Source organism: Pecten maximus, chromosome 3 (genome assembly GCF_902652985.1).
Source record: "Pecten maximus chromosome 3, xPecMax1.1, whole genome shotgun sequence".
NCBI classification, from domain to species: domain Eukaryota; kingdom Metazoa; phylum Mollusca; class Bivalvia; order Pectinida; family Pectinidae; genus Pecten; species Pecten maximus.
In genome coordinates, this window is record NC_047017.1 from 17,787,418 (window position 1) to 17,859,506 (window position 72,089).

Genomic DNA, 72,089 nt, shown 5'->3' on the forward strand with positions numbered 1-72,089 from the left:
TTTAATGTCTAGTTACAGTACCTCACACCTCAGTTTAATGTTTAGTTACAGTACCTCACACCTACGTTTAATGTCTAGTTACAGTACCTCACACCTCGGTTTAATGTCTAGTTACAGTACCTCACACCTCAGTTTAATGTCTAGTTAGAGTACCTCACACCTCAGTTTAATATCTAGTTACAGTACCTCACACCTCAGTTTAATGTCTAGTTACAGTACCTCACACCTCAGTTTAATGTTTAGTTACAGTACCTCACACCTCAGTTTAATGTCTAGTTACAGAACCTCACACCTCAGTTTAATGTTTAGTTACAGTACCTCACACCTACGTTTAATACTTAGTTACAGTACCTCACACCTCAGTTTAATGTTTAGTTACAGTACCTCGCACCTACGTTTAATACTTAGTTACAGTACAGTTCTACACACAGCGCAACTATAGTTTGTTTTTATAATTCAGACCATGGATTGTTTGTGAGATGGAACATGATCTGTAATAAATCTCTTTCGATTTTCCAATTTAGGTATAAACTTCATTCAACTTCACCATGGCCAAAAGTCAAACCCAGCATGGTACTCTGAGGTGGTCACACGGAATACTTGGAATAGTGATAATGCTATTTTTGTTCAGTATGGTTCTTTCGTCATTGGTGACGTCACAGTACGTAGTTTATCACCTGCAAACACACATGTTTCCGAACTCAAGTTATTCTGCGTCGGATGGGTCAACCTGTAATGTTAACACATCTTCAGAGGAGTATCAGCAGAGGACGGCGGTACAGAAATCTGCCTCACATCTTAATATTTTCATAAAAATAAGTGATACTATACCAGCTCTCATTACCAGCGCCATCATTGGCGGCCTTAGTGATCGGTTCGGAAGGACCCGGATTCTAACGTTTAACGCACTATTCTGTTGCCTAGCGACATGTTGTTCTAGTGTTATCATTTATTTCGATATCGACATTTACTACTTCTTAATCAGCAGTATCTTGTACAGCGCTGGGGGAGGTCTATACGGTGCTCTTTCCATTGGATACGCCTATATCTCTGATGTGACAAGTCCTGGAAAACAGCGAACGTTGATGATTACTTTTCTTGAAGCATCCATCGGAATTGGTTCGGGAGCATCCGGGCTCGTTTCTGGATACATCATTGAGAGTATTGGCTTCTTCTATGCCAATATATGTGTGTGTGCTTCGGCGGCCTGTTCCGTTTTAGTGGTTGTGTTGTTTCTGCCATATTCACGCCCTCCTGAACTATTAATAACAAACACGTCATTTTTTGAAAATGCTCGTGCATCATTTACATTTTATATCCGTGCATCACCTCGTAGACACAAATATATACTCGCTATTACTATTTTCTTGACCGCGGCGCTTTCTCTTTTAGGGAAACAAAGTACAGAAATTCTGTATCAACTGAATGCACCGTTTTGTTGGTCTTCTATCAAAGTTGGATATTACTCGGCGATTTCATTATCCTCAACAATGGTTTTAGGCGTTGCAATCGTCAAGGTTTTGCATAATTTTTTCTCTGAGGAAACAATCGCCATCTTTAGTGGTATCTCCGGCATAGCAGCGTGTACGGTGGAGGCGTTTGCCATCAAAGACGTCGTGCTATTCATGGGTAAGTAATAAACTCTCTTTATTTTTTTCAACATGAAGTATTTCAACGGAAAAGTTGCCGTTTTATTTGAAAACTTGCTACAACGGAGAATGCAGACATAATAACGAAATCATAATTCTAATTCAAAATCGATAAGACCTGAAGGTTTAATATACATGTAGATTTTTATGGAAATCCTCAAAGAGACCCTTAAAAGTACAAGGAGAATGACATCAGGTGTTTCAAAATAGTAAGCGTCGTCTGCTTCACGACAACACTTACCATACAAATCTAGGTAAAAGTTAAGTTCCTGACTCAAAATTACAAATGTTTTGGGGGACAAATTTGACATATCAACGAGCATCACGAACACGTCTGACATCAAATCACTAAAGCGAATACATGTATAAAATTTCCAAATGAGACCTTGATGTTGACTATAAAACTTCCCCGGTGATCCTCATCAAACTGTATCTCTCGATTGAATAATAATCACAGCTTTATATGTCGCTAAACGTCATTGAAGGCGACAGTTCAGTACGCATTAGTTTTCACGATAACCTTTAATGCCTTTTAAATGGAAAAATGATATTATTTAATTTTAATGCACTTACTTATACTTTATAAACTGTAGTCTGGAATGATACTTGTGGTATTATACAAGTGTTTGTTCTAAATCGTGTCATTTATAATGAACTTTATTCTTTCCAAAATTAGGGAGAGGGCTTATATAGGCTTTTGCCTGTTGCCCAATACCCATTGAAATTAATTCAATAAAATCTTTGTGAAATGAACTTTATTCTGTTAATTTACCAGTAATATCTCTTAATGTAATATTTGTTGTGTCTAATTTTGTTATCATACTTATGGTTGTCACAATAATAGCTCGCACGAACTAAGTCTCTTTGTTTATATATATGCGACGTTAAAGTTTCTTGTATCTTGTATCCTTTATTCCCATTCAAACTTGCGCCAGAAATATGTGGTATATAGAGAAAATGTTGGAGTGAAACTTCACAGCTGTTCAGAAGATACCTTTACAATACGGTACTTGCGTTCAAGAAATGAATGAAGCAAACAAAATAGAGATTTTTTTGGATGGCGTCTTTTGCCTCCCCTAATGGATAATATAGCTGTATGGTACAGTTTGATATGACCCTATAAATACTGTATCTCTTATACTGAAATCCTGTGTCTTTTTAAGGGGCATCTAAACAGCAAATCAAGTAAAAACTATGCTATTTTACAAGCCTATAAATTCCTACTATAGTACAATTTAACAGAGGTGGTAACTTTATCATGTTTTAGTTCATTGTATCATTGCAAAACCGCGGACCTTGCTGTTGATGTAATTTGTTAAGTTGTTTGTAAATTTCAAAAAACAAAACATGCGAAAAATGCATGTTTCAGGGGGACACAATAACCTCTTTTGTATATTGCACAAACTAACCTTGCCGTTTTGCTCACACGTATCTAGAGCACACGACAGGGCATTGGTCTGACAAGATTTGACTTCATAATATGCGTAAACACTGATTTTATTTTAACGCCATCAAGAACTCTAGACATGGCAAGCAGTCTGTTTTAGGAAAAAAATGTTCAACCGCTGAGTTTGGGTAAAAGCTGCCTATTTCCGAAAAAAGGCCCCAAACTCACCAGTTTGATATATCTTAAAAACATCCTTCTTACTATGATCAGATGTCTTAAAAGTATGATATAGGAGCATTTGTATTGCCTTCTTTATGCCGTATTTGTGTAACATTATTCACAGACGCCATTTGCATTCAAAGTCAGAACAAAAACAGTGCTTATACGTACATGAAGTCAAATCCGGTCAAACAAATGCTCCTTCCGTGTGTTATAGACACTTATGAGCATAATTTGTGTGACTTGGAATCCTTCCATGCTCCATCTTACCACAAAGAAGCTCTATAGAAACCACTGATATCATCTACAGCAAATTATTGGTATATTACATGACTATTTTTGTGCAAAGTTGTAGATATTTATTCGAAATGCAACGTTATTCTATATAGATGACCCTTAGATGTTGGAACAGCTGTTTCTAATGTAACCATTATTGTCATGCCTCAAACCTTTTATTAAATTCTTTGAATAATTTGAATTACACTTTTTATCATGAATCGTCGGGATCTAATATGCAAGAAAGATTTGAACCTTTTCATTTTAAAAATACTCACGTGTAGCTGTTCTTGATGTCCAATTTTTGCACTGGTAGACTTATTTACGGAAATGTACAATGTATGTTTAGACATTTTGTCTTGCGCTGAAAGGAAATATCAATATTGATCAACTCTTAGTTTTTGATTATTGATACTATTATGGAACGGATGTTGGGTTGTTTGCTTTATGACATCTGCTGAAAATTATCATAAATCTATCAATGGTGCTATTCTTATATGACTTGAAATTTAGACAGCATGGCAGACACCTTTCAGATGTATTTTTGATAAAGCTAATACTGTGTTTTAGACGGTCAATACGACAATTTGTCAACATGAGAATGGTGATATTCCTAGAGGACAGGCAATAACTTTATAATATCTCATTTTCCATGTCATCAATGCAGTACTGGAAATGCAGTCATATTTAAAACATTAATTTCAGTATTTCAAGCAAACAGTTGACTGAGACAAGAATAGACAAAACGGCTGACCAACCTCTTCGTTTATTTCTTAAAGGCTTGGCATTAACAACTTAATCTTTGCCAAATTTTTTTTATGTTTATCTGTGATTATTATTATTTCAGTGCCAGTAATTGGTTTCCTAAGTGCATTAGTTTTCCCGATGACTCGATCGATACTGTCCAAGCTTACTTCACCGGACAGACAGGGTAAGTGACTCTTTAATTTCATTCATTATAAGATTGGCTTAGCCCAAGTGAAACTAAGCTTACTTCACCGGGCAGACAGTGTAAATGACACGTTGATTTCAGTGATTATAAGATTAGCTTACCCCAAGTCAAACTAAGTTTACTTTACCAGACGGGGTAAGTCATACTTTAATTTCATATATTAAAAGATTGGCGTAGCCCAAGTTAAAATCAGCAAATTTAACTCACCCTAATCTTACACTAAAACCTCCTCTCACATTGAATTTATTTACCATTGTAGGTATTTCATTATTTACCAATGTAGGTATTCCATTTTGTATCGTTACAGGTGCCCTATTTGCCGGAATAGCTGTTGTGGAGATAGTTGCAAACCTCGGAAGTAATGCTGGAGCGGCGGCCATCTACATAGCAACTGTTGGTACCATGCGAGGATTCGTCTTCCTCTGTTTTGCCGGCCTGTCCTTTGTAACCACATGTCTTCTCTTGTAAGTATAAATTTTTTTTACATCTTATCAAATTGAGAATCAATTTTTCGTTACGGCATCAAATTCTTTGTTTTCATATTGGAAATGATAAACTATTGCCGCTATGGAACAATTTATCTGTTTATTTGTTGAAGAAAACCATTCCTTTGTTCGGTGCAAAGTATACGGAAAGCGAAAGTGAAAGTGACGTTGTTAGCATATCACCACTTCTTGTATCCATACCATGTCTGTAGCATGTCTTATTTGTCTTTGGAATCGAATCCTTTGTTTTGTGATCGTTTGTCTTTGAAATACTTTTTTTATGATCTTTTGTCTGTGAAATCCATTGTTTGATGATCCTTTGTCTTTGGAAACCATTGTTATGTTATCCTTTGTCTTTGGAGCCCTTTGTTTTGTGATCCTTTGTCTTTGGAACCCCTAGTTTTGTAATCCTTTGTCATTTGAATCCTTTCTTTGGTGATCCTTTGTCTTTGGAATCCTTTCTTTGGTGATTATTTGTCTTTGGAACCCCTTGTTTTGTGATCCTTTTGTCATTGGAATCCTTTGTTTGGTGATCCTGTGTCGTTGGAAACCTTAATTTTTGTGAACTACAAATGACACTCATCACTGTGTGTATGTGTCGGTAATATGGACAATGTCTTCAAATAATTAACACGTTATTATTCGTGATTTTATTTCAGAATTTATCGTATCATAAATAGAAGATCGCAAACCGTACCTATAGCGAATGTGACCGCAGACACCACTGGTACACAAGTATTGACACAACACGAGGGAGACTGAGATTAACTTTCTGACAGAACATATACTGTTCATTTCCAAATGTTTATTCTTTTTCGAAAATCGTACCAGAGGTCAGTCCTCCATTTTCATGTTAGGAGACATTTTAATGATGGAACACAGGTACACTAAAGAAGAGCATCTTAAGGGGATGTTTGAAATATCACGTGGTATGTGTTGGAAATTGAGTTATATCTAACTCAGCTTAAACTTTTTCTTTGTTGCGTTTTTTTTTTTTTTATTATTTTTAAAGAAAAGTTGCCTACACTTATTAATTGTAATATGATAATGGTATAGAAATGTTGGTACATATCTAATGTAATTGTTAACCTTTAACAACTTCTCGTTATGTGATTCTTTGTGATATGGACGTGATTTTATTTTAGAACTTCATTGCTGTGTAGTGAAAAATCAATAGTTCTCATAAGATATCACTAAAATATTCTTCTTTGCAATGTTATAAAGCAGAAATTGTAATTGAGATATGGACATATTTATTATAATTTTCAATCCAATCCTGGCATTTGATTTTAAGACCTATATGTCATAAAGGATTATACTACACCAACAATTAATTAGCTCAATCTAATGAAGTAATGATTCATTAATTAATGTTTTTAAAATTCTCCACAAATATTATTTATCACGTTTTAAAGAGTACGTTTAAACCAATTTTATTTTCACGGAAAGCATATGTTGTTCAACACAGACAATCTCATCCACAAAGTTCCTGTTACCTTATGAAAAAATTATCATGAAAAAGTCCAGATAGTGTGATAGAAAATTACTCAGTGATTTCGTTCGGTGTAATTTATTCAATAGAATAATGCATTCAGAAGAAATGAAGCGAGTTATTTTTACAAACTTCTACAAACTATATACTAGGTACAAGTAAATCAATATTCTATGTTTTTTTGTATTACGTATACCTAAGTGTTTATATAATGTATGGATGTATGTATTACGTATACCTAAGTATTTATATAATGTATGTTTGTGTGTATTACGTATACCTGATCATTGATAATGTCTGTATGTGTGTATTACATATACCTGATCATTGATAATGTCTGTATGTGTGTATTACATATACCTGATCATTGATAATGTATGTATGTGTGTATTACGTATACCTGATCATTGATAATGTATGTATGTGTGTATTACGTATACCTGATTATTGATAATGTATGTATGTGTGTATTACGTATACCTGATTATTGATAATGTATGTATGTGTGTATTACATATACCTGATTATTGATAATGTTTGTGTGTATTACGTATACCTGATCATTGATAATGTATGTATGTGTGTATTACGTATACCTGATCATTGATAATGTATTTATGAGTGTATTACGTATACCTGATCATTGATAATGTATGTATGTGTGTATTACGTATACCTGATCATTGATAATGTATGTATGTGTGTATAACGTATACCTGATTCTTGATAATGTATTTATGTGTGTATTACATATACCTGATCATTGATAATGTATGTATGTGTGTATTACATATACCTGATCATTGATAATGTATGTATGTGTGTATTACATATACCTGATCAATGATAATGTATTTATGTGGGTATTACGCATACCTGATCATTTATAATGTGTTTGTATTACCTAATGATTATTTTTGAATGTACATATATGTATATAATGTGATTTATAGCAACGCACGGCATGTGTATTACAATATCATAAGTGACCCATGTATGATATGATATCATTAACGAATAGCGAATGGGTGTCCTCCTACATGATGACGGTTTCCAATTTCAGTGTTAGTAAACAATTAGGTTTATAGGTTACGACAATAGACATGATGTCGATAACATAGGCCAGTATTTGTACTTTAATTGTTTTGTGATCAGCAATTACATTTGACTGTCCTTGCCTTATTGTTTATAAATAAGTATATCTAGTATAAGAAATGAAATAAAAAAAAAGAGCAATATCCATTTGATATATCAAGTATAAATTGAACACTACATATACTGTACGTAGACGACATGTTGGGTCACACCAGATTGGACGGACGCAGTGATGATTAAAACAGCTGTTGCTTGAACTATCAATAAACCTTGTACAATGTCCAATCGTATGAGTTATTATTGTATGTTAAATAATTTCTGTGAAAGGTGTTATCCTCACGATTGATTTTATCTAGTTGGCCCTACCTGATCTAATGATAGCTCAAAATTTCAATCTCAAAGAAAGATCAACACAATTACTACATTGATATCCATAAACTACCAAGCCATTTGTTTCTTTCGCAACAGACAAGCATTTATGTGAACTTGATAAATCGCTTTACCATGTACTAACAGAAATTTTATTTGTCAACAGGGCACTTATTTATCTGTTGTGAAGGCCCCTATTTAGAACGAAAGATATATGAAGGTGAATTGCAAAAGACATTTTGGTGATATTAATTTTGTATAATAATATCTTTAGAATGGAATGAAATATAGAATTTCACATAAAAAAAAACTCTCTTGAACTCAGAGTATACCATTTGCAGCTTCGTTGAAGAATTAATAACCGACAAATGTTGTTTTAGTTAAGAGAATGTGAAAACAGATTGGAACTTAGTAGCACATTGTGATGTCTTTGTTGCAAGACTGCATTTACATTCTTCTCCCAGATGTATCAAAGTGTTCGTGTAACCTCAGCAGGGGAAATGGAATTTGTGCTGCACATACACTAGTGATAAAAAGCGACATCGTCCGGAATATACGTCTGACGCGCAGAGCTTGGGAGTATGAGATAACTTCGAGCTCATACATAGTGTGGAGAGGGTCAAAATCAGATAAAGGGGAACATGCATCCGAAAACGTTTCTTCCTGTAGAATTCAAAAAAGGATAAAAAAAAAAAAAAAAAAAACTAACCGCCAATGAACTGACAGGCTGGTGTTACCATGCATATATGTCTTGATTCATCTTTGCATTTAATGTGAAACCCATGTTATACGTTCTGTCAAAGCACACGTATGTACTAGCAAAACACGTTAGAGACAGTGTTTTTCATTATATGTAATCTCGATAAAATATTTTATTTCTGATGAGTGAACTATTTACTGTAAATGAAAAATTGTATTCAAAATAGTGACAATCTTCTTTTCTGTGCTTAAATCATTTAATTTAATTATCATCACGTGAATCTAGCCGTTTAATATCAGTATTCGGTGTTGTTTTCTTATACTGCGTTATTGCTTTAAGATATAAGTTATGATATGGGAATACCAATTTAGCAATGCAAGAATATGCAAAATATAAGTAATGTGTTAAAATTTCAGAAATGAAATTATAGTTTCCGTTTTCATTAACTTGGTTCTCAAAATAATGTAACGATACCTAAACGGATGTTATCACAATCCGCCACAGGGAGTTGTAGGTCGGTGGTTGTGTCACCGATATACTCGACCTAATTCTTTATCACATGTCAGACTACACACAGTCCATCAATGTATTTTACATCAGATTATCATTTCGTTAGCATTACTTTGACCAGATGCATTGACAAGTGGAACGTCACTAAAGAATAAGCGTTGATGGGTGAACTATATGGTTATTCCTACTATTCTACGACATGATGTACCAGGAAAGCAGGCCACCTATGGTGATGTTGTACGACAGTTCATTATAGTAGTTTTGGACTATTAAAACCTTGGTTGTAAGTAGGTGCGGGCGCTGTCTTTAAATAGCCAATCAGTATTATGTGTAGGATATTAAGCGATTTGCGAAGTTCCCTCCTTTGTCACTCTTCCAGTCACATCATAACAATTCAGCAAACAAATTAGTTTTAACTAGTCTAATCACATAAAATGTTTCAGCTAACAAATTAGATTTAACTAGTCCAATCACATCAAATGTTTCAGCTAACAGATTATATTTATATAATAGTGTAGTCTAGATAATCAGCTACTACACTGTATACGTAAAGGCATCTCAGTCTATTACTGTCTAACATTCCATTACAGGTATAACGTTAAAGGCAAATATCTCCATCATGGACAAGCATCATTCCCAGCATGGTTCCCTGAGGTGGTCGCACGGATTTCTTGCGGTAGCGCTGATGTTCATTTTGTTCGCTTTCCTACTCTCATCGCTTGTGACGTCTCAGTATGTTGTGCTGTACCTCCAGAAGGAAATGTTTCCAAACTCAACTCTTTCTTCCTCGAATGTGACAACCTGCAACTTCAACACGTCGACAGAGGAGTACCGCGAGAGGACGGCGGTACAGAAGGCTGCTTCGGTGTTTAATATTTACAAAACATTGGTTGAAAATTTACCCGCTGTCATTGTCAGTGGTGTCATAGGTGGTCTGAGCGATAAGTATGGAAGGACGCGAATTTTGATATATATCACAACTTTAACAACTCTATCGGGATGTCTATCTAGCGTTATAATTTATCTTGAGGTAGATGTTTACTACTTATTGTTCAGCAGCTTCTTGTATAGTTTAGGAAGCGGTTTATATGGTTTGCTGTCGATTTGCTTCGCCTATATGTCGGATGTAACAAGTCCTGGAAAGCAACGAACATTGATGATAACTCTTCTCGAAGCATCCCTCGGAATAGGTTTGGCAGTATCTGGATTCGTTTCTGGGTTCATTATTGACAGTGTCGGATTCTTCTATGCAAGCATATGTGTGTGTGCAGCAGCATTCTGTTCAATGTTGGTGGTTGTGTTGTTTCTTCCGAATTCACGACCTCCTAACATGTTGTTATCCGGAACGTCAACCATTGAAAATGCCCGTGCATCATTTGTATTTTATTTTCGAGCTTCTCCTAAGCGGCACAAATATATACTTGCAATAATTATTTTCATGACTGCGGCGTTTTCTATTTTAGGAAAACCTACTATAGAAATTTTGTATCAGTTGAATGCGCCATTTTGTTGGACCTCTGTCAAAGTTGGATATTACTCAGCAATGTCAACTTTAGCAAAAATGATTTTAGGCGTAGCCTCTGTCAAGATTCTGCAAAAGTTTTTCATGGAGGAAAGCGTCGCCATTTTAAGTGGTATCTCTGGAATGGCAGCTTGTGTTTTGGAGGCATTTGCGATCAACGATGTCATGTTATTTCTAGGTATGTTGTACTTCATCACACAATTCTACATTGCCATCATTGTTGATTGGTTAGGTTCAATGTGATATCAAGGAGGAAAATGACCTTGTTTTCTAATCATATGAAATCTCCTTCAATAGGACGTGTTAAATGTAATCTGACTCATTAAAATACTTCGTATTTCGTATCTTTGTTGATATGTCAGGGATGCTATTGTTTAGACAACACCGAACAACGTAGAGTATACACCATTTTGTTTTGTGGTACTTAAGTTCCACACTTTCAACGCTTTTACATCAGTCTGATATGGGTATTTTCCTATGTTCAATTCTTAAGTTTAACTTGTAAAATACATATCGATTCACAAATCGAACTAACGATATTCTGTCTTAATACTTTCCCTTAATACAAACTTTTTAGTGTCCACTGCACATTGGTATTGTTTGTTGGTCAGTTTTTTTATATTTGAGTATATATATGAGTTGATAATACTATCAGAAATCAAGGTGATTACCCCAGGCTTCGTGGGCCACAGTTTATAGATTTACATGTTATAATTCTATTGTTACAGTTCCAGTCATAGGTTTTCTGAGTATGATCGTTCTCCCGATGACCAGAGCGATACTATCCAAGCTTACTCCCGCGGATAGGCAAGGTAAGAGACTCTTTAACACTTCCAACGATTAAATCGTTACTCGTTTGTTAAATATGATACATTATGGTATCTTGACAAAAGTGATGCAAATCATTAAATTTATTTATCATTTTAGGAGCCCTGTTCGCAGGAATAGCCGTGGCTGAGATAGCATCAAACACGGGAAGTGGTCTTGGAGCGTCGGCCATCTATATTGCAACTGTTGGTACCATGCGGGGATTCGTTTTCCTCGTATTTGCCGGGCTGTCCTTCCTTACAATATGCCTTCTACTGTAAGTACAATCATTTTAGTTTTATATAACAGTGTTTGGTTTGTTTCTGACTTGTTTCCCTGTTCTACCATGTTGTTGATTAAAAAATCTTCTCCTTTTAAAGGTATATTTTCTTGATAACTATCAGCGTACTATTGTCCGATGTTTGTCAATGGCGAAATATTAATGTCAACAAATAGATAGATCAAAACTGAAATTGGAACTACAATATGAGAAAAAAATAAGCCAAATAGAAAAAGTGTTTGTAAAAAGTCGTTTTATTCCGCCAGCAGTTTGGAGGAGCTATCTTTTATTTCCTACCAAGGTTAAACATTTCCTTAAATATCATTAAGAGCTTTGTTTGTCTTTCTATTTCAGAATTTATTATATGATAAATAGAGGATCAGGATCGAAAACCGCACCTTTAGCGGATGTGACCAAAGACATTACTGGTACGCAGATATTGACAGACCACGAGGGGGAATGAGAACGTGACCAGAGACGTTATTGGTACCCCAGTATTGACAGAGGACAAGGGAGACTGAGGATGGCTTCCTGATAACACATTTATCTCCAAAAGTTCATTTAGCTCGAAATCTAGAGGACACTTCGAAATTGTTTTAAATCTTCATTTTTTATTCGAGGCATGCGGACATTTAATAGCACGTGAAAGGAATTTCTGATTTGTGAGTGAATTAGACATTATTGATAAAAGTTAAGTATGAATTGATGTATGAACGACATAGCTATGACGTAGCTTCTTTATTTAATGCGATTTAAATGTTTTTATTTGGCTGCGCATTTTAAGATGGAATGATGGGATAGGAAGCAGCAAGTTCAGTTTTTTTTTTAAAGATTTCTCTGTTATTGTGATAAACTAAATATCTAAATATTTTTCGAAGTAGATTATCATATCTGTTACATCAGAAGGTCATTCGCAAAATGTGTAATGGATTTCTAAAAATAGAAGTGCATCATGCTCAGCTTCATGAAAAACAATGACATTTCTGTGATATTTAACAACTCGTGAATATGATAGGTTGATGCTGTGCTGATATGTTTGTATGAAGTGTTTTATAAAGCATTTAGCATTCTCCTTTGGAAAGTAATTGTCCTATAGTTCTCACAGGATAGCAGTTAAATTGAATAAAGTGCGAGTTAAATAATAATAAATCTCCAAAGAAGGCAGTTAAATGATTTAATTTAAATTTCCGTTTTTAATTCGTCTTTCTTTTTTTTAACCTGTAACAGTGTTATCGCGTTCCAATTCCAATTTCGCACTGAAACGGGGCCTATTTTTGTGACGTCAAGATAGTACATGCGACAGCTTCCGGAAAAAGAATATAGTTCTTGGTAATAAACCTTCAATCATCAAGTTGATTAAGATGTTTCAATCCATATATAACACCGTAAGAATATTCACCTTTTATGTAGCATAACTATTTTTTAATTCGGTAACCATTTTTTCCTTTTCCCCCTTTATAACGTTAAAAATAAACTTAATTTATTGACATCAGACAACAAAACGATGTCATGAATGTTTAGGGACGACGTCACGCACGTTGTTTCTTTACATTACTAAACCAATGAGAATCGTGTGAGAACTATGATCTGATAACGTTCTTAATGTTTTGTAAGGTTTATAGAGACAATGCAGAGCAAATGGAAATATCAAGATATAATGATTTATTTAGCAAAAAAGCCGGAAACAACCTAGAAGCCAAAGAAAAAAAATTTACCATTCGTAACGAAACCAGTCAACGCTAACGAAAAAAAAAACCAACAAAAAACAAGATATACTCAATTCAAAATCATAGCGTATTTTCCAATCATATTTTCATTTATGAAAATAAATATTGCACAGAAATTCATTTAAGGAATACTTTCAATATTTCTATCAACAAGCAAAAAGGTGTATTATCAAGGTAAATATCAACAAAGTATAATGAGATTGGAAATATTCCCCGTAGATACCATAGTATAAATATATAGAGTATGTTACAACTTAAACCAACACTTCACAAACATAATCTCAACGACAATTTCTGTTACATTTCTTAGCACTTATTGTATAAATGTCTGTTTATCATATAAAACTTTTCATTAAGACTATTTTTACTTGTGTTGGTTATTCAAACAATTAAAACAATTATACTCCAGAAAAAGCGACTTTTGTTATGATGAAAACACTTACAGTTGAGTGTAGACTAAAGGTTACACAAAGTGCACTCCGAGTGCACTCCGTTTGGACTCCAGGTAAACTTGGAGTGCACTCGGAGTGTACTCCAAGTTTACCTGGAGTCCTATCAGGCCCCAATTCTACCTTGGTCCACATGTATCACATGTACATGTAACCAAGTACATATACACATAATGTTTATATATAGATGTATACACTCATATACAATTAAGACTCCTAAAACATGTAACAATAAGATATGTGTTACTGTTTTATCTTTGTATATACCATATAATTTCGTTGGTTCATTTTTACTTGGTTAACAAACAATGCATCTAATATAATTGATTTTTTTTATTAGAAAACCCTGTATAAGTGACTGAATAGATATGGCACTTTGTTGGAAAATATATGACAGCATTCCTTTGATTTGAAGAATTTTAACAAGCCACGCCATAAATGAATAGAAATTGGGAATAAGCAGAAATGTATTTGGCAAGTTGTTTGTGGTCTCTCAAAATGTAGAGTCTGAATGTGTACTGGAACTATCTTGTACTCAAAGTACAACTGTTTTTAATATTTCAAATACTTTACTTCCAACAGTATATATATTACTTAACATACAATACAAAAGAAAGCTTGTTTTTTATCACCTTGATAGCATATTCTGGATCCAATGTCTAGTTTTGTTTAGAGTGTAACATCAGACTTACATTTCCATTTGGTAAACCAACTGTTTTTTTGTTTTGTTATACTTGCCTAATTAAATCCAGGTCATACATGGAGTTATTTTAACTGTTATGTAAGATACAATACCCCCCCCCCCCCCCCCCCCCCCATCCCCACTCCCCACTTCCAGAATCAATATTTACCTGTATATCAAGCGTGATTACAGGGGTGTGGAGAAAAGACAGACTTGCACACTGACCCCAATAATGACCCCGACCCCTTCCTCCAAGTTTACCTTATAATGTGTGAAGATCAGGACAGGTGTACACACAGTCATCTAACTAGAAAAAGTTTAAACATTTAACTTTATGATTTTATAATTGTCTTGAACAACCATTGTACATTCATGACCTGTATCTGTTACATATAATGTATGAGTGACACATCGATGATAGATATTGACTGCATAGGAATAGAAAACGATGTAGTTCCAACAGGTAAGTTTTACAGGTAAATGGTACATAGGTTGCCAGTGTCCAACTGCCACGGGGCAAATCGTACCTCAGGCAGAGTTTCCTGTTTCCTATTATGATCCCGTTTCCTGGACGAGAACAATGTGTACTAATTACGGGTATACGGCTATAGGTTGGTTTTGGGAAATGGTGAATTTACATTTATTATACCATTGGGAATTATACTGATTTTTTTTTTTACTTTAATCTCTTTCTTTACAAATATTTTTTTTTAAAGCAATGTCTTTATATTTTTGAATATAACAAGATAAGAACTGCGTCATTTCTTAATTTGATTTACATTATTTTTTTCTGAACTTGTATCATTCAACATTTCACCTCTACATACCGGACACCTGCATAAACCGACCAATACGTTTAGTCTCAATGACTTACAGTTTAGACAGGTTACAATGCTATAAGAAACAGCTTATTTTTACTTTCTAATTTCGGTATAGAATAACTTCATTTCAATAAAGTTGGTCTTCTAAAACCTGTTTAGCAGTTTGTTAATGGTTTTACAACTTATTTTGACATTTCCACCTTAATTATATCGGTATTTCGTTTATAATTTTGGTCTGATTAAGGCCTCTCAGATGGAGAGCTACAATCCTTTCCTTCAGGTCAGGAGATAATCTTACTGTTCTGATGGCCTGAGGCTACACACCCAGCTTTGCACAGCTTCATCATTTGAAGCCATACAACAACAAATATGGACATAGGTATTTCTGTGAACCCAGGACAGTACCTGTAGCTGGCTACTAAAACTCACCTGGCACAGTTCTCAGGTGTGTCAGGCCAGAGTCAGTCATGCATGGCCAATAATAATAGCAATTATAACAGATTCTGTCATTTATTATGTGTAGTACAGAACTTCATATTTATGTGTACATTATGTCAGAACATTATTTTAACCAGGTAATGCTCGTAAATATCTACAGTTGTAAATGTATACTTTTTAACAATACATTTAAAAATATATACCTATATAAACTAAATATTCCTAGTAGACTAAACAAATGTAAATAGTAATATGAACAGAACAAAAGTGATTTGTAAAAATCTATTTATTTATAATAAATTATATTAAAAGCATCAAAGTATTAATATTTATATATGATATACTCTGATTATAGACCCGGGGCAGACATGGTGTCTTATAGGACTCCAGTTAAACTCGGAGTCCACTTGGAGTGCATTCCAGGTTTACCTGGAGTCCAAACGGAGTGCACTCCAAGTCCAAACGGAGTGCACTCGGAGTGCACTTGGGTGTAACCTTTAGTCTACACTCAACTGTATGTACTACACACCTTTTTTTTTTTATAACTTTCTATGATATAATTGCTGTTTGCGACTTTATATATACAAAATGTATATCGTCTATGTCACGTATTCAGCCTTTTCAGTATGTGCAGTCACGGAGAATGCTGCGGCATCCCAGTCAGTATAGCGTCTCACAAGGCAGTATGTTTGTTTTATCAGGGGTCACCTAGTTTCGATTTTTGGTCGCCTCTAGGCCCTTAAAATCACGGAGGAGTCTTAAGGACAAACAACAGTAAGGCGCAGTTTAATTTATTTCAGCTCTAATTTATTTGATTCCCATTTTTTTTTATATGTGATACCATCTTACTTGTCATTTGCACAATCATCTCTATTAAATTATATATATATCACATTTAAGTGGGTTAAATTCGTCCATGCCACAATCTAGAAACAAGAAAATGAGTTCAAATTTGAGTGGTCAAGATATACACATATAAACCAAACGGTTGTAATCATAACCCGTGGATCAATAGATAACAGATAGGCGTTACTGATATACACTACCTCATTCTCTATCACATGTCAGTTATTAACTCATTAGCCGGACTTGTATGGCACTGCCGAGTGATGGGTTAGGTGGTTTTCTTTAATTCTTCATCTTCTCGACATGATGTGATCGACACAGAAATACCAAAATGGCCGACAAACCTCAGTGACGGTGTGCGACAGTTTATTTACAGTAAGTCATGTCACATTGCGCTTCGTTTATCACGTGCTTTATTGTCAATGTAAATGGATTGTTACCTTGTTTCGTATCCAATGGGTCCGGTAGTCAATGCGGGTGACATCGATTAATTAAACAGGTACGCTAACCCTTCCGGAATACCTAGTCTTACTTCCATATATATATATTTTTAAATGTGTCCACATGCAAATGCATATCTTGTTTCTTATAGGGATTGCGAGTTATCGGTTTGTTTGTTTGTAAGTATTCTCTGATGGTTCATATAAGAAGACACTGTTGCTTGCCAGTCCATATTACATGTATGTTTATAATGTCCAGTGCTCCCTCTCCCACTTTTCCAATCAAACAGAACACATAAGCTAATACAATATCTAGAATTTGGAACTTGGATGTAAAGGCAATATTTATAAGTTTCATGTTGTACAATAGCATTTCATCATCCATGACAGTTTCCCCTCCATTCACCCATAAGATACAAACCAAACGTGTCCATGTTTGTTCATCCTCTGCCTTACCATTTTAGGTATAAAGTTAACGGCCACAACTCCATCATGGACAAGCATCAGTCCGAGAATGGTACCCTGAAGTGGTCGCACGGATTCCTCGCGGTAGTGTTGTTGCTTCTTCTGTTCTCTTTGCAACTCTTATCGCTTGTGACGTCTCAGTATATAGTCCTGTACCTCCAGAAGGACATGTTTCCGAACTCAACTCTTTCTTCTTCGAATGTGTCGGCATGCAATTTCAACACGTCGACAGAAGAATACCGCGAGAGGACGGCGGTACAGAAGGCTGCTTCAAAGTTTAATATTTACAAAACATTGGCTGAAAATTTACCTGCTCTTATTATCAGTGGCATTACAGGCGGTCTTAGTGACAAATATGGAAGAAGACGTATTTTGGTATTAAGCATATCTTTAACCATGTTATTGGGATGCCTTAACAGCATTATAATTTATCTCCAAATCAATATCTATTACTTCTTGATTAGCTTTTTCATATATAGTCTAGGAGGCGGTTTCTATGGTACATTGTCGATTTGCTTCGCCTATATGTCGGATGTAACAGATCCCGGAAAACAACGAACATTGATGATAACTCTTCTCGAAGCATCCCTCGGAATAGGCTCGGCAGCATCTGGGTTCTTTTCTGGGTTCATTATTGACAGTGTCGGATTCTTCTATGCAAGCATATGTGTGTGTGCAGCAGCATTCTGTTCAATGTTAGTGGTTGTGTTGTTTCTTCCGAATTCACGTCCTCCTAACATGTTGTTATCCGGAACGTCAACCATTGAAAATGCCAGTGCATCATTTGTATTTTATTTTCGAGCTTCTCCTAAGCGGCACAAATATATACTTGCAATCATAATATTCATGAGTTCAACGCTTTCTCTTTTAGGAAAATCAAATATAGAAATTTTGTATCAGTTGAACGCGCCATTTTGTTGGACATCTGTCAAAGTTGGATATTACTCAGCAATTTCGAATTCAGCCAGAATGATTTTAGGCGTAGCCTGTGTGAAAATTCTGCAAAAGTTTTTCATGGAGGAAAGCGTCGCCATTTTAAGTGGTGTCTCTGGAATGGCAGCTAGTATTGTGGAGGCATTTGCTATCAACGATGTCATGTTATTTCTAGGTATGTTGTACTTCATTCACACCATTCCGCGTTACGATGATAGCCAACTTTGTCGATTTTCATATTCAAGCTAAACAATAAATCCAATGTTTTCTAACAAACCAATGCTTATTCAGTACAAGCTACGCTATGTTAACAAACTTACTTACAGGTACTTCACTTTTATGTGCGTTTGGTTTTACAATACCAAACTAAAGAATTTCCTCTAAGAATATTTTTGTTGTGCTTCAATACTCTACGCGGCCAAATTTCAATGATTACAATCTGACAAAAGTTGCTACGATGTTAAGTATCTGAATTTTACAACTTATATTTGCCGTAGGATTTATTTGCATTATGTTGATACGCCAGGAGAGTCAATTGCAAATTCAAATAGTTCGCCATTTGTAGAAAACAACATTCTGGAGGGTGGCCAAGCTATCAGTTATCGATATAAGATTCTGGACGAGTCTGTGGCTATAAAAGTTCATCATTCGTTGATTTAAAGTCATTTCTAATTTATGTTTCAAGAGGTTAGTCCGCAAAATAAAGAATTCGCGAAATGTAAGTGATTTACAGTAATCACAGTAGTCCTTGATAAAGTAAAGCATTCTGCATTTACTTAGATATTGTTTGTCTATATAGGAAAAATAGAAAATAGAATTTTTTTTACAAAATACAAGACAAAAACGTTTTTTATCTCCTTGAAATATTTTCTGCACAAAATAATACGTACTGTGTGTACGAGTTTTTCCCCTTGTCTAATGCATTTTTCGGATTTTCTTACCGACACTTGGAAGTCACCATTCTGCCTCACCAATTGACAAAATGGCCTTAACCTCTTTTTAGACTCTTATTTTATAATCAGAAATCACCAAATTCGATAAACTGTATTTGAGACATGCAATCTTATACTTCTGGTAGGTTTCGGCGTTATTTCTTTACATATAATCGGGAACTTTCCGTGCTCCTTGAAACAGTCGAAATGCTTTAACAGTATTGCAGAGTTTTTAATGGTTTACTTAATGGCCCTGTCACACTGTTGCGTATGAGAGAAACGTATGAGTTGCGTATGAAAATTCATAATATAATTTTCATACGCACAAAAAGCCCTTGAAAATACAGAATTTTGCGTATACTTACCGTATTGAACCTATGAGTAGCGCATGAGTAGCGTATGGCCAGCGTATTGAGAGCGAATGTCAGCGTATGACCAGCGTATGTCAGCGTATGACCAGCGTATGTCAGCGTATGAACAGCGTATGGCCATCGTACTCTGCGTATGGCTAGCGTATGCGTAGCGTATGAACTGCGTATGCCCAGCATACGAAGAACTGAAGATGAACTAGAAATGGGAGCCTATATATACACTTTATCAAAACGCGTATTCAGGCGTATTCAGCGTATGCCTAGCTATGTTTAGCGTATTAACCATACGTCCGAATACGCACAAAATTTTTGAACATGCTCAAAAATTTATTTCTGCCTCAGCGTATGCCAGCGTATCCCAGCGTATGCCAGCGTGTTTGAAATGTATACAACCTATGCCTTACGTACCCCTAGCGCATGTCAGCGTATACCAGCGTATGAGTGATAATTTTCATACGCTGGCATACGTTAGTACGATACGCAACAGTGTGACAGGGCTATAACATAACCAATACCACATGAGGGACAGTAATTATGAGAATGTTGCAAGGAAATCATTGTGATGTATTTGATCAAGAAACAGGACGGACACAGCCGATCTTAGAATTAAACATTGAAGAAATCCACCTGGCATGGATGGAAGAATTTCTGAAAATGACATGGTAATTATCTAGAAGTATACAGGAAATCACAGTTACTTTTTAAAAAAGTGAAATTGTCTTCTTATTTGATAAGATATTCCAAAAAAATGTTACGGTGGTATGTCATCCTAAATGGTGGTTGACAGGTACAATGCAATTGTGTTTCAATAAATGGCATTTTGAAAGGCTATTTTTGAAAGAGTTATCGTGTGTTACTTGTCTGTAATTTCAGTTTCCAACCGACATTTTTCTTTGATGTAGGTCAAATGGCAAACTGATAAAAAAATCAAAATTACCCAGATGATTTCGCTTTAACAAACTCAAGTGACAAGTAGCGTAGGAAATAGAGCTTTGATAAGCTTTATCTTTGATATAGATCAAAGGTCAAAATGTATGTCAATGTGACCTTCTTTGAAACATCAAACAATGCCTTGCCTACTTCCTTGCTTGCTTATTAAATGAGATACAGCCCGGGTAATCCTTTTCATTATATAGATCAAAGATCAAAATGTAAATCAGAGTGACCGTCTTTTCATGCTTCGCCTCCCCAAGGTAAACTCATGTCCTGGATATGAAGTTCCAGAGACCTTGGCTGTTTTATTTTTTTTTATGTAAGTCAGATGTTAAAATGTAAGCCAAAATGAATGAACGAGATGAACCTATTTTTTTTAAATCTCCTGAAAAGATATAGTGTGTATTGTGTAAAAAAAAAAATTGAAAAAAAAATATAATTTTATTTTTTTCCATTTCAGTTCCAGTCATAGGTTTCCTAGGAACATTAGTTATCCCGATGACCAGATCTATACTGTCCAAACTTACGCCTGCGGACAGACAAGGTAAGTATTTCCTTAAAGGGGCTCAGTGGTTAGATTTCTTTTCTCTGGACATTTGCGTAAAGACAGAAATTATAGTAAGTTTACTTTTGCCGAGAGATTGCCGAGTAATCACGTGATTATTATATGATTAAGTCTATATTTACGAAACATCGAACTTTCTAGATCAACTGCCTAAATTATCCGGTCGGGCTCATGTTGAATCAGGAGCTATTTTTTGTTCATATAATGTACTTTCAGTCGAGTAAGATTCCGTCTGAGCTGGAAATCCACCATCTTTGTCTTGATACCTAAATTTCGATTTGAGAATATTAATGAGCTACTTTTCATTTGTTAATCTATCTATTTTTCAAGTTATTAAAAAATCGCGTGTGCGAATTAAAAATTTCATAATGAACAGATATCGCATAATTTTTCACATGCTTTTAAGTTTCCTAACATTTTTATCGTTTATGTAATTGAAAGCTAACCATTGAGTGCCTTTAACAATTCCGATTATCATTGTTAATCACAACCGAAATAAATGATACTCGTTTCTCATTCAAATACGGCAGATTACAAACTTTGACATAAAAACAATGACACGAGCATCGAAAAGACAGAAAATATTTTTTGGCCATTTTAGGAGCACTATTCGCAGGAGTAGCTGTTGTTGAGATAACGTCAAATTTGGGAAGTAATATTGGAGCTTCGTCCGTCTACATAGCAACTGTTGGTGCCATGCGGGGATTCGTCTTCCTCGTATTTGCTGGCTTGTCCTTCCTTACTACATGTCTACTACTGTGAGTATATCATGTCTAAATTCAGAATGATCATAAAATTCTATGTAGCAATTATTCATTTGTAAGTAGAACAGTTTCTTGCTTGTTATCAGTCCATTGCTCTCCATATTCCCTTGATAGTGCCTACGTCACCAAAGATCAAAGGTTTGACAGATGAGAAATAAAAGCAAACAAATGGCTAAGTTATAACCTTGGAGAACATGGTTACACATAAGTTATTGCTTGGATTTACAACATAGGTAGGAATATAGGAAACGGGGGAAAATGAAAGTACAGTTATACATTTTTTTGTTTTTGTTTTTGTTTATGTTTTTGCTATTTTATTTTTTTAACACCGTCATTTTAAGGAGTGTTTTCTTAGTAGTGTTAAACACTTCCTCCACTATCATGAGTTTATCATTTAATTTCAGAATATATCGTATCATAAATAGAGGGTCGAAAACTGGAACGTTACCTGATGTGACTAAAGATATTACCAGTACACAGATATTGACAGACCACGAGGGGGAATGAGAATGAAGCCAGAATGTAGAATGTACCCCAGTATTGACAGAGGACAAGGGAGACTGAGGATGGCTTCCTGAGAGCACATTCATCTCCAAAAGTTTATCTGCCATGAAAACTAGATGGCAGTTTGACATTGTCTTGGTTGGATTCGTGTTCTGATGTTTTAAACAGTCAATAACACACCAAAGGATTTTATGAACTGTGTGAATGATTCATTGACGATACATAGCAAAATAGGCTAAATTGGTTGCGGCATAGGTTTTTTTTATGTTAGGCGATTTTAAAGATATTTTGCTGCAATGTTTTGGGGATTGAATGATTGGATGGTAAGCAGGAAATTTTTGCAAGTTATAGTGTATCGATGTGCGGAAAAACAACCTAGCCAGCCAGTCAGCGAAACCAATCAACCCTTAACCTATGATATATTCAAAATCAATGTTTTCCTCCAATCTTAATTGTATTTATTGAAATGATATGATGCAGAATTTCATAATACGAAAACATAGGTGTGGAAAACATAATGGAATTTAAAATATTATTTATAAAACGACAAAAAGTTTAATTGTAACGAGCATGTTAAAACAAACACTTCAAATTTATCCCAATATGAATCACATGTTTAAAAAAAATACACATACGACAATTTCTGTATTACATTTCTAAACAATGATTTTTTGAATTTTTCTTCCTGTCTAATAAAACAAAACTATAAAAAGGAATTGATGGCCGCAGCCTTATTCATTTGTTACTTTGCACAACCTGAGAACATGGCGGGCAGGTGAACCAAGAAGTCCGCCAGGCAAATCCTTGGCCGAGCATTACATACAAATATCATCACAAGTACACGCAAAAGGAAGATAAATGCTAAATATCTACCCGCAGGTACCGGATATAAAGCAACTTGCTCTATGACCTAGCAGAGTTTGCATGTATTTGTTAAAACAAATTCCCGCTCGCACACCCATCGCGAGACGGTAACCAGCATCTCCAACCTGGAGAAACTATATTCTCCCACCTTTCACTGATTTGTCTCCCGTTTTGAGTGTACAAGATTTCTCTGTCTTTTTTAGCGCGTGCAATCTGTCATACCCTAGGGTGTGACAGATTGCACGCGCTCACTTTCTTCACCGGAAGTACTACCGGAACTACTTTTTTTTGTTTACATTACGTCGTCTGCTACGTCAACAAACAAATTGTGTACACAATAATACAGGTCTGCAGAGCGATCTCGGAGATGTTTCAAACAGGTGACACTGTTACGGTTGGTGGAAATGGTAGGAAGGGCAAAATTGTTGGCACTTTTCGTCCTATTTTTTATATTCATACGCCCATGTGTACTTGTTTACAAACAGACGGAGATCGCCGATGGGAAAACACATAAAGAAAAGAGGAGGGAGAAAAATAATCTTTCCCTACCTTGAGGGTGTAACAAAGAAATCTCAACCTTCGGGGGAGATTCTTGAATGTCCAAACCCTCGGCAAGCCTCGGGTTGGACATTCAAGAATCTCCCCCGAAGGTTGAGATTTCTCTGTCACACCCTCAAGGTAGGGAAAGATTCTATTGATCACCTATCGCACTTCAGTTCCAAGGGATTCAGATGGCAAGCATTAGTGGGTTGGTTACTAATATATAGAATTTGCACCTTCCTGCCACAAACTTCTACGACACCACCATAGCGAGTTTCAATTAGTCTGGTAGGGTAACCCCTATCAACACTAAGTTGGTGAGTCAGTACATAGTCTAATAATACACAACTCGAATAACAGAAAAATATATAAGCATATTGCCTGCCCGCCATGTCCTGCCACTCGGGACTGTCTATACAGTTCTGCATCCCCAAACAAAACATATCTGAGGTTGTACAGCATGTTATAATATAGTAAGTACCAATTATCTGTATAAATTAAATGTGCTCACTAGGCAAACAAAAACGCGTTAGTTTCTACAAATTTCTCCTAGTTCCTTGCAAAGTATTGATAAAAATGTCATTACCTATGTCTGAAAGATGCACATTGTCATCGCGAAACAATCCCTGACATGTATATATACAATATCAGTATGTTTAATCACCCTGCCACATGCATCTAATGCAGCTCTCCGACCTTCTCGGTTAACTCTTTTACGTTTTCCTTCCATAGCTTGTATGTTGCCACAACCCCTATATTTTAACCATGTCAAAATATATGACCAGATAAATGAATATCCTGGCTAAAGAGTATGAAGTTCATCTATATCGTTTGCTATTTTGGCGCATAGTTCCTCCGTAATTACGTTAATAAAATCGCTACATCCTACGTGCAGTAATAGGAAATCCGGAACGGGTTTTTTTTTGCGAGGAGTTCACTAACATCGTAAATCATTTTGAACCACGACATAACCCGCTTTCCTGACCATCGGATGCCCTTTGAATATGACGACGTTGACAAGTCTCGTAGGGTATAATACTTTTGTGACAACTACATTTCTTATAATATATTTTTAGCACCATAGCTAAAGAAGTTGCTTTATTTTTTGTGTGGCTTATGTGACTAAATACTAAATAATTTAGAGAGATATTTAGGCCTGTTGACACCGAAAGTAACAGAAACCTAAAACACCAGGAGCTGTATACCTATAACTGACCGAATCTATGTAAATTGATTATATTATACAATCATATAACTGCTATTCGGTTTGCTAACGATATATAGGCAAATGTAACACAGAATGTAAATATATGCCCTTCAACTGATAGCCCAAAATACTTTATCAACATATTTCATAAAATGGTATCAGTAAGTGGTAGACACGCGGTTTGTTATCTTTCTAACGTAGCTTTTAAATGTAGGACCAACGTCCAGGAACATCTTCCTGTACTTACCATACATACAAGCCACGAATTACCTTTTAAATACAGTTTTCTACCGTCTTCGGTTTCCTGAATCTCTACTATATTACGTAATTGACCAAGGTGGAAATACCTGAAGAACCGATCAGAAACTACTTCCGGTGATGCTGTACGACGATTAACTTTTTGTAAGTCATGTCACCTGACTTTAAATCATTCTCACGTGCTGTATCATTTCTATACGTTATATTGTATTTTCAAACTTCATAAAAATCCTTATAAACAACGTGTTATTACTGGTTTGAGAAGTTTCTCAACATAGTCGATATCCAAATTCTTACTAACACTCTTATTGATATTAAGTTTGGGTTGCAGTCGTATTGGGATACTGAATGCTCCGATGGTATTAATGGAACGTTTTGAGGAGGTTTATGATTCATTTTGAACATCTGCTTTTGAAAAAAAACCCGTCTTTTTAATCAAATATTTGGTACACTTAACAAAATCATAACCCATTTTAAGCTGAGGCTTAGCCATTTGTTCTCATCTTTTCAGAGCAGTCCTTTGCAAGAAAGGCGAACGACAATATAGGTGTATTGTTTTGAACTTTTCTAGGGCGTATTTCATATCATACAATTAAGGCCAATACTAGATACGCAAATAATGAAATTTGAGAATGATTGAATTAACAACTATGTTGAAGTTGGTGATATGATCTACCAGAAGACAAATTGGAACAAATTGTACTCACAATGATTCATATGTTATCAAGAGATATAGGTTGATGAAGATCATGCAAGTTTGATTGTTGACAATATATCATTTGGAAAGATTTAACTTCTATGTGTGATATGAAGTCAGTTCAATTCCCCTTGATATGCTGCTTGTATCATTGAAACCCCACCCTGGTTCCTATTTCTGTGATATGACATGAAATAACCTAACAGGAAATAGCCTGGTTGGTGTCGAAACAGAAGTTTAATACCCTTCTGGATCGCATGCTCTTATTTTTCTTTGTCGCCATGAAAACCATATGTAACGTATACCTTTTGTACACCACATTCTATGCTTAGCCATTGCACTTCAGATTTGAAGTAGAACAACGGTATATCAACTTAAAACTTTCCATATTTTCAAGGAAGAACATATCCATTTAGTAAATTGTTTTATTTTCCAATACTAGGTCAAGAGATATCAACGTACAGTGCATCATGGACAAGCAGCAAACCCAACACGGGACCCTTAGGGGGTCGCACGGATTCATTGCAATAGTGATATTACTTGTTATGTTCTCTATGAGACTTTCTTCATTGGTGTTGTCTGAATATGTGGTTCAGTACTTCCAGAAGGACATGTTCCCCAACTCCAGTATTACAGCGTCGGACAATATGTCAACCTGCAATGTCAACACGTCGACAGAGGAATACAGCGAGAGGACGGCGGTTCAGAAGGCTGCATCACAACTAAATATTTACTTACGACTGTTGGAAAATCTACCCGCTCTCATCACCAGTGGCATCGCAGGGGGTCTCAGTGACCGATACGGAAGGACACGAATTCTAACTATTTCTTTAACTGTTTGTTTTTTAGCGGGGTGTATTTCCAGTGCTGTGATATATTTTCAAATCAACGTTTACTACTTTTTGTTCAGTAGTACATTGTACAGTCTGGGAGGAAGTCTTTTCGGAATATTATCGATAAGCTACGCCTACATATCGGATATAACAAGCCCCGGGAAGCAACGTACTATAATGCTTACTCTACTACAGGCATGTACTGGAATTAGTGGGGCAGTATCGGGGCTCGTTTCTGGGTTCATTTTTGAGACTGTCGGCTTCTTCTATGCAAGTGTATGTGTTTCTGCAACTGGCGCCTGCTCCATTTTGGTCGTTGTGCTTTTTCTGCCGAACTCGCATCCACCCGCAATTATCTCAACAGGAACTTCAACTTTTGAAAATGTCAGAGCATCCTTTACATTTTATTTTCGAGCATCTCCTTTGAGACACAAATATGTACTCGCAATAATTACTTTCATGATTGCGACGTTGTCTGTTGTAGGTAAACAAAGTACAGAGATTCTGTACCAGTTGAACGTACCATTCTGTTGGTCATCTGTCAAAGTTGGATATTATTCAGCATTGTCAAACTCCACCTCAATGATTTTAACTGTGGTCATTGTAAAAGTCCTGCAGATGTTTTTCACAGAGGAAACCATCGCCATTTTAAGCGGGGTATCTGGAACTGCAGCTAGTACATTAGAGGCCTTTGCCGTCAATGACACAATGTTATTTCTTGGTTTGTTCAGTTTTGTTGAAACAATACTCTATTGATTTGATCCCTTAATTTACTAATGATATGGTTGATGATGAACGTTGGTTAATGAGGATAATGCTCAGTCTTTTATTACTGTACATCTTGCTACTTTCTACTTTATGAAGTTTCGAAAAAAAACGGTTAAATTACTGTAAATGTACTTAGTGCCAAACCAATTTAAAACTTATTCAAGAAGTGGTCAACTAGCTTATCAAAAATATTTGTCATATAAAAGAAATATAACCAAACTACAAGAAGTACAATAATAATTTTGCGGAATGCTTCTAATGCGAAAAGTGCTAAAATAAAACAGATTTATTCATTAAACTAAAGGTTAATAAATAAATAAAGGTTGTCGTGTATGTAGCCCTGTGACATGTCGATGTTTACTTTTGTTTCTTTTATTTCTATATTTCAGTTCCCGTCATAGGTTTGCTTATCATGCTGTTATTTCCTATGATACGATCGATGTTGTCCAAGATAACGCCCCCGGACAGACAGGGTAAGGGATTTTACAACGTTACATAAGTTTTTCTTAGAAGTCAAACGTGCCACAATAAGTAAAGAAAACAAAGAAATGTAAAAAGTACTTCATAAGTATTTGTAAAAAAAATTACAAGAAGCTGGAGATCAACTGAGTATAACAAAAGTACATGATCATCGTTTCTACTGAATTTACAATTTTCCGTGTGAATTACATTATATTTTAAGGTAGACTCCACTCATTTGATATACAGTCGTCGTATTAACGACTGTATCCAAAACGTAGGTCGACAACATATTTGGCTAAATTCCAATAACTTACTGTGATCACAGAATTTCTGCAATGGTCGCGAACAGGTTAAACAATGATGCCACAACGATATTGTCCCATTGTTATAGCATTATTAGCATCGTGTAATTTACAATTTGAGCGGTCGGCTGGCGCAATGGTAACAATCTAGCCTTTCACGTTGACGTCCCATTTCGTTCTTCCGTGAGAGCGTATTGCCTCTCGTAGTTGTAATGTGTTGAATATATGTTATAGATGTACAATTCGCATCTATATGTGTATATTCATAGCGATCCATGTATTTATATCACCTAATAGACGATTTGTCACTATGACCATTTCAAGGTATCTGGCAAAATATTACTGCGTCATTGAAACGTTTTTTTTATAGAACTTGGATGTGGCGCAGTGGTACAAGATGCGGGTATTTCTGGCTAGGCAATTAGTTACCGTAGATCGTGAATTCAAAGCTCGGTCAGGGCATGAGTTATATAGTTGTCATCATTGGTCATTTGTGTTATACTTTAGCAAAATTTATCAGATGCACTATGTGTTGTTGATCAACATGTCTTAGAAGCTTCTGTTTGAGAGCGATAGCGAGCAAATATGGAACTTCGAGACAAGTTTCATCAATCTTTTTATCGCATGACTAAAAAGAAAGATATGTTTTGTAAAATATAACAAGCGGACGGAAAATGGATTGGTCAATAGTTAGGGAAATACCAATGCACGTTATATTTTCGGAATATAGTGCTGAAATGTGCAGGACAAAATCAAACAGAGTCAGTCATTTTGTTTCGCCATGTTGAATTCATGACATAACGTCATTGTCCAAATCATGACGTTACAATCGATGTTTTTGAAAAACGCTCCAGAGTATATTGCACTAGTGACATTAACTCAATGTATACCATACCGATTATCTGATAAAAGTTTATACGGTTTGTTTTGCAATGAATATAAAACGAATGATGTTCATGAATATGTGTACATACATATTTTTACATTTTTCATCATGATGATTCTCACTAGAGTTTAACATTCTGTACGTATTTAAAGTCATTACATTTATAAACATTGCAGGTGCCCTTTTCGCGGGAATATCTGTTGTGGAGATAGCAGGAAACATGGGAAGTGACCTTGGAGGGTCGGTCATCTACGAAGAAACTGTTGCTACCATGCGGGGATTTGTCTTCCTCGTCTTTGCCGGTCTATCTTTTCTCACCACATGCCTTCTTCTGTGAGTATATATCGTTATTATTGAGTGTTACAACATTTCCTATTGGTCTGTCTGGAGTTGGATTTTAGCCTTATATCAATATTTCATCAGTTAGTCTTTCTCCAATGTGATTTGAGAGTTTTCCCTTTGATACATACACATAGTGAGCGGATCTCCATATATGGGAACGGAGGACCAAGTCATTTAAAAAAAAAAAATTGCATATTATATTTTAGGAGTATAGAACTCAAACAATACCTTATTGTTTTTCGTCATATTTCAGAATTTACCGTATCATCAATAGGACGTCTAAAACCGTACCTTTACCAGATGCTACCAAAGACAATACCGGCACACAGGTATTGATAGAACACGAGGGAAACTGAGAATGTAATCTGATGTCACTGTTACAGTTGTTCACAAGTTTTGCCAAGCGGAACGACAGCATTATTAATGCACTTCTATAAAACATTTTAGTTGATTACCGACCATGAATAATAATTTTGAACTAAACTGAGTTTTATTACGATCCAAAACTTGTAGAGCCACTACCAGTTTTCTGTAGTAAATGATGAAGATCCGTCCGAATCATTACCTAAAATGGCAGTGTGATCTTTTTTAGTTGTTTTTTTTATGTATTTAAGTAAACCATTTAGTCTAAATGCGTTGCGAGATTTTTTAACATTCGTGATACATTTATCAGCTGCAGTTTCATTCTTTGGATATGAAATATACAGAAAATTTTGATTTGATTTCTTGTGAAGATTCTAATGTAAATACATGCATGTAGCATAATTAAAACCTATATGACATTATCACATGATATAAGGATTGTAATGTTTCCTTCCGTAGCAAAACACTAAACGTATGTTGTCAAATAAATGCAAGTTAAATCGATATATCAAACTGTTTCCTGTTTTTTGCTCAATCAGTTTTCCGGATTCAGATGCCGCTTTTTTACTATTGATAGCAGCGGTCAAGCCATTGTAACGAGTAATCCTACACATGATGTGCCTAATTGCGTCACTTGAAACGCATTACCGTAATACGAATGGTGTTTTAAGACTCCTGGTTGAAATTACAACACTAGACTTACTGGCACTTAACACAACCGTAAACATTCTATGAGTACTCTCGTAATTTTAATTCAATATTGATGACATAGGGCAGAGTTATGAACAAGATGGAAAACCTTAAAAAGGAGAATATGACCATGCGTTCTTGAAGGGTAAGCGTCTTTTTCATTGACAACACTCGCCTTGGACCTGAAGATAAAATCCACATTATTTCATATCCTAGAAATGAATACCAGTGTGCTGAGAGTAAAATCATTACAATGAACTTAAACACGTGTATCTCTATAGACAACACAACGGACATTCCCTACTGAGAACATGATATCGAACATACAACTTTCAATTCCTTTTACGTCAGCCGTCGACTTTCCTAGGGAAATCGCCATATTGGAGATGAATTATCGAATATAGAAAATTGTTTTCTTTTCTTTCTTCTTCTTCTTCCTGGTACGACCTCCGTCAAAAATGACGATTACGGTTAATTGTTGGTTGGATGCTGTTAAAAAAAGTGAGGAAATTTAGGTACAGTGAGAGGTTTATTTTATTAAGTTTGTTTTTAGTGGAAACTTGTGTAAATATTACAGTGCTGTGACCGTAAGAAGCATATCGCTCAAAAGCGAATGTCAATGGGGTCTTTCTGGCAATGAATATAAACAAAGGATGTTTTGGTCATTCAATATGAGCAAAACCGCACGCCGAATAATTCCTTCATGTCGATTTTAACAGTTCACTTCGCGACGATTGATTCAGAGTTGTTAATGGACTAAACAGCCGCAGATAAATGTTGTAGTATAACTTTTTAACTGTTTTAGTTAGACTAGGTACTTAGATGTACTTAAGTACACTGCTACACTGTACCTTGTGTGGTCATATGGATAAGACCATTTCCTAATGGGTACAGGGCATTGAACTATGTCTGTCTACCTATATGATATTGCCCTTTATGGATATTTAAACATGTATAGATAATTCCTCACGGTGTCAAGATATGTGGTCTAGTTTGTCCAGGAAAATATAACAATAGATATATGTTAATGTTGTTGTCACTTTCCTCACATGGTATAACTTTTTATCTAAGCGGGTGAAACTGTTATCCGCGTATCAGCATAACAATAAGAGATAAGGCTATTGTATCTGTCACATGTGAGGGTTCAACTCGTGAACGTCTTTCTAGATTAAATCATTTATTTACTATTGATCACTTGACAAGGTGAAATAATGTGTTTTCGTTATTCTACAAGTGCACACTATGACGTCAGAGACACTGAAAGAAGTTGCTGAAGGAGCCATTTAACAGTTACCTCCGGGGATGCTGTACGGTGGTTCAGGTCAAGTGAGTCATTTCTTTTGAGCTTATATTAGATGTCACGTGTCACAACGACCCAATGAATCTAGATTGTCATTCGTTCAAAATTGACAATGCAATGTATTTTACGTTCTTTTCAGATGTATTTTGAGGCTATATCCTAAATATCGTTATACATTTCTGTTACGTTTTGAACTATCAATCAATTAATCAATCAATTTGTTCATTATGACTCATTAGAAATTTCTGGGCTGTTACGTTTTGAACATTCAATCAATCAATCAATCAATCAATCAATCAATCAATCAATTAGTTTATTTGTTCATTTTGACTCATTAGTATCACACATATACGTCAAAGTAACAATCCTTGAACGTTTGTAATTATCAGTAGTTAAGTGTTATGCTTATTAACAAATCTATTTTCGTACTGGGCGATATTGTTTGCAATTTCCCAGTGATATACAAGAGATATAAGAAATCATTGTTGTTTGAATTTCAGAACAGTATGTATTCATACGGTAGAAACTATTTGTATTATGACTGCTGTGATTTCCCGTTTTAGCTATAACATTAACGGTCAACAACTCTATCATGGACAAGCATCATAACCAGCATGGTAGCCTGAGGTGGTCGCATGGATTCCTTGCACTAGTGTTGATGTTGTTTTTGTTCGCTTTCCTACTGTCATCGCTTGTGATGTCCCAGTATATAGTCCATCACCTCCAGAAGGACATGTTTCCAAACTCAACTCTTTCTTCCTCAAATGTAACTACCTGCAATGCTAACAAATCAACAGAAGAATACCGGGAGAGGACGGCGGTACAGAAGACTGCAGCTGAGCTAAACATTTACATCAAACTGGTGGAAAATTTACCTGCTCTCGTCACAAGTAGCATAATCGGAGGACTCAGTGACCGGTTTGGAAGAACACGACTCCTTACGCTTACAACGACTTGTTTTTTTCTCTCAACATGCGTTTTTAGTGTCATAGTTTATCTTGAGATAAATGTTTACTATTTTTTAGTTAGTACAATACTGAATGGTATAGGGGGAGGTATGTACAGTGCACTCGCTATTGGATTCGCCTATATCTCCGATATAACAAGTCATGGGAAGCAACGTACTCTAATGATAACTGTTCTTGAAGCATCCATTGGGATCGGTGCTTCACTATCAGGGTTCGTTTCTGGGTTCATTATTGAAGGTATCGGATTTTTCTATGCAAGTGTTTGCGTGTGTGCAGCATCTGCATGTTCCTTGTTGGTGGTTGTGTTCCTTCTGCCAAACTCACGCCCCCCTGAATTGTTGTTGTCCAGAACGTCACTTCTTGATAATGCCCGTGCATCATTTGCGTTTTATTTTCGAGCGTCTCCTATGAGGCTCAAATATATACTAGCAATTACTGCTTTTATGGTCGGGTCATTTTCCCTTTTAGGCAAACCAAGTGTAGGTGTCTTATACCAGTTGAATGTACCATTTTGTTGGACATCTGTCAAAGTTGGTTATTACGCTGCTATCTCTATCTCCACATCAATGATAATAGGCGTTGCCATCGTCAAATTCCTGCAGAAATTTTTCGCGGAAGAAACTATTGGCATTTTCAGCGGAATCTCTGGTTTAATATCTAGTACTGTGGAGGCTTTTGCCGTCAATGACGCCATGCTATTTTCAGGTAAATTTGGCCAATTTAAGGTAATTTTGAGTTCTACAATAAAATCTTGATTGAAGATGAGAACGATGAATTGTATACAAAATAGTTGATAAGTCAGTATTATCTAAATACAGGTTGGGACTGTCGACATTTTAAAGGATATGTGAGGGTATTTTGTGACATCAAATATATATTTTCAAACAAAATGCTATCTCTTGTAAGAAGTAAAAAAAAAAAAAAAAAAAAACAATATGTATAAGTTTGCCAAACATATATGAACAGTAACCACCTCATCAATAAAATAAATTTGTTCATGAGTAAAGGAAGTATATTTTATATTTTGAAAATTATCATGTGTAGTTTTTAGTTTCTTTTTTTTTTATTTCAAAAGTGGGAAGGTGTGACCTCTGACTTTTAACCTTTAACTTTGATACTGTAACGTTGTGATATAGATATGAACTAAATATGTCTCGAGGATCATGAATTATCTTACACTTCCTATTCTAAAAGTGCGTTAATGTATTAATAGCAAACATAAATTTTTATGAAGGTTCCTAATTAATAATCTTTTTTGGTGTTTCCATTTCTTTCATTTCAGTTCCAGCCATCGGTTTCCTTAATACGTTATTGTATCCGATGATCAGATCGATACTGTCCAAGCTTACTCCTGCGGACAGACAGGGTAAGTGGTTCATCATAATTGCCGATGATCATTTTACTGATTCTGATATTTATCATATTTCTGTCAACCAATCTTCTACCGGTAGTTGAACAGGTAATCAGGCTAGTTATTAACGTATGGTAAAACCAATGCATGTGAAACGAGCACACCGACATGAATCGAACAAAATAAGTATGGCCGTCGGCTGAGTAACAGATACATATTTAAATCTGAACAAACTAGACGGAGCGATCATGTTCCTGTGTCAGTAAAAGGAAAACAGCAGAAAACAACATAAACGTGATCATCAGATCTGTTTGTCAGTGCATAAGGATTGAAAATTAAACAAAAACATTAACACCAACGTATTCAAGTTCAGTTGCCTAACACTTTCAAGGTCAACTGAGGATTTTTTCTATATTGTCTTAGTTTATTTAATTATGAATATAATGCATCAATTATTTGTGAAAAAAACATATATCGTATGCAAATAACAGTGTCGGATTAGAACATCTCTTCATTCTCCTAATATGTAATTTCTGTGAGCACGAGAATCTCCATACATAAGGTTATTTTGAACGTATCTATGAATAACGTTATTTGTCAGAACGAGTGTATATCCTCTATGTTGTTACCTTTAGTGCGCATGCTTCCGTACGGTTACATTCTTATTGAAGATTATTTGTGATTTCAGCCTCTTTTAAACATAATATATACTACCGCACGTGCACTTTTGTATATCACATTTTTGTCAATATGTTGTCATATCTTATTATCTTAAGTTATAAATCCGTATCGGACCAGCTTATGACGATACTTTAAGTACAACACACATAATACTGGTTTATATCTAATTATCACATGACTTATCAACATAGACATATCGCTATTGTTATCGTTATATATCAGTATAAATAAATCTAATCTAGTATATTTAGCTGCAAGTGTTAGTACATCGTATGTTATCCATATCAAACCTGAGATTCGACTTGTTTAGTCGTCTAATATCTGCACGAAGTTATGTAGCCTATCGAGTTTTATGTATAGAGTTGGTACAATATCTATTACATTATTTACCATAATGTAGTTAAAGGAAGATTTTTTACCATGGTAAATCTCACATTATTTACCATTGTATGTGTCACATTATTTATCATTGTATGTGTCACATTATTTATCATTGTAGGTGTCACATTATTTAACCATTGTATGTGTCACATTATTTAACCATTGTATGTGTCACAGTATTTAACCATTGTATGTGTCACATTATTAACCATTGTATGTGTCACAGTATTAACCATTGTATGTGTCACATTATTTACCATTGTATGTGTCACAGTATTTAACCATTGTTTGTGTCCCATTATTTAACCATTGTATGTGTCCCATTATTTAACCATTGTATGTGTCCCATTATTTACCATTGTATGTGTCCCATTATTTAACCATTGTATGTGTCACATTATTTAACCATTGTATGTGTCACATTATTTAACCATTGTATGTGTCACAGTATTTAACCATTGTATGTGTCACATTATTAACCATTGTATGTGTCACAGTATTAACCATTGTATGTGTCACATTATTAACCATTGTATGTGTCACATTATTTAACCATTGTATGTGTCCCATTATTTAACCATTGTATGTGTCACATTATTTACCATTGTATGTGTCACATTATTTACCATGGTATGTGTCACATTATTTAACCATTGTATGTGTCACATTATTTAACCATTGTACTTGTCACAGTATTTAACCATTGTATGTGTCACATTATTAACCATTGTATGTGTCACAGTATTAACCATTGTATGTGTCACATTATTAACCATTGTATGTGTCACATTATTTAACCATTGTATGTGTCCCATTATTTAACCATTGTATGTGTCCGATTATTTAACCATTGTATGTGTCACATTATTTAACCATTGTATGTGTCACATTATTTACCATTGTATGTGTCACATTATTTAACCATTGTATGTGTCACATTATTTACCATTGTATGTGTCCCATTATTTAACCATTGCATGTGTCCCATTATTTACCATTGTATGTGTCCCATTATTTAACCATTGTATGTGTCACATTATTTAACCATTGTTTTTGTTACATTATTTAACCATTGTATGTGTCACATTATTTACCATTGTATGTGTCACAGTATTAACCATTGTATGTGTCCCATTATTTAACCATTGTATTTGTTACATTATTTAACCATTGTATGTGTCACATTATTTACCCATTGTATGTGTCACATTATTTACCATTGTATGTGTCACATTATTTACCATTGTATGTGTCACATTATTTACCATTGTATGTGTCACATTATTAACCATTGTATGTGTCACATTATTTACCATTGTATTTTGTAACATTTACGTTATTAACCATTGTATGTGTCACATTATCTACCATTGTATGTGTCACATTATTAACCATTGTATGTGTCACATTATCTACCATTGTATTTGTCACATTATCTACCATTGTATGTGTCACATTATTTACCATTGTATGTGTCACATTATTAACCATTGTATGTGTCACATTATTTACCATTGTATTTTGTAACATTTACGTTATTAACCATTGTATGTGTCACATTATCTACCATTGTATTTGTCACATTATCTACCATTGTATTTGTCACATTATCTACCATTTGTCACATTATTAACCATTGTATGTGTCACATTATCTCCCATTGTATGTGTCACATTATCTACCATTTGTCACATTATTAACCATTGTATGTGTCACATTATTAACCATTGTATGTGTCACATTATCTACCATTGTATGTGTCACATTATCTACCATTTGTCACATTATTAACCATTGTATGTGTCACATTATCTACCATTGTATTTGTCACATTATCTACCATTCGATGTTTGGAATATCATAACAATATTTTTTCATTAAGCACATTTTATTATTCTAGGCGCCCTATTCGCCGGAGTAGCTGTAGCAGAAATAGTAGCAAACCTGGGAAGTAATGTTGGAGCGTCGGCTATTTACTCCGCAACTGTAGATACCTATCGGGGATCTGTCTACCTCGTTTTTGCGAGTCTGTCTTTCCTTACCACGTGTCTTCTACTGTGAGTGTATGTCGGTGGCGTTGATATATATATATATATATTACCTGTTAGATTTTCTTTCTTTTTCAACCCTCATTTATGGTATTGAACTTCTTGATAGAAATATTATTGAGAGATATTGTTATAAAACAGTATGATAGACAGACATTGTTATAAAACAGTAGGATAGACAGATATTGTTATAAAACAATACAAAGGACACATGTTGTTATTAAACAATAGGACAGACAGATATTGTTATAAACAATAGGATAGACAGATATTGTTATAAACAATAGGATGGACAGATGTTGTTATAAAACAGTAGGATATACAGATATTGTTATAAAACAATAGGATAGACAGATATTGTTATAAACAATAGGATATACAGATACTGTTATAAAACAATAGGATGGACAGATATTGTTATAAAACAATAGGATAGACATATATTGTTATAAAACAGTAAGATGGGCTGATAGTTTTATTAAACAATAGTATAGACTCTTACCAACAAGGCGATGTTTGTATATTTCAGGATGTATCGTATCACAAAAGGAAGGTCGAAGACCGTGCCAATTGCGGATAAAACCTTAGACGTCCCTGACACACAAATACAGGAGGAAAAATTATGAGATGAAAGTAAACAGTTTTTTTTTTGACAACACCAGTAAAAGTATGATTATCGAGTAACGAGGGCAGTTTGGCTTTATAAAATGGTGTCTTTTTTATTCTCAAATCCAAATTTGTTCAAGTGTCAATAAAATTTTACATGACGGTTCACAATCTGTTTGCGTTTTTATTTTACCTTTATAACCTGTTTTTGGAATGTACAAGTGAGATAGGAATGAATTATATCAAACTATTTAAAACTGGGGCTGGTGTCCACTCCATATGTGACACAACCTTCATATATGTATTGCATACCAGAATTCCAATTGTTTTGAAATCAATTATAAATATATATCCCCTTTGTAGTTATCATCCTTGAAAAACATATATAAGAAATAATTTTACGCATCAAACTATATTCCGATGTTAATTTTAAAACATTTCGTTTACCTCAAATTACACTTTGGTTGAAAAAAAAAAAAAAAAAGCAATGCTACGCTTTAGCGAGATGTTCATACTTACCAAGGTAAAGACCTGTATAACATGATAATTTCTACATCCTGAATAAATAACTTATCTTCATAAATAACTAAGAAAAATCGTAGTGTTTTAGATTAAATAGTGAAGCTGCATATTCAATAGATAATCAACATGCAGAAATTACTTTTGGTATTTAAAAAGGTTACGGTTTCTACCTAAGAAACCTAACCCAGGTTCGTTGATCTTGGTTCAATTGGAGGCTTTGAATTTGATAACCGTGATGTATGGCAAATGAACAGAGATTCAAGGACATAACATTCAAAATATTTTATTCAACAAAACTAGTGTAAAGAGATACCAGTTTCGATTACGTAACTATGATCCAATTTGTGTAAACAACAAGATGAACAACAAGAACGTTGTGAGCTATCAGTTGTAAATGTAGAATACTATTACAAGTTGTCTCCATTTTTCACTATGCCAGTTGTATGTATATCCTTAATAAGCGACAAAACAATGATGTATCATAGATTACATGGCGGGTTTCGTCGATGAAGCAGAAGGCACTTACCTTCTCCCAGTTATTTTCCCGTGGAGAAAACACCAAACACTATCCAGCCAGGATTATCTCCCCCTACAATATGGATATTAGAAGGTCTGCAAAATGAAACAGAAAACGCTTACTCCAGCGGAACGCCTGGTCTTTTGTTTTCCGTGCTTTTTTTGGCATTGTTTCAAATTATGGTATTATTTTAGTGTCGGTATTCAATGTTGTTGTATAGGGCATGATATACTACCCACGTAAAAGGAGAAAATTTGTTCATAACTTAATTTCAAACAATGCAATAAAACGCTGTTTTAGCTGTTGTTGCATTCAATGCCCTTCTTGGCTTCATTAGCTTGATTGAAATCTTATAATGAGTTCTTATAAACATACCTCGGTGGTTAAATAAATGATGACAATTCATGAAGTAGACTTTTTCAATATCGAGATTTAGTGTCACTTTTACAATTTACGTCTAGTTGTATATCCTATTTACACTAGAACAATGCAGTTTTGATATATGACTCGGATGAACATGACATAACTGGACACTACCGGTCTGCTACATATCAGACAATAGATAAAGACTCGAGTGGTAAAGTCCAGCCTATCGAAACTGACCTCCACATCTTCCAAACACCAGGGTCCATCATGATCTAGCCAAAGAATCCGTAGTACTATTATCTTTTGTATAACGTTTTACAGCGTTCCGATAATGTAATACATTTATTGATAGATTTTTTTCTGAAATATTCAATTAATCATATTTTACATAGGTTGGGCAGTGCTGTGGTCACTCAGATCAGTAATGTTTGACCAAGATAACCTTGATAACTGTCTGACATTGACATTATACTGAACGAGTAAATAGTGATATATCATACATAAAGCTTGAATAAATGTTAGAGTCACCAATACATTCATATATGACTTCTTCAACCACCAACAAAGACACTGATGAACAAGAATTCCTATCAGCATGTATGCTTCAGCTTCACAAATCTACCGCCTACAGGTAGATAATGCATCCAGTTCTATATTCTTGTAAAGTTCTTTAAGGAAATATAACTGGTTGTTCTTGCACATGTTGTGCTAGCTTTGTTCGGCGGTCTGTTGTACCACTTGATTACTAATGTACATATTCCGAAGCACAAATGAAGCAGATCGATCATCTTACAGGTAAGTCTGATTTTATTGAAGTCCTTACAGAGAAGTGTTTACGTAAAAAGTAAATTTTTGCTCGAAATGCCATCACCTTAAAGTGACTTTCTTTAGTTATAGAGAAATAATAGCGGTTGATAGTTCCATATTTTTTTATTTATTTTTTTTTAAATCTAATTTTATCTTATTTCTTTTTATTGTTATGATTATCATTATTATCTGGTGATCATGCGGTTAATAATATTCACAATGAATATTTGAAAGTTTGGTACGTTGACATTTAAGGCTGGGTATTTTTAGATGTTTGTACAAAATGTAATAACATGTAAAATATGTGACACTGAAGTAAAATATTTATTTATTTATTTATTTATCCATCAATGAAATACATAGAGGATATTGATTTTTTTTCCCGTTTAATATACATTTTAACATATTTCACGAGTATGACAGAATATCGATATATATCGAAATATTCTGTCATACGAGTGAAATATATGTTATATTTAACGGGAAACGATTCAATTTTCTTTTTATTGCATTTCATAAACTTCAAAACAAAATTAAAAACAGAAAAATTAATAGCGTCAAAAAGTGCGAGAATCAGCAATGACGTCATTTCTTTGTGACGTTACTCCACGTCAACTTGACGGCGCCATTTTGAAAGGACTGATAAACGCAATATTTAAGCGTTTTCTGCTGTTATAGGAGAATCTGTGCATGAATAGCTAACGTCAAGTGAGTATTTTGTCAAAAACTTGTCTGAAAATTTCAAAAATACAGCAAAATAACCAATTTATCTATCTCCGCTTCATTTGGAAAAATCGGCAAGTTTCAACGAGGTGAATACAAAGGTCCGCTCTGATTGGTCAAAAACGGAAAACTTATATTTTCACTGCAAAACATATTTTCACTGCAAAATCTTATATTTTCACTACTCATCGCTGCAGTGAAAATATTTAATTAACTTTTAACTGTATAATAAGGTAATTATTTTCATTTATTTTATTGGGTTAGTCTATTTCTTTCTTCTATCTTTACGTCATAATATTGCTAATATGGACAGTAACTTTACAAGACGTATGTTTGGACAAGATACATGTTTAGATTTTTTTTAAATGTGTAAATATTTATTATTCATTATCTTGTTCATATGGATTTTCCTAGAAAGTGGCCAGTAATTCTGAACCAAAAAATCACCGCGAAACTGATTTGCATAGAATACTTACGCATACATACGTATGCGATCATAATTATTTCAAAGTACAAGAGTTAAAATACGACCGAAACACAGTTAAGGTATCGTGACTTATTTGATATTCACTTTATTTGATAAAACATTTTAAATCGTGAATACTCTCCCTAGAAATGTTTACCACGAGGAGTAATTTAACTTGAGTGGTGAACCAGAGTATCAAACTTAATACCTATAGAAGTGACCCTTTTTTATAATCATATTCCGCGGCAGCTTTATTTCTTTATTTTATTTTTTTCAATTATTCGATATGTTTAAATGGCTCATACAAAACCACTCCCCATACATAGCACTAACATTGGCCGACTTATTAGTACCAATTCCATCTAGACTTTAAAGTATTATAAACGGTGTTTTTCTTCAAAAGAATCAAAGTTATTTAGTTATTAGCTTACGTTTTTCTTGCAGGTATAAATCAGGAGTGAAATAAGGGTCGGCATGGAAACACCTGTTAATCTGAGGTGGTCACACTGCTTCATTGGTGTAATGATAATAACTCTTGTTTTTGGTCTATCTCTGACGTCAATGATCACAAGTCAGTATTCAGACTATTACCTGGAGACTTACATGTTCCCAAACACAACCGACCCTAACATGGAAAATGTTTCAACTTGCAATATGAACAAGTCGACCGAGAAATACCGCGAGAAAACGGAGGTTCAGAAAGCAGCATCACAACTAGATATATATGCCTCGGTGTCAGAAACCGGCCCTGCCCTCATCACCTTAGCCATCATGGGTACCCTTAGTGATCGATTCGGAAGGAACAAAATTCTGATGATCAACATATCGTTTTGTTTAGCAGCTTTCTGTCTTTCAAGTGCAATAATTTATTTCGAGATCAACGTTTACTACTTCTTAATCAGCGGTACACTTTACAGTATAGGAGGTGGTTTATTTGGTGCACTGTCTATTGGATTTGCCTATATTTCCGATATAACAGATTCTGGAAAGCAACGAACTTTACTTATAGCTCTTCTTGAAGCTCTTATCGGGGTAAGCGGAGCAGTATCAGACATTGCTTCTGGGTACATGATTGAGAGAATCGGTTTCTTCTATTCAAATTTATGCGCATGTGCTGCAGCGGTCACTTCCGTTTTGGTAGTTGCGTTGTTGCTGCCGAATTCCCTTCCTTCTGACATGGACTCATCGCATCATACAGTATGTGAACACATCAGTGCATCATTTGCTTTCTACTTTAAACCATCACCTAAAAGATACAAATATGTCCTCACTATAACATTGTTCATGGTTGCATCGCTTTCAATATTAGGCAAATCACCCGTTGAGGTGCTTTTTCAGTAGAATGTGCCATTTTGCTGGTCTCCAATAAATGAGGGATATTTCTCGACAATTTCATTAGCATCCAAGATGGTAGTTGGCGTAACCATCATGAAAGTCCTCCAGATATTTTTCGTTGACGAAGTTATCGCCATTCTCGGCGGTATTTCTGGCATGGCCTCCAGCATTGTGGAGGCATTTGCCGTTGATGATGCCACGCTATTTGCAGGTAAGCATGAGTAATGCAAACGACTTTGGTGTCTTTAATAAACTTTGGGCTTACAAATCACTTAGGATATTTGAAATATCAGTTTTAATTTTTTTCTTCTTTTTTTCTTTCTTTTGTTTTTGATTTTGTGTCACCTAAAATGGGTTAAATGACTGTATGGATTTAATTTTTAATATCGTCCATGTAGTTCAAGTAGCTATGATGCATGTTTCCAGGTTTAATTGTCGCCCATCAAAAAAGACAAAAGAAACCGTAGACTGATATACGAATATGAATGTTTTATAACGGAATGTAACTAAAGTCATGATTGTATTTCCCGAAGTTTATGTTATGAATGTCTTTACAGCAGTTACAAAATACTAAATAGAGAGAGTCATGTCATTTACAGAGATAAGTTATCAGCTTTGGATCCAACCTTGTCGTGTATTTATATATATATCCTAAAGTCGAGTCAGATTTAAACTATTTCTGAATAATGTACGATTGGCCATTGTATTACACTTATCTACCATATTGCCAATATTTCTAGTAACTATCTCTTCTCGATATTCCAGGATACAGACCCTATTGATAGGTAGATACCACCCCAAATATTCCATGAAACCGCCCTTTTTCGTGGTTCTACGTATCTTCATCCCCCCCCCCCCCCCTCAAAAAATCGAGATTGAATGTGGTTATACTACATCTCTATATTTCAGCTTCTGTTATTGGGTATGTTGTCAGCATTCCAGGCATATATCTATCTCAAAGTTCAGAGACTGACAGTTGACATCTCTATATTTCAGTCCCTGACATAGCTTGTCAACATTCCAGGCATAACTATATGTATCTCATCTCAAAGCTCCGAGACTGACATTGGACATCTTTATATTTCAGTTCCTGTAATAGGAATAGGCTGTCAAGAGTTCAGGCATAACTATATGTATCTAATCTCAAAGCTCCGAGACTGACAGTTGACATCTCTATATTTCAGTCCCTGACATAGCTTGCCAACATTCCAGGCATAACTATATGTATCTCATCTCAAAGCTCCGAGACTGACATTGGACATCTTTATATTTCAGTTCCTGTAATAGGAATAGGCTGTCAAGAGTTCAGGCATAACTATATGTATCTAATCTCAAAGCTCCGAGACTGACAGTTGACATCTCTATATTTCAGTTCCTGTCATAGGTTGTCTCAGCACATTAATTCTTCCCATTGTTAGAGCAATCATGTCCAAACTGACGCCTGCTCACCAACAGGGTATGTTTTAAAAAAGTGTAAATGATTATAATTGTTCATCGATTTTTACGTGTAAGAGAACTTAACTAATTTAAACATCCTGCCAATCGTTTTGTTTTCAAAATATCTAACCTATATCTCATCATATGAAGCAGTGTGTATGTAAATCATTCCTATTTATATTATATACCCGTATAAATTAAAGCTCATCTCATTCATCACATAGGTATCAACTTATATGGGCCATGGTATCACTGACAAATCCTTTGTCAACGTCGGTTTCATATTACTTACCATTACAGGTGCCCTTTTCAAGTGGGAATAGCTGTGGTGGAGATAGCAACAAGCCTGGGAAGTAATGCCGGAGCGTCGGCCATCTACATGGCAACAGTTGACACCTTACGGGGGTTCGTCTTCCTCGTATTTGCCGGTCTTTCATTCCTAGCAATAATTATGTTATTGTAAGTGTATTAAGGTTCTTTTTTATATTGTGATGCTGCAGGTTTATTCTGCAGTACCAATCAATGGTAATAATTTTGAACGAAAGTAAATATGATTTTATCCACTTTCAGAAATAACTTAATGTATTTGTTCAGATTAATTTCAACAAATTGTTCTATCCATTCAGTTTAGACCTGGCAAATACCCAGGATTAATTGAATATCAATGTTGCTATGTTTTGAAAGTAAAAAACGTTCTCTATATATTTTTGTCCCAAAACATGACGAACCATTATTTCTACCCTGATGATTCCTCTAGTTACACATCGGTCTGGTAATGTGACATTTACTGATCACGTTTGCTCTCGACAAGATATTAATTCTGTTCTTGGTCTTAACAATCCTGGTGATAGATAGTATGATTTCGATTTGAAAGTTACAGTAAGCACAGTTATAACATCAGGATTATGATGTTTGGATTGATCATCTTAAATGGAAATCCCGTATCGATTATCAATGACTTTCCGTAGCGCTGTGGGCCCCCATTGCACTAAGATGTAGTTATATATACTAGCAGTTGGTTGATGTATATCAATATGACTTTAAAAAAAAAATTCCTTGATGATACTCTCCATTAGATTTGATATAGTTAGACTCGTTAGCATGTTGATCTCTGATATTCTCTTGTCTCCCTCTGACAGTTTACTTTATCTACAGCTATCGTACTCAAAGATTCACGGGTTTAGATCAAAAGAACCGGGTCACGATTCATGCGTGTGACTTTTATATCATAACCAGTGTAGGATTTAAACATGGCGTTTCGTTGACTACATCAGAAAATGACCAGTGCAGAGCAATTCACATTTAAATGTTATGTATACGAAATTGTAACAAACTCGACAGGTCTTTTTCTTTTACACTCCGAAGGTTACTCAGTGTAGTCCCCGAAACTACCAACCGGAAGAACATGTTTCATAGCATTCGCATATCTACTGCTTCTCAAAGCTTTCAGGTTGTTGCTATATCAGTTTGGCGGTTCTATTGATTTTAGACTTCGTTCTTTGTCACTTTATTTTTAGTGTTTGCACACGACAAAATTATAATGTTCATAAATGTTTTGTTCACATTTGATACTGAAGAATCTGCCAACATTATTTTTCTCATCAACATAAACGAACCAACATTGGTCACTTATCCAATATGTCGTTTCTTTAACTGCTGCTGTTTCGAAATTTCTTTGAATTCCTATCTCTAAATAGTTCTGTGGTCGTTTCTGCATTTTCTTGCAAGGATTTTAAAATCTTGACTACGAATTTACCATAATTTTAACGTCTCTTAATATAATGTGCTTTTATTTTAAGTTAAAATAACTGCACTTGCATCGATCGATAGTGGATATGATAATCGGATGGAATTTTTATTTTTTTTTTTTTTTTGGTATTGCTTGAAGCGGAGATGGTTCCGAGCTCAATGCTATAAAACAATTAATTTCATTATGCAAATTCTAGGATTTACCGCATCACGGCTGGAGGGGCTAAGACAGTACCAATACCGGATATGACCAAAGAAATCAACTGTACTCAGGTAGTGGCAGAGGACTGAAACACCTGGGACAGAGCATACGGGTTATAACGACATACATGACGGGGATGGAGCATAAACATTAGAGAGTGGGACTGGTTGGTACTTTGGAAGCTGCAAGCGGTGGTGTGATAGGTGTTGTTGAGGACGTGGGGTGGGTGATGGTGTAATATGGGTTTGTTCGGCGCTTTGGTAAGTTGCGGGCGGTGGTGTGATAGGTGTGGTTAAAGACGTGGGGTGGGTGAGGGTGTAATATGGGTTTGTTCGGCGCTTTGGTAAGTTGCGGGCGGTGGTGTGATAGGTGTGGTTAAGGATGTGGGATTGGTGATGGTGTAATGAGGGTGTGGTCGATACTTTAAGTTGCGAGCGGTGGTGTGATTGAGGATGTGGAGTGGGTGATGGTGTAATGTGGGCGTGGTTGGTGTTTTGGTAAGATGCGGGCGGTGGTTGTTGTTAGAGGAGGGTTTGAGGATTTTCAGTTAAGGATGGTGTGTGGGCGTTGTCGGCAGTTTGGTAAGCTATGTGCGATGGTATGAGTGGTATGATTGAAGATGTGGGCTGGATGATGATGTGTTAGATTGGTGTGGTTGGTGCTTGGGTTAATTGTATGCGGTATTAGGTGTGAGAGGGGTTTGGAAATTTGAAGTTGGGGACGATTGTGTGGGCGTTGTTGAAAGTTTGGTAAATCGTGGGCGATGGTATGAGTGGTGTAATTGAGGATGTAGAGTGCGTAGCGGTGTAGTAATTTCTGATAACAAATGACAGAATGTGCGCGTGGTTGATAGTTAGGTAAAGTTGTGACAGGTGTAGTTAAATATGTAGGATAGGTGATTATTTAAGGATTGAATCTTGATTTGGTCGATTTCATGGGGTCATGAATTGAGTTGCTCTTGAGACAAATTTAATGAACTGCGAAGATTCAATCCTTATATTTCAATTGTTTTTTTTTTCGAATAAAAAAGTCGGTCTAGATATTAATATCTTGTGCTTGTGCAAGTCTTAAATGCGGAAAAGCCCGAGGAGTAAAATAGTCCGCAATTTTAGGATTAAAAAAAAGTATCTAGCATATTTGGTCCTTCATAAAATACAAGATCACATTATCAATTTGATAATTTTAATAATTAATCCATGTTTATAACAACAATGTAGAAAAAGTGAAATAGTTCCGCGGAAGGATTTTAACCATGTATTCATACGCACTGATCAGTGTTAATCTGGTCAAATTCATGAGCAAATGAAACAGATTAAGTTTGGTAGTTTCATCGAGTCCAACTTGGGTAGAAATTGAAATATTAAGATATGAGAGGACGTAGTGTATCGTGATAACAAATGACAGGATTTGGCGTGGATAAGTCAGGTAATCACAATAGATTTTGTAAAGTGGGTGCTATTGTTGTTTTATAATTGTTCTGCATGTGTTGTGTAACGACATTCATTATGACATCCTTATGTTGTTATTTCTCTCATTTTTATATATTATTTTATCTGAAACACTTTTGTGTTTCGTATCCCTAACTGCAGTATTGGATACGTGACACACGTGTTCCTAACGAATGTCTATAATACTAGCGAAAACGCTATATCAATCAAACATAACATTAATGGTAAAAAAATTCTCTGAGAACGAACAACTTGTAGAATAATTATTCATAACGAATACATATTATTTACAATGCTGATGACAGATCGTTATTTCTGAATCGTTTTGCACTTGTAGACACGAATAAACACTTGTAACATGTATCACAATGTCTGTGATGTGAAATATGTAAACAAAGTTTTTCATTGATGTGGCTATATACTAGCATGTTAAATGCTATATACAGACATTACACCTGCTTGACTGTATAATGTGTATTGACATTATTTACACATACATGTAAATTAACTTCATACTTGCATGACGTTCTCATATATATACTCGTATATCGCCGTTATCATATCCCCGTACAGTATATTGACAATGTCGTGTATCTATGTTAACAAAAATCACCTGAATGTTGACCATTAACATGCACATACCTGCACGACGACAACCTCCGTGTAGCTGTATATTGACAATTATCGTATACCCTTATATTAACCACTGCCATATACCTGTATATTGTCATCTACCGTGTACCTGTATATTGTCATCTACCGTGTACCTGTATATTGTCAACTACTGTGTACCTGTATATTGTCAACTACTGTGTACCTGTATATTGTCAACTAATGTGTACCTGTATATTGTCAACTACCGTGTACCTGTGTATTGTCAACTACCGTGTACCCATACAACGGCAACTACCGTGTGCATGTATATTGACAACTACCATGTATCTGTAAATTGACAACTACTGTGTATATGTACATTGACAACTACCGTGTATGGTAACAACTACCATGTATCTGTATATTGACAACTACCGTGTATCTGTACATTGACAACTACTGTGTATAGGTATATTGATAACTACCGTGTATCTGTACATTGACAACTACTGTGTATAGGTATATTGATAACTACCGTGTATCTGTATATTGACAACTACTGTGTATAGGTATATTGATAACTACCGTGTATATGTACATTGACAACTAATGTGTATCTGTACATTGACAACTACCGTGCATCTGTACATTGATAACTACCGTGTATCTGTATATTAACAACTACCGTGTATCTTTACATTAATAACTACCGTGTTTCTGTACATTAATAACTACCGTGTATCTGTATATTGTCAACTACCTTGTACACGAATATCAACAACTACCATGTATATGTATATTGACAACTACCGTGTATGTCAACAACTACCGTGTATCTGTACATTGACAATTGTTATACACCTATAAAATAGTTTCTATAGAAACTCTTTTGACAAAAATGCCAATAAATGAACTGTTCCGTCGAGCGGTCCAAAGAACTGTTAAAATCAACTGTTAAAACGTGCTGTTGAACGGGAGTGACGTCACACCAACAATTCGTGACGTCAATGGGTTATAACAAAACAGTTATCGATTGGGTTTTCGGGCAACAAATGATTTGTTGGACCCTCACACAAACTGTTGCCCTCGGCCTTCGGCCTCTGGCAACAGTTTGCCTTCGGGTCCAACAAATAATCTGTTGCCCTCGACCCCAGTCAACAACTGTATACTACCGTGTATATGTATATTGACAACTACCGTGTATGTTAACAACTACCGTGTATCTGTATATCAACAACTACCGTGTATCTTTACATTGACAACTACCGTGTATCTTTATATTAACAACTACCGTGTATCTTTACATTGACAACTACCGTGTATCTTTACATTGACAACTACCGTGTATCTGTACATTGACAACTACCGTGTATCTTAACATTGACAACTACCGTGTATCTGTACATTGACAACTACCGTGTATCTTTACATTGACAACTACCGTGTATCTTTACATTGACAACTACCGTGTATCTGTACATTGACAACTACCGTGTATCTGTACATTGACAACTACCGTGTATCTGTACATTGACAACTACCGTGTATCTTTACATTGACAACTAACGTGTATCTGTACATTGACAACTACCGTGTATCTGTACATTGACAACTACCGTGAATCTTAACATTGACAACTACCGTGTATCTGTACATTGACAACTACCGTGTATCTGTACATTGACAACTACCGTGTATCTTTACATTGACAACTATCGTGTATCTTTACATTAACAACTACCGTGTATCTGTACATTGATAACTACCGTGTATCTGTATATTAACAACTACCGTGTATCTTTACATTAATAACTACCGTGTTTCTGTACATTAATAACTACCGTGTATCTGTATATTGTCAACTACCTTGTACACGAATATCAACAACTACCATGTATATGTATATTGACAACTACCGTGTATGTCAACAACTACCGTGTATCTGTACATTGACAATTGTTATACCCCTATAAAATAGTTTCTATAGAAACTCTTTTGACACAAATGCCAATAAATGAACTGTTCCGTCGAGCGGTCCAAAGAACTGTTAAAATCAACTGTTAAAACGTGCTGTTGGACCGGAGTGACGTCACACCAACAATTCGTGACGTCAATGGGTTATAACAAAACAGTTATCGATTGGGTTTTCGGGCAACAAATGATTTGTTGGACCCTCACACAAACTGTTGCCCTCGGCCTTCGGCCTCTGGCAACAGTTTGCCTTCGGGTCCAACAAATAATCTGTTGCCCTCGACCCCAGTCAACAACTGTATACTACCGTGTATATGTATATTGACAACTACCGTGTATGTTAACAACTACCGTGTATCTGTATATCAACAACTACCGTGTATCTTTACATTGACAACTACCGTGTATCTTTATATTAGCAACTACTGTGTATCTTTACATTGACAACTACCGTGTATCTGTACATTGACAACTACCGTGTATCTTAACATTGACAACTACCGTGTATCTGTACATTGACAACTACCGTGTATCGTTACATTGACACTGACCGTGTATATGTTACATTGACACCTTACCGTGTATCTGTACATTGACAACTACCGTGAATCTTAACATTGACAACTACCGTGTATCTGTACATTGACAACTAACGTGTACTCTGTACAATTGCAGGCTACGTGTATCTTTACATTGACAACTACCGTATCTTTACATTGCCAAACTACCGGGTATCTTTACATGACAACTACCGGGTATCTGTAACTTGACAACTACCGTGTATCTTTACATTGACAACTATCGTGTACCTTTACATTAACAACTACCGTGTATCTGATTTAAACAACTACGTTGCTCTGTTTTTAAACAACTACCGTTGTATGCTGTATATTAACAAACTCCCGTGTACTGTACTTGACAACTATAGTGTATATGTACATTGACAACTACCGGTATCCTGTACATTTACAACTACCGTGTATCTGTAATTGACAACTACGTGTATCTTTAATTAACAACTACCGTGTATCTGTACATTAACAACTACCGTGTATCTGTATATTGACAACTACCGTGTTCCTGTATATTGACAACTACCGTGTTCCTGTATATTAACAACTACCTTGTATCTGTATATTAACAACTACCGTTAATATGTACATTACAACTACCTGTATCTTAATTGACAACTACCGTGTATCTTATATGTCAACAACTACCGTGTATCTGTACATTGACAATTGTTATACCCCTATAAAATAGTTTCTATAGAAACTCTTTTGACACAAATGCCAATAAATGAACTGTTCCGTCGAGCGGTCCAAAGAACTGTTAAAATCAACTGTTAAAACGTGCTGTTGGACCGGAGTGACGTCACACCAACAATTCGTGACGTCAATGGGTTATAACAAAACAGTTATCGATTGGGTTTTCGGGCAACAAATGATTTGTTGGACCCTCACACAAACTGTTGCCCTCGGCCTTCGGCCTCTGGCAACAGTTTGCCTTCGGGTCCAACAAATAATCTGTTGCCCTCGACCCCAGTCAACAACTGTATACTACCGTGTATATGTATATTGACAACTACCGTGTATGTTAACAACTACCGTGTATCTGTATATCAACAACTACCGTGTATCTTTACATTGACAACTACCGTGTATCTTTATATTAACAACTACCGTGTATCTTTACATTGACAACTACCGTGTATCTTTACATTGACAACTACCGTGTATCTGTACATTGACAACTACCGTGTATCTTAACATTGACAACTACCGTGTATCTGTACATTGACAACTACCGTGTATCTTTACATTGACAACTAACGTGTATCTGTACATTGACAACTATCGTGTATCTGTACATTGACAACTACCGTGAATCTTAACATTGACAACTACCGTGTATCTGTACATTGACAACTACCGTGTATCTGTACATTGACAACTACCGTGTATCTTTACATTGACAACTACCGTGTTCCTGTATATTAACAACTACCGTGTTCCTGTATATTAACAACTACCGTGTATCTGTATATTGACAACTACCGTATTCCTGTATATTAACAACTACCGTGTTCCTGTATATTAACAACTACCGTGTATCTGTATATTGACAACTACCGTGTTCCTGTATATTGACAACTACCGTGTTCCTGTATATTAACAACTACCTTGTATCTGTATATTAACAACTACCGTTAATATGTACATTGACAACTACCCTATATCTGTATGTTAACAACTACCCTATATCTGTATATTAACAACTACCGTGTTCCTGTATATTAACAACTACCGTGTATCTTTACATTAACATCTACCATGTATCTGTATATTGACAACTACCGTGTTCCTGTATATTGACAACTACCCTATATCTGTATATTAACATCTACTGTGAATCTTTACATTAGCAAATACCGTGTATCTGTATATTGACAACTACCGTGTTCCTGTATATTAACAACTACCGTGTATCTGTATATTAACAACTACCGTTAATATGTACATTGACAACTACCCTATATCTGTATGTTAACAACTACCGTGTATCTTTACATTAACATCTACCATGTATCTGTACATTGACAACTACCGTGTATCTGTACATTGACAACTACCGTGTATCTGTATATTGACAACTACCGTGTATCTGTATATTGACAACTACCGTGTATCTGTATATTAACAACTACGGTGTATCTGTATATTAACAACTACCGTATATCTGTACATTGACAACTACCGTGTACCTGTACATTGACAACTACCGTGTATCTGTATATTGACAACTACCGTGTATCTGTACATTGACAACTACCGTGTATCTGTATATTGACAACTACCGTGTATCTGTATATTGACAACTACCGTGTATCTGTATATTAACAACTACCGTGTATCTGTATATTAACAACTACCGTGTATCTGTACATTGACAACTACCGTGTACCTGTACATTGACAACTACCGTGTATCTGTATATTGACAACTACCGTGTATCTGTACATTGACAACTACCGTGTATCTGTATATTAACAACTATCGTGTATCTTTACATTCACAAATACCGTGTTCCTGTATATTGACAACTACCGTGTTCCTGTATATTGACAACTACCGTGTATCTGTATATTGACAACTACCGTGCATGTGTATATTAACAACTACCGTGTATCTGTATATTGACAACTACCGTGTATCTGTACATTGACAACTACCGTGTACCCGTATATTAACTACTACCGTTTACCTGTTGGAGAATTACAGTATCCTTTACCTATCATCAAACATTTCAACACACCAGGCATTAGTATATAGATATCTATATTATTTTCCTAAGGAACATGACATAATCGGATTGGTTCCCGGCACAGGCGTTGTTCGTTAAAGGAACACATGTGATAATTATATAGAAAATAAATAAATAAAATAAATAAATAAAATAAATAATTAGTCTCGTTAAAGTATACCATGGTACAGTGATGCCTCGTTTACAACCATAAGCTAGGAGCTACAAAAGCTTTCAAATGTAGAGTAATCAGAAAATTGTATGCATGATATACAATGCATATACACTTAAATATCTTAAAATTAAATCCAAACAGTTCACCGCATAATATAGAGTATGTCTAAGTGTTTATAGTACACATTTCGACCAGGTACAAAAGGGAGATTTAAATAAAACGCTTGTGTGTTAATCCAGGTGACGAGAATATGTAAGTAAGTATCTAAACACTCTGCCGACTGTGACAGCTTTTTGACAGTCGCCTAGTCCCTTCATCGATCAGCAGGTTCTCCTAAGGGCCTGGACCCTGGCTACCCAGCCCGGTAACACAGCAACTTGTCTGCCCTATTTGGGTAGAAGATCTCTAAAATCAACGGGATTGTGTCCTAATATCTTATATCAAAGAGAAACGAATCTTGGTTTCAGTAGACAGCGGGTAAATCTCCAATAGGAAAGACTGTCTTCATTGAATGGCCTCAGTGCTGTGTATTTCAGAACAACGAAAATAATTCTTTTTCGGAGGGACAAATTTTGGACAAAAATATTCCTTGGCGAAGAAACGGTTTCTACAATCAACTTTAAACAAGTAAGTACTGTGAAATGTACGAAAACAAAGGAAATACAATCACAATCGATAAACGTTATCGTACTTATCTACCTTATATATAAATAATCAATACATATTTAGATGTAACCCTGGAGGTTTAAAAGTACGATAGAGTGGGTAAAGTAGGAAGAACACTCGACTTAAACAAAGAAGTTGGGAATGTGAAAATAAAACGATATATTACACATAGGAAAAGGTATATTCCTCTACCACTATACACCACAGCATCACAACCTACAAGTAGCCCCTAATACCTTTCTATGTATAGTACATTCTCACCGCAAACAATGAGAGAATGCAAACGTATGTACTTAACTGTAATTCTAACTCAGAAAAGATGAAACTATGGCAAATTATGAACAAGAAATATAGTTTTACAAAGACCAGTGAAAATTACATGGAGAGTAAGACCAGATGATCTGGAAGGGAAAGCGTCGTCTACGTTGTGGACAACACTCACCTTGTAAATATAAATCCATGAATTGTCACGTTCTGAAAAAGAGGACAAGGATAGTGACAAAGGAACCACACAACATATCAACTTTGTTCTAATCGACACCCTCATATAGTAATTATTACATCCGGGCTCCGCGGATTAAGAGGATTTTCCCTGAAAATGACTAATAAATACGGCATTCATCCTCAAAGTATATATGTTTTAGTCTAAAAGCTCTCGTTAACATTACTAAAAGTATACATTACTTACAGCCAGAGGTTATACGACCAAGACGGGTAATAACATTACTACTCAGTTTGTTATCTACGTGTCCATTAATATCTATAATGACATTCAAGTTTTATTACCGTAGTGTATAAGTCGAACATATTTGATATTATGTAGATTTCCCATAGACCATGCTACTAATATTGTACACGTACTATTGAATATTTTACTTCTGTATTTAATGACGAGTTATTGTTACCTGGTTTCAGTCTAATTGTTTCCGTTTGGTATTTTAAGAATACAACCTCTTTTAAAGTCATCCATGCAGGTCAATTCGTTTCACTTATTAACCCTGCTATTTATATATTTGTAATAAAAGTGAAGAAAATTTCTGAGTCATCAATAGTGTTGACAATAGTCACCACCGTTCCATACTAGTGCAATGGGCGTTTCACGTAGGTGTGTGCCTTTTGGAAAAAAATCATTATCAAACATCTGGGCCATCTATAATCAGCACGGTATAATACATTAAAGAAGTCATATAGACCAGGTTAAGGTGCCCTTTGTCAGAAAGTTTAATAAAATGTAATTATCTCAGAGCTGGTCAGGACTAATTGAAACTATTTAGTTGTCGGTCGAGTGGCATATCTAGTGTGAAATTAATCACTGGTCCGCCAGTATGAGTGGGGGACGAGTGGTGGTGCCTACTGTCGGAAAACCGGAGTCTAGGTAAACACGGCAGACCAAATGGCAGTCCCATGATAACACCTTTTGTGCAACTGTTTGGCCAACTAAATCACTGCCTCTTTCAGACTTATCAACATCATTTTAATTTTGACATTTGAAAGCGACTTCCAAAGATAATTGTTATCCTAAGATTGACTGTATATAATCTAATTCATGGTATTTGCTAAGCCTGGGTCAGTCATTATACGTACACGATGGACCGGCTCATTGACAACGTAGGATGTGCCAGGGAAAAGGTTTATACTTTGGTATTCCATCAACTCTTGTGTTTTTTGGCCTCTCAAGGATGTTTTCAGTTGGTGATTGATCTTGTCTCATAACTCTTGTATACTATAGTGCAATAATCATGGTGATCGGTGTTGTGGTAACATCGGTTACGTTTTGACGCAAATGCCTATATTGGAGTAATGGAAATCCGTTTCAGATGATTACAGTCAAGAACAGGATGTGCTTGTTTATGAGGTTCATCAGTTATAAAAATAATATTCGTACATTTGTATCTAGTTGTTTGCGAATATGGAGATAATATACGACTACCATAACAATTTATAAAAAATAAAAATAGGACAATATAGCTATGCTGTTGAATTTGCTTCTTAACCGGAATTAATAAATTTCACAGAGACTTTGCACTGTAAAACAAGGTTCACGCGGCGGACACAGCGAAAACATATGATAATGTAATCCGAGGAATACTATTCATAGAGTCATACATGTCAGAAATGACCACAAAAAGTGGACTTGAGATCGGATCAGCACTATATTGGGCCAATTATAACCTATATAGCCACGGATTAAACAGCCAGTAAGTAAGTAGGCGGTGACCTAACTTGGAGCTTGTTTGTGTGTTAAGTTTGTCACTGTATGTGTATGACTTCTCAGTGAGGGTATTAATATAATCCAGTAAATCATTCAAATCAAATTTGGTTTCCTTCCTAGGTTGCTTGTGATCAGCAAATATCAATAAAGTTGATGTTTTACTCCAATATTCCTTGTGATTAATGAAGCTGTATTGATAATGTCTTTACACGTCACTATGGAGATCTATAAATGTCACAATTATTTATAACATGCGTTTTTCTTCCTAGAGATCTATAAATACGGTAGTGTTGATGTTTACCTTTTCTTTTTTGTGATTTCATGTTGATGATTTCTTCGATGGTTTCGTTGTGTGTGTGTTTTTTGTTTTGTTTTGTTTTTGTTACTTCATGCAGTCACCTCTAAATCCATACAGTATTTGCTTCCCCTTTCGACTTTGTGAAATTCGTATTTAAATCTAACTACAATTCATTTGTTGCAATCAAGAATTGAAGTACAGTTAATATATATATATCGTAGCGGTAATAATATTACAGCACTTTTCGCTAACTACGATTGTGCTAATTACATGCTCTATATACCATTTATATAGGAAATAATGTTGGTGCGTCAATCTATCATTGTGCTACTCAACTGCTAATGCGCTAAAATTAGAATGTGTCAAAATCAGTATGTTCACAGTATGGGTCTATTGCCTAGATTAACGTATACATATGTTATTGCATTAACATTTCATTATATGTTTCAGACCGTAAGCTGTTCGTCCAGCGATGCCCATGGTAAAACTGGTATCGGCTCAGCCGGTCGCTTTCGGCAAGAATGCGCTACTACAGAAGCGCTATGAAAACCAATGCTCTCACTTGGTTCACGATCATCGCGCCAACCAGCGAAAGATCCAGGGCGCAGAGGAACAGTGTGTGATTTCCGCCTACAGCCTGCTGATGGAGGCAGAAAAGTTCGAACGGGAGAAAATAGATAGAGGAGAAATCAAATATGATAGTTCCACTGGGAGATACTCAACTACGCCCGCACAGGGCAAGTCACGCCGTCATATACAGAAAGTGCGTCCTTTGACGGCGGCTGGGCACGGAACGAGCACACCACGGGTTTCGGTGGATAACAAGAGACCCTCCACAGCCAGCGCCAGTCTAGGCAAACAGAGTGCTTCCGTTATATCTATGATAGAAATTGACAATGAACCAACGGTGGAAAGTCAAATGACTAAGGAAAGAAGAAATACACCATTAGCGAACACTCCACGATCGGCCGTTCAACAACCACAAACGGAAAATGTGAACAATACAGAAATGCAATCTAATTCTCATTCACAACGGACTTCGGATCTTCATGTTATCATCCCAAAACATCCAGCATCGACACAAAATACTGTACGCCTTCATCCATCGTCCATTCGGCCAAAAGATCGGGATAGCAGACTCTTGACAGATCGTTCTAATTCCCGGACATCCTCCAGGTTGTCTTCCATACAGGAAGTAAGGGAAAGTGATAAGGGCTTGCACAACGGCAAAACTTGTCGTCCGCGTACGGCAGATGACTTCCGCCGGAAGTGTGACGAGAACGAGATGACAACATACTGGAACAGGCGCGTCACAAAACTGATAAAAAGGTGGAATCTGGAGGATATATCAGATCCTTTTCTCACTAATGAAAGCATGCCTTATAGTGATGAAATCGGTGGTCATCCTCAAGAGCCTCCCTCTCCGATTCTTGAGCCACCTACTCGCTCAATAGAACCGGACACGGACGCGTCCCTTAAAACTAAGAAATTCATTCAGACATATGGCAGCCATTTCCGATCGTTGCTTCGGCCGAATTCGGCGCCATCTGTGACAGAAAGTAAGAACCGGCGCCGACCAGTTAAGGTGACGCGCCAAGAGTTGAACAGCATCAAAGCCGATATATCGCGCAGGCGCAAACAGACAAATGCAATACTGAAAAAGAGTAAACGTATCCGAAACCACATACAAACACTTGCCGACTGGAAATATGAAGGATAATAACCTGACTGCCAATGGTTAAGTTATAGAAATATATACAACTGAGAGATTATCAGACATATTTATATTCATTAAAAGAAACATGTATTTATTTGTAACTGTGTATATCTTTATTTATTAATGTATATGTAGTTAATGTGAAAGCTCCTCCTCTTCTACATTAACCACAGAGTAACGAGGATACTGATACTGAATTTCTTCCATTGCCTTGTTCTACCTTATTGTCCCATGTGTTTCTTCCCAAACTTGTTGTTGCCCTGTCGTTTTGTTACTATGGTATCACAGCGTGTTAAACGCATTACCATACTTCTACTATCCCAACCTATCGTACCATGGTTGATGAGTTTTTAGTATTGGTACAAGCACGCCATTTGTCTATAAGGGCATAAGAGAATATTTTCACGTCACCTGAAATTGCTGCTTGTAGTATATATGGCGTGAACATGTTGTCAATTCCTGGGATTTAGACTGGTATGTCGTTATCATAGCGCTTCCACTCCGAGATTGTTCATTGTGACAGTAAGAAACATTTCAGGTCAGAAAGGAAGCAATCGGGGGTTTCATATGAATGAATCTTTCTGCTGTCAGGACTATGTAGGATGTAACTGAGAAAACTCGCTAAGAGAGAAAACAATATACAATATAATAATTTATGTAATGCTTAGGCAGCAAATAAAAGAATCACTTTGTATATGCTGAAGTGGGTCAGTTCTGAATCGAAATAAGGGGTATATGAAAACATATATAAATAGATGCCAACGAATGTAGTTGGCTCAATTTGTAATCGCTATTTCCAACATCTTAAGTTTGCACACAAATTATAAAGTTTTACCCTGCCATGGCTATTTCAGACAAAGAAAATGCAATTATTTTCTTATATCATTAGAAACCACATGCTCGCGCAAGTTCTTCATATTTTCTTAAATATGAATCGAACAATAAAATATGTGTGTATTTAATTCAAAACAAAATGGTAGAGGAAACGCATTAACGTAAATCGGTAGCATTACTATTGGCTTCGAATTAACGGAGCATAATGCAACATCAGCTGTATTCTTATAAGAAGAGTGATTCCAATTATTTACATTTCGTTAAAACAATTTAGGAAAGTTAATAAGTGATAAGCATACCAGTTTGTCCATTGTTCAGTCGGTCACAAGTGTAAGGCGTAAAACGGCCCCGTATTTTAAAGACCAGATGATATCGAGCTTATGAGGGATATTCCTGTCAGCTATCTGTAATCCCGTGCCAGGTGTTAATTGATAGGTGTATCAAACACACGGATAAACTTCTCTCACCAACGATGTGAAAAACAGGAATCCGGAAAATCCTTCAGAATACGGTCAGAAATTTAGATAGCTATTTCGTGATATCAACGATGGCATTTCTATTTAGTGGTTATTTCGGGGATTTTTGAAAAATAATAACTTTACTATTTTCATATCCGAATTCCGGATCACAATTGTCAGTGAAATCATTCAATTTATTTTGTTTACATTACATTCCTGGAGAGGTAAACGTTGGTGAACGATCGGTCCCATACGGACGACACAGCTGTAGGTTACAATTCTTTATTCATTACTTAACATATCATGTATCTATAACTAGTTTGATATTTAAATGTACTATTCAAAATGGTGTTGTACAATCAATTGAACAATTCTCGTTCCTCCTGAAAGGTTTGGGGTCGCTGTTCCGGCGACTTAGTCGTAAAAATAATCCGATCTCGTTGAAAATACTATTTGGATTTTGAGTGAAACACACATATAAATATTGATTCAAGGCTTATATAATACTTTTACAGCAATAAAAAAGACACCCCAACTTGTTAAAAATGTTCGCGTGACAGTCGAAATCTTACCCGCAACAAAGGTTGCATTAGAGACGTTTAAAACCCAGACGGACAACACGGTGGATCAGGAGAGTAAACATACGGGTATTGATCCGACATTTTACCTATAACATACAAAGATACTGACAGGTATCACATGTACAGAAGACAGATTTCCGATCGTAGAAATACACAAATTGTAATGACAATCGCCCACAGTAAACAAAGTTGTAATCCACTGTCTTAGTAGTCCGAAATACTCTGACGTTTTATCAATAGTATACCGTGCCGGTATTGCGTTGATCGACGGAAGTCCGATATAACAAAAAGATAAAACGTCAGAATTCGTGTGTTATAACTGCCATTGTGATATTGATGATGTCACATTACACTGTAACCACGGGTGACCTGACGGAATCAGAACGTTCAGACTTCATCTTAAACTGTTTCCTAACCCTTTCATCCCCTACTGATCATATTGGACATCAAATGATAAATGAATGGTAGAGTCCACTAAAGTTTCATAGGGTTGAAAGAGTAAAAGCAAGAAGCAAGTCTCATTAACTTAACTGTACTATGTGAAGGACTGATTATATTCGATACACGTCAAGTTATGAATTTTATGCAGATCTTTAAAACAAAAACAAAGCAAAAAAATGCATTTACTCTAAATATACTATGGCGTCAGCAAGTTCCAAGTACTAAAAAATACAAATGATACGACAGCGAGAAAAATAATTAATTCTCCAGAAAATCCATTCACACCAAATATAGCAGACAGTTAGGCACCAGAGAAATATCATAATGGTAGTTCTTCAAAAGATAAATAAACAGTCCCATCTTAATGAACTGAAGGTAGAATACACACCACTAAAACGTGGATAAATATGACACATTGGGTATAATGTATGAACGGGAAGGAACTCCCAATAGACAGGAAATTGCCGCAGACAAGCTAGTACCGAAATCATTTAACAGGGTCACTACATCATTTTAGTTTAAACATAAGTTACATAATCTGTTTTACGCCATGGGTTAATGTAGTGATTGTATATCGAAGGTTTGTAATCTTCGTAATGTACAGCAGGAATGACAAAGCTGAAGTCATTCGAATGACTCTATCCCATTTGCTATATTTTGGTCTCATATCGAATTCGGAAATTCCATAATATCAGCAATATCAATTTAAACCTCGATCTTTGATTTCTATATATGATCATAACTAGTGCAGGTCCACAAGTACGGTTGCTGGCAATGACGTGGCGAAAACAAATAACAATTAAAACGGTTTAGCATTGATTTGTTAGTGTGTATTATCACCATTGTGGTTGACTCGCTGCATTATTGAAGTCTACCCGACAATGGCGAGACAATGGTCCTAAAGCACGGCCGCTCTACAGCAAATGTTATCACATAACGTTACCAGTGAAACAAATACGACAACCTTTTCCGCCACACTGGGTTTCAATGGATGGCCACGTTGTTCAAGAGCAAAACTACATCTCTAGCAATTGTGGGTCATTGTTTGGGCGAGGTATATTTAATCTTAGCTTTCCGTTCCCCATTAATTAATCACGACCTACATTCTTTAAGTAAAGACCAATGCGTCGTCTTCTTTGTTCACGAATTGTTGAACGTATGCAGGATTTATTACTGAGTATCATAATGTTCCCAAGCGCTGAAGCCGACAACAATGTAAACGAAGGCTTGTTCAAGTGGATATACCAAAGTGGCCGATGTGCGCAGATTTTCGTCCATCTAATAACTTCTTTAACCCGGGATCAGTGATTCGTCTTGTTTTATCGAGGAAAAATGAAAACGTTTCTTACAGGATGTGAGCTCTCCAGCTAGTTCATGATTAAATAACCAAACACATCACTGGAATATCTGTATCCCGTGATCCGGTATCGGTCATCGCCAACAAGGCAGGAGAACTACAGGTCTATACATCGTCTTCATTAAGGTACATTTTACTTCTATTTACTGCTAACAATAATATTTCCATATTTTCTTCGATTCTCCGTTTCCTCATTTCTGAACATCTAAGGACACTTGTAGTTAATTGTGTGTTTCAGGCCAAGTCTACAGATATGCCAGTCAAGCAACTGTCTCTGCGCGCGCTGGATCAGGGCGTGAACAACAGGAACGCCAAGGTTCTGAAGCGATATGAGGCTAGCTGTAGGACTTTCGAGAAAGAGTACCGAACAGCCATGCGAGGCCATAGGGCAATACTTGCTGACGACCTCCAGTTTGCGTATTATCTTCTCAAACAAATGGAAAGATATGAAGACGAGAAACTTACAAAAAGAAACGTGCTGGTCCGATGTACATATAAAGTACATGTACCCCCATTGAAAATCAACATCAGCCGCCCGAACTCAAAATTGGTGCCTTCCTGTCCACAGACGGACAGACCCGCCGGAAATGACGGCAAGCGCGAGGAGGTAAACGTTGCCTCTGTACGTCCACTTACAGCCCCAGCCGGTAGATCCCTGACAACAACAGAAAAGAAGAATGCCATCCGTAGATACAGTCAGATTAAAAACAAGACTGGTAAGAAAAAGCGCGGGAAACCAGCTCGATCCCGGTCAGCTCCAGTGCCTTCCAACCAGGAAGAGGGCGAGGAAGAAGATGAACCGGTGCCTCCAACGCCTCTAGCAAGGTTCACGCGTACGTATGAATATAACCGGAAAGTACTGCTCTGTCGAAGTCGACAAGAGGAACGCCGAATGGAAAGGATAAGGGAAGCAGAAGACGATAGCGAAAACGAAAGTAAGTATGATGACGTAAAAGGGGATGAGGATAATTGTTTTGAAATAGAGGATGAGGAATGCCATGAAACAAGGAAACATGACTACTGGATTTGGAAAATTGATGTACTTTTTGAAAAATGGCGGCGGAACGACAAACAATTAGATGACGATGATATTTATAGTTTGTATGAGGAGGATTTAGACGAAGAAATATTCGATGACAACCAAGTACAGTCTTATATGAAACCAGGAATACGACAAGTTAACACGTCAGGGCGTAACAAACTAGTCAACTTCACCAAGAACAAAGTTCTTAAGTATCGCTGGGCATTTGCCGGGGAAGGGTTCAAGAAGAGCGCGGAAGATACCCGCAAGAGTAGACGTAAATTCGTCACTGCTGAGCTCAGTAACAAGGAAAGACAGAAGATTCGGGAAGAGGCTGAAACAAAATGTAGGAGGCTGAAAAGGATGGTACAGGAAAGTGACTACCTTCGAAATGAGGTTTACTTGATGGCGCCATTTTATAAAACGAAACAAGCACTCATCGCCAAGGTAGCTGCAAAACAACCGGCCTTGTTTCAGTAATTTTACACAGATGGCCTTCGATGTTAAATTTGTTTGATCAGTTACACATGTGCATTATTGACCATATCGACGATGTTTCGTCAGTGACAACTTCAATATGATAATATTGGTGTCATTTCACAGCTAGATGTTGATATCACGATACTATCAAGAAAACCACATGCGTGTCCACATACTGTTTTTCTATTCCGGATCAGTATTTTTCGTTTTGCTTTCAATTCCCACGCAACAGACGTATATATCCGTTATTCACATTGTGTTTTTAAAATATCCACGTCCATATTCGCTGTATTGTATAAAATGTAAGTTAAGAATTATCTGGATGACCGTCTTATTGTGAACAATAATGATGTTAAAGTTACGAAACATTATCGACAGAGTTCATATTCCTGGAATATATATGATTCATCAGGAATCCTGCAGTTTCAATACTGGCACCATTACAAGGTAGGGCTTTGTTTTCATACTTGTGCCTGATACTGACATATTGTCAACGAATTCATTTCATTACATAGAAACATATATGAACAAATTATGAAGGGGTACTTTGTAAAATCAAAATAAGCCAACAAAATAGAAAATGTTTTCATTTTATTAGATCAATATATAAATATAAAAATATAAAAGGATTTCAGTTGAATAATTCAAGCTCCTTCCTATACAAGTGAAACACATTTTGCACTTAAAGAAAATTCTTGTAAAAATTAAAACAAAAAGATTAAAATATTTATATACTTTATATAAGATTGTTAAATTGTAAATGATTTTTAATAAAGCATTTTCATAACACTCGTTTTTCCAATATCAATACAAAATGACATAAAATCATATCCACGAAATCCTGCTAACATTGCTATCCCTGAGGTAACAATTCAACTACTTTGTCAATTTCTCTTTGTTAATATTGTTATTACCATAACAATACAAATGTATACATAACTCTTATAAAGACAATAGTTTAATGTAAGGCATTATCTGTTGTTAGAATAAATATTATATAAACAATAAAATGACAGTGACAATGCAAGTTGGAACTATAGGAAGGTCAAGCAAGGTCAAACAAGGTCAATAAGTTTCAAAAGGTCACTTGACAAAAAATTACTGTTACTAAGAATCATGATAGGAAGAGAACACAATAAATTAACCCTTTCACCCACTACTGACCATATTGGTCTTCAAATTATGAAAGAATGGCAGAGTCCACTAAAGTTTCTGAGGGTTGAAAGGGTTAATACCTTGATCAATTGCAACACAGAGTCTACCTCAGAAATCCCGGGTATATACTTACAACTATCACTATACTACATCTTATCTTTAATACACCTTTATCACTATACTACATCCTATCTTTTAATAAACTTTTATACATCTGTGTGACAACATTATATCGTTTAATACACCCTTATGCATCTGTGTGACAATCATGTTGAACAATGGCACAAGCGACATTGTAACAAGGTTACGTGGAACATTTTATTTGTTTATGTTGAAATCTGTACTTGTGAAATGTCATAGCTTGTGCCATACCCCATTGCTTTTCTTTTTTGCAATGAATTATGTTTAAATCAAAATAAAATTATTGCGTATGATGAAGACAATCCATCTACATTATGCAAATAACTGTTTACTCAATAGGTCTTTTAACTAATTTGAATATACATATTCTGATGTGAAATGCTTGCTTCTTGCATATTTTGTTGAATATTTTGTTATGTTGATAAAAGTATGAAAATAAAAATTGATGTTATCATTGACAATTGTGTGTATTCTAAATGTTATATAGATTCTGTCAACTTACACTTTATTTGTTGTCAGACTTGGTTCTGAGGTACATATGTATGTGAGGACGGAGGTGTTGACGCCCCTTTCACACACAGGGACTTGGCACGAATTCCCAACCCACTGTGATACATCCACATACCTGGTATATAAATGGACCTGGGTCAGGAAGGGGTGCCAAATCCCTGTGTTATCACCGGACTAATCTAGTCAGCATCAACCACAATGTACTGCATCATTTATGGGATCACAATATTTTGCTCGGTGACCCTGGACAAAACTGCTTGTGACCATACCAGTTCTGTTTTATTGCTTGTAAGGTACATAAGTAAACCAAATGAAGCTATCCCGATTTTTTCCCGCCTCCCTTTGACTGGATAAAAGGTTTTGATCACTATTGCAATATCAGGACTTAGCTAGATATTGTTTAACTTTGTCCATGAAGCTAGTACCTAATTCTGTGGCCTCAATCCATTTACTCTTTTCACCACCTGTATGAACTCGTAGTTTCTCCATGTATTGAAGAACTCCCTTTAAAAATCTGAAAATATCAAAAGGGAGTACTGTATTCATTACCTCAATAGAAAATTATATTTATATAGATACAAAATTATCCAAAAACTGATATAATATTAATTTATGTTAAAATATAAACAATTCATATTGAATTTAAGTTTTTAACACTTCATTTATCAGCAAAGTATATTATTTATAATTGCTAATTGGCTCAATATCGTTTTGTTTAGCTTTAATATAAAAGCTTATGTACCTGACTCTGCCGGTCCCATCAGTTGATGTTGTGTCTAGGGTGTAGATTTGCCACAGGGTCAGAAACACAACAAAATGTAGGCATATATGGAAACATGGGCAACTGAAATATATGCAAATACACATTAAGTTTCTCTTAGGCCTTCCTATTTACTGCCAAATATCACAAATCTCCACACTGCTTAGAATATTTCCTATCTTCTCTTATATCAAATATTCATATGATAATCGGACAACTTTCAAATTTTATATTTCATCAGACTTTTTACATTGTATGACAATTATACAGTACTATATTCGACTAATTAAAAAAATAATTTACTCTTTATAATTCAAGACAGAACCTGCAAGAATTCAACTTTCCAATAGATAATTTAAGATTTTGAAAATACCATGAGCAGTATTTTAATTTTGATTTTGAATAGCATCATTTCAGTGACATGATTGATGTTGACATTGAGACATATTTTTGATTCTCTCTATAGATAAAAATGCTAGCACTCTTTACAACATAAATGACTTGAGACTGGTACCTGTTGATAAGTTTACGCAGACTCTCTTCCTGTCGGGGCCGGAGTTTCCCGTTCCCCAACTGCGTCTGTCGGTCACTCACTGCCTGCTCCACTTGACTGACCACTGACAAACACTCCCCCAGGATCCTCTGTAACAGACCTACCACCTCACTCTGTCTTCCATTCTCTCCTCCGGAACTGGCTTCATCTCTGGATGATGCTGCTTCATTCCTGGTGGATGTGATGCCATCTAAGCTTGGTTTGGTTTTATCTAATTTTGGATTGTTGCTACCTTTGGTGTTTGATGCTCCATCTATGTTTGGCGTGGCTCTGTTGAATCGGTACAATGTACTTATCTTCTTAGCTAAAATTTTTGACACAAATTTTTGACCGTCTTCCATTGGTTGTAACAACCTGGAAATGCAATAAAAAATGTTCATGAATACAGAAGTGCCATACCTCATGGTGTGGGACAAAATATCCCTTATTTTCTAGTCATTTGAGCATAAATTTCCGTATTTCGTAATTCCCTCCAGTATTTTAGCCAATGCCATTTTTGTTTACAACTCAGTAGTTTTTTCCACAAATTTTATGAGATTTAGAATTTAGCGATCATGTGATCAATCAATCAGGATATCCTTTCACATGATCACCAGGAAGAAAGACTTTTTTTAATGTTTGAAAGTGACCATCAGTAACATGAGAAAATAAGAGTTGATAGACAAAGGAACTTTAAGGAGGAACTGAGAAAATGAGTCATTAATGATTATATAGGCAATCATTTTCCATAAGGAATGACAAAAATGTCGGGGATCAACTTTTTTCTCTCCCTTTCTAGATTGACAATGACCAGTCCTGTGATAGTTCTAGTTGTAAATCTACACACTCTGTACCTACCCAGTGATAACCTTGTCTTTAGTAACACTGCTATTTCTCCACCTCTGACACACAGTCCCTACAAGGCTTTCCATCTCTGTTGTCATGGTAACCAACTGTTGGTGTTCCTCTCTACACAGCTCAGTGTAATGGAATGTCGACCTGTAAATATGATCCAAAATGGGGTATAAGGAAATATAATCATTGTAGAAATAATCTACTATAAATATATATATGTAAAATATATTTGATATCTTATTATGTAACGTACATCTCTCGTTCAAATCATTTCCATGACATAAAATTCCAAATCTGAGTTTTGTTCCAAAGTGTTAACTAATTAATTCACATTATGAGTAATCTCTCACAAATGTTATTTAACAATACACATGAACAGGTAGTACATAATTTGAAGTATCTCTTAATAAAATAAAATCTCTAAAATAATAATAATTCAGGAATATCATTTTCCCTATAACATGAGCAACTGCACCACTACATTGTAGATTCCCTCAAGTATATTTTTTTTTGAATATTATTATGGGGAATTCTACTGGAATATCATTACCCCTAGAATATACTTCCACTGTAAAATGATAATAAGAATGTAGGGAGTACCTGGGTTCTAAATGGAAGGTGTAGTGAATCTGACCATTCAATTTGGCCACTTGTTCTATGACACTGTTGATCTGAAATAGTAAAGAACACTTATACTATCTATTACAGTTCTGAAGACTCTAGGTGTCATGGTTTTTTACAAGAAGATTTCTGAACCTATTTTAATGCTGTTGGACTCCTTTGACCTTAAATTTGAATGCATGTACTCTTCATCCTAATCCCAGAAATATACTTGATAAGTGTTATGAATTAGTTTATCTGGTACTCAAGAAGATTATAAGTTTTTTGCATGTTAATCTTATACTAAAACTCAACACATATTCCATATTATGATTTAAATACAAATGAATATTTTCAAAAAATTTTCAAAGATATGCTACTTTTGTATTTGAATGGTTCATATATAATTGGATTATTATATATAACTTACATGAAACATTGATCATTATACGTTGTTGACTTTTTATTTTCTATTTTTTTCCCTACAGTGTCAATTTATTGTATTTACCTTCTGTTTGACTAAAGTCACAGGGTGAAATAGAGACTGATAATCACATAATGTTCCGAAAGCCTTGGGAAGTGACATCTGCAAAAAATACAAACAACAATAGATTAATCAGTTTTTTTTAAAAAACAGAACAAAATCTGTAAATCTGTGACAAAATTAATTGTGTTTATGTGTACATCAGAGTCTAAAAATGAATTCACTAATAGTTCTGAAAGATGCTTGATATTTTCTCTTCATGGGAGAGATGAAGAACATGTCGTCTTGGAGGATCATTCCCTCTCAACAATCACCAAACTGGGAGTATTTTTGGACATTTTTTGTGGCCAATTTTCTTTACAAGTCATGCATCACTGTAGTAAAAACTGCAAGACTGGCACTGTCATCATAAGCAATATAAATTATCTGTAACAAAACCGAAATAAAAATGTGTAAATCATACATATTTAGCAGAACTGGTCTGGGCTGAATCTCGGTGGCCACTGGCAGCTCAAATGGTTCGAGTGTCTAGAGTTTGGAAGTCCAGGGTTCGAGTCCCAGACTGCAGGTGGTCATTGTGTTTTTCTTAAAACGGTTTTGATTCAAGACACTTCAGTTTTTTATGCCAATCAGATTTGTAAGCCTATTCATTTGTATATCATCGCCAGGCATATTACAATTGTAGATACAATATACTTACCAGAGTAGCCTCCCTTCTGGCTGTGACATACACTGCTGTACCCAGAATGACTGTAGCTAGTGTTTGAGGAAATGAGCCGAGATTCACCTCCCCGTGGCCGAGTCTGTCTCGTACCCTGGGGCCTGATGGGTATTCCAGGAGATCTAGTAGGAGGTCCTGTTGAACATTGAGTATGATTCGGTTACTATACCAGAACATGTTTGTAAATTACACCAACAGGACCAGCTGCTCTGAGGGAAACTGAGGAATCCGGGTTCATGTGAAATCTACACAATGAAATGGAGCTAAACATAAGCAATTTTCCATTCATGAAGAGTATTGGATACAAGGCTTTACAGGTTTAATGGTACAAGAAGATTTTAACTTATTTGGACTATAGAATCTATGTACCTCAGGGTATGATCTCAGGTGGTTAATTTGTTCAACTGTCATGCTATCAAGCTTTTCTTCTAAAACAGAATGCCTAAAAGTGGTCAACTTTACCCCTCCGTGAGGAAGTACTTTTAACCTACATAATAAGAGAGATAAACTTTGTTTTTGTTACATTGGGATATTACATTTGCCTATATGGCATCATTTAACTGCATGGCTACCTTTCAACAGTAGAACATTCAACCTCTGACCTCTATAAGACTTACCATACAATTCTCTCCTAACTGAGCTGCAACCTCATTTTTCTGACCAGAAGGTAAACATGGATCTAAAATCTGAAAAAGAGGTTAGTATCTCATCATCAAACAATGTTATAGCTCAGACATGTACACGGTAGTAAACAGGGCTTGTGGCTAAAATCTGAAAAAGAGGTTAGTACCTCATCATCAAACAATGTTATAGCTCAGACATGTACACGGTAGTAAACAGGGGGTCTTTTCTGAAACAGGAGTTAGAAATACTAGCACATAGTAAACAGGGCCTGGTTCTAAAATCTGAAACAGGGGTTAGAAATACTAGCTCATAGTAAACAGGGCCTGGGTCTAAAATCTGAAACATGAGGTAGAAATGCTGGCTCAACATAATTTCAGTTACCTTTCCACACATCCTATAAATGTTTAAAGCATCATGAAATAATTCCTTTGAATTTAATGTATACAAGAGATGGTTAGATGTTTATTACTGTATACAAGATATGGTTAGACGTTAATTACTACTGTATACAAGATGTGGTTAAACGTTACTACTGTATACAAGATATGGTTTGACGTTACTACTGTATACAATAGATGGTTAGATGTGTACCACTGTATACAAGAGATGGTTGAACGTTACTACTGTATACAAGATATGGTTTGACGTTACTACTGTATACAATAGATGGTTAGATGTGTACCACTGTATACAAGAGATGGTTGAACGTTACTACTGTATACAAGATATGGTTTGACGTTACTACTGTATACAATAGATGGTTAGATGTGTACCACTGTATACAAGAGATGGTTGAACGTTACTACTGTATACAAGATATGGTTATACGTCACTACTGTATACAATAGATGGTTAGATGTGTACCACTGTATACAAGAGATGGTTGAACGTTACTACTGTATACAAGATATGGTTATACGTCACTACTGTATAGGATGTGTGGAAAGGTGACTGTACATCTCTGGAATAAATACATACAACACAATTTGAAGAATATAGGTCGATACTCATAATATCTTTTTGTAGGATCTATATAGTACATCTGACCCTCTGAGTACTGGATGTGATATACTCACCTCGTCAAAGGTTGTGTAAAGTGTTGTTGCCTACAACAAGAATAAAAATAAGTTACAATAATATAATTTACATACCAGCGCCCGGTTGTTCAAAAGGTGATTAGGCTTTTACAGTTTAACAAAAATTTTAAAATCCCGATAAAATCATTTGCGGTAAAACAAACTTGACAAACTTTTTTGAAACTAAAGCTTTGGTTTGTTTTTGTTTAACGTCCTATTAACAGCCAGGGTCATTTAAGGACGTGCCAGGTTTTGGAGGTGGAGGAAAGCCGGAGTACCCAGAGAAAAACCACCGGCCTACGGTCAGTACCTGGCAACTGCCCCACGTAGGTTTCAAACTCGCAACCCAGTGGTGGATCGAGGGCTAGTGTCGGTACACCTTAACCACTTGGCCACCGCGGCCCCTAAAGTACTCGCCAGTCTCATCTTGCCTGGCTATTGTAAGGAATACACACACATGCAGAATTTAAAAAAAAAAGAAATAAGATTTTCACTAATGAAGTGATTAAGCTAATCATCTTTTGAACAACTGGGCCCAGGTAACAATTACAGAAGTGGTCAAGTCAATCTAATGAACAAAATAACTGTTTATGTCTCATTCACTTCTAATTAAGCCAAACTGTTGTTCTTTTTTATCTCTTAGCTAGCAGTTGTCACTATTAAAGTAAGCTGACATTTGTATTAGACAAAGTAAAAGCCTTGTTTGTCAAACTAAGGCACGTACATGGCTTCTATAAATACTATAGAGAAGACTTGTGGATGCCCATGGTTTTGTGCATTAGGTCTGATTG

At 35.7% G+C, this 72,089-nt stretch overlaps 8 protein-coding genes across 11 annotated transcripts in view; 7 read left to right on the top strand and 1 right to left on the bottom strand.

Moving 5' to 3' along the window:
- Positions 1–556: 556 nt before the first annotated feature.
- Positions 557–6,898, top strand: LOC117323413 (solute carrier family 46 member 3-like). Its single transcript, XM_033878622.1, has 4 exons — positions 557–1,629; positions 4,379–4,462; positions 4,791–4,947; positions 5,628–6,898. Exons 1-4 carry the CDS (start codon positions 615–617, stop codon positions 5,728–5,730), a joined length of 1,359 nt encoding a protein of 452 aa, XP_033734513.1. The 5' UTR covers positions 557–614; the 3' UTR covers positions 5,731–6,898.
- A 2,855-nt stretch (positions 6,899–9,753) lies between these two features.
- Positions 9,754–11,500, top strand: LOC117322627 (solute carrier family 46 member 3-like). The gene is made up of 2 exons (XM_033877566.1): positions 9,754–10,834; positions 11,385–11,500. Exons 1-2 carry the CDS (start codon positions 9,754–9,756, stop codon positions 11,498–11,500), a joined length of 1,197 nt encoding a protein of 398 aa, XP_033733457.1.
- Positions 11,501–16,924: 5,424 nt separating this feature from the next.
- LOC117323414 (solute carrier family 46 member 3-like) lies at positions 16,925–23,323 on the top strand. Its single transcript, XM_033878623.1, has 5 exons — positions 16,925–17,081; positions 17,611–18,719; positions 21,241–21,324; positions 21,947–22,103; positions 22,514–23,323. Exons 2-5 carry the CDS (start codon positions 17,639–17,641, stop codon positions 22,614–22,616), a joined length of 1,425 nt encoding a protein of 474 aa, XP_033734514.1. The 5' UTR covers positions 16,925–17,081; positions 17,611–17,638; the 3' UTR covers positions 22,617–23,323.
- An 8,670-nt stretch (positions 23,324–31,993) lies between these two features.
- LOC117323415 (solute carrier family 46 member 3-like) lies at positions 31,994–38,331 on the top strand. The gene is made up of 5 exons (XM_033878624.1): positions 31,994–32,151; positions 32,689–33,798; positions 34,376–34,459; positions 37,407–37,563; positions 38,084–38,331. The coding sequence occupies exons 2-5, from the start codon at positions 32,718–32,720 to the stop codon at positions 38,178–38,180; spliced, it is 1,419 nt and encodes a 472-aa protein (XP_033734515.1). The 5' UTR covers positions 31,994–32,151; positions 32,689–32,717; the 3' UTR covers positions 38,181–38,331.
- A 1,727-nt stretch (positions 38,332–40,058) lies between these two features.
- LOC117322628 (solute carrier family 46 member 3-like) lies at positions 40,059–47,186 on the top strand. The gene is made up of 6 exons (XM_033877567.1): positions 40,059–40,360; positions 42,006–42,887; positions 42,969–43,107; positions 43,806–43,818; positions 44,634–44,792; positions 46,280–47,186. The coding sequence occupies exons 2-6, from the start codon at positions 42,036–42,038 to the stop codon at positions 46,371–46,373; spliced, it is 1,257 nt and encodes a 418-aa protein (XP_033733458.1). The 5' UTR covers positions 40,059–40,360; positions 42,006–42,035; the 3' UTR covers positions 46,374–47,186.
- Positions 47,187–54,043: 6,857 nt separating this feature from the next.
- Positions 54,044–58,759, top strand: LOC117323416. Of its 3 annotated transcripts, none has more exons than XM_033878626.1 (2): positions 54,044–54,402; positions 57,402–58,759. In XM_033878626.1, the coding sequence occupies exon 2, from the start codon at positions 57,424–57,426 to the stop codon at positions 58,669–58,671; it is 1,248 nt and encodes a 415-aa protein (XP_033734517.1). In that variant the 5' UTR covers positions 54,044–54,402; positions 57,402–57,423; the 3' UTR covers positions 58,672–58,759. The 3 variants fall into 3 exon arrangements, with proteins under 3 accessions (XP_033734517.1, XP_033734519.1, XP_033734518.1); XM_033878628.1 differs by lacking the exon at positions 54,044–54,402 and adding an exon at positions 54,425–56,643; XM_033878627.1 differs by lacking the exon at positions 54,044–54,402 and adding an exon at positions 54,425–56,639.
- Positions 58,760–62,362: 3,603 nt separating this feature from the next.
- LOC117323418 lies at positions 62,363–65,592 on the top strand. The gene is made up of 2 exons (XM_033878631.1): positions 62,363–62,465; positions 62,578–65,592. The coding sequence occupies exon 2, from the start codon at positions 62,593–62,595 to the stop codon at positions 63,838–63,840; it is 1,248 nt and encodes a 415-aa protein (XP_033734522.1). The 5' UTR covers positions 62,363–62,465; positions 62,578–62,592; the 3' UTR covers positions 63,841–65,592.
- LOC117323417 (endoplasmic reticulum membrane-associated RNA degradation protein-like) overlaps positions 65,381–72,089 on the bottom strand; it is a 17,426-nt gene continuing 10,717 nt past the window's right edge. For both annotated transcript variants that reach the window (XM_033878630.1, XM_033878629.1), the window contains exons 10-18: positions 71,299–71,328; positions 70,216–70,284; positions 69,578–69,733; positions 68,902–68,979; positions 68,394–68,464; positions 67,797–67,937; positions 66,921–67,313; positions 66,389–66,490; positions 65,381–66,160 (exon numbers count right to left, since the gene is read on the bottom strand). In XM_033878630.1, the coding sequence (XP_033734521.1) occupies positions 66,025–66,160; positions 66,389–66,490; positions 66,921–67,313; positions 67,797–67,937; positions 68,394–68,464; positions 68,902–68,979; positions 69,578–69,733; positions 70,216–70,284; positions 71,299–71,328 (1,176 nt within the window). In that variant the 3' untranslated portion in view covers positions 65,381–66,024. The remainder of the gene's footprint in view (positions 66,161–66,388; positions 66,491–66,920; positions 67,314–67,796; positions 67,938–68,393; positions 68,465–68,901; positions 68,980–69,577; positions 69,734–70,215; positions 70,285–71,298; positions 71,329–72,089) is intronic.

What these genes read in the sequence shown, in the direction of transcription:
- LOC117323413 (XM_033878622.1), top strand. Translation starts at nt 615, where the DNA reads ATGCTATTTTTGTTCAGTATGGTTCTTTCGTCATTGGTGACGTCACAG. An exon ending in AGACGTCGTGCTATTCATGG is followed by an intron (nt 1,630 to 4,378) that starts GTAAGTAATAAA and finishes TTATTATTTCAG; the next exon opens with TGCCAGTAATTGGTTTCCTA. An exon ending in TACTTCACCGGACAGACAGG is followed by an intron (nt 4,463 to 4,790) that starts GTAAGTGACTCT and finishes GTATCGTTACAG; the next exon opens with GTGCCCTATTTGCCGGAATA.
- LOC117322627 (XM_033877566.1), top strand. Translation starts at nt 9,754, where the DNA reads ATGGACAAGCATCATTCCCAGCATGGTTCCCTGAGGTGGTCGCACGGA. An exon ending in CGATGTCATGTTATTTCTAG is followed by an intron (nt 10,835 to 11,384) that starts GTATGTTGTACT and finishes CTATTGTTACAG; the next exon opens with TTCCAGTCATAGGTTTTCTG.
- LOC117323414 (XM_033878623.1), top strand. Translation starts at nt 17,639, where the DNA reads ATGGACAAGCATCAGTCCGAGAATGGTACCCTGAAGTGGTCGCACGGA. An exon ending in TACGCCTGCGGACAGACAAG is followed by an intron (nt 21,325 to 21,946) that starts GTAAGTATTTCC and finishes TGGCCATTTTAG; the next exon opens with GAGCACTATTCGCAGGAGTA. An exon ending in CTTACTACATGTCTACTACT is followed by an intron (nt 22,104 to 22,513) that starts GTGAGTATATCA and finishes ATTTAATTTCAG; the next exon opens with AATATATCGTATCATAAATA.
- LOC117323415 (XM_033878624.1), top strand. Translation starts at nt 32,718, where the DNA reads ATGGACAAGCATCATAACCAGCATGGTAGCCTGAGGTGGTCGCATGGA. An exon ending in TGACGCCATGCTATTTTCAG is followed by an intron (nt 33,799 to 34,375) that starts GTAAATTTGGCC and finishes CTTTCATTTCAG; the next exon opens with TTCCAGCCATCGGTTTCCTT. An exon ending in TACTCCTGCGGACAGACAGG is followed by an intron (nt 34,460 to 37,406) that starts GTAAGTGGTTCA and finishes TTATTATTCTAG; the next exon opens with GCGCCCTATTCGCCGGAGTA.
- LOC117322628 (XM_033877567.1), top strand. Translation starts at nt 42,036, where the DNA reads ATGGAAACACCTGTTAATCTGAGGTGGTCACACTGCTTCATTGGTGTA. An exon ending in TAGGCAAATCACCCGTTGAG is followed by an intron (nt 42,888 to 42,968) that starts GTGCTTTTTCAG and finishes TTAGCATCCAAG; the next exon opens with ATGGTAGTTGGCGTAACCAT. An exon ending in CTAGCAATAATTATGTTATT is followed by an intron (nt 44,793 to 46,279) that starts GTAAGTGTATTA and finishes TGCAAATTCTAG; the next exon opens with GATTTACCGCATCACGGCTG.
- LOC117323416 (XM_033878626.1), top strand. Translation starts at nt 57,424, where the DNA reads ATGCCCATGGTAAAACTGGTATCGGCTCAGCCGGTCGCTTTCGGCAAG.
- LOC117323418 (XM_033878631.1), top strand. Translation starts at nt 62,593, where the DNA reads ATGCCAGTCAAGCAACTGTCTCTGCGCGCGCTGGATCAGGGCGTGAAC.